At 49.6% G+C, this 70546-nt stretch overlaps 2 protein-coding genes across 6 annotated transcripts; one reads left to right on the forward strand and one right to left on the reverse strand.

Annotated features, from left to right (window-relative positions):
• Nucleotides 1-1820: 1820 nt before the first annotated feature.
• Nucleotides 1821-12422, forward strand: RAB9B (RAB9B, member RAS oncogene family). Of its 4 annotated transcripts, none has more exons than XM_039489708.1 (4): nt 1828-1962; nt 3966-4071; nt 5160-5229; nt 8828-12422. In XM_039489708.1, the coding sequence occupies exon 4, from the start codon at nt 8864-8866 to the stop codon at nt 9467-9469; it is 606 nt and encodes a 201-aa protein (XP_039345642.1). In that variant the 5' UTR covers nt 1828-1962; nt 3966-4071; nt 5160-5229; nt 8828-8863; the 3' UTR covers nt 9470-12422. The 4 variants fall into 4 exon arrangements, with proteins under 4 accessions (XP_039345644.1, XP_039345642.1, XP_039345645.1 ...); XM_039489709.1 differs by having other exon boundaries at nt 1905-2001; XM_039489710.1 differs by lacking the exon at nt 3966-4071 and having other exon boundaries at nt 1821-1962.
• A 17238-nt stretch (nt 12423-29660) lies between these two features.
• PLP1 (proteolipid protein 1) lies at nt 29661-48687 on the reverse strand. Of its 2 annotated transcripts, none has more exons than XM_039489279.1 (7): nt 48408-48687; nt 39369-39555; nt 37553-37814; nt 35382-35550; nt 34566-34639; nt 33261-33326; nt 29661-32511 (listed from the first exon to the last, which is right to left on the reverse strand). In XM_039489279.1, exons 1-7 carry the CDS (start codon nt 48409-48411, stop codon nt 32440-32442), a joined length of 834 nt encoding a protein of 277 aa, XP_039345213.1. In that variant the 5' UTR covers nt 48412-48687; the 3' UTR covers nt 29661-32439. The 2 variants fall into 2 exon arrangements, with proteins under 2 accessions (XP_039345213.1, XP_039345214.1); XM_039489280.1 differs by having other exon boundaries at nt 29662-32511; nt 37658-37814; nt 48408-48682.
• Between the last annotated feature and the right edge of the window lie 21859 nt (nt 48688-70546).

Here is a 70546-nt window from a genome sequence, read left to right on the forward strand (position 1 = left end):
GTACTGGATCAGACCAATGGTCCATCTAGCCCAGTATCCTGTCTTCTGACAGTGGCCAGTGCCAGATGCTTCAGAGGGAATGAACAGAACAATTTATCAAGTGAACCATTCTCTGTCATCCAGTCTCATCTTCCGGCAGTCAGAGGTTTAGGGACACCGAGAGCATGGGGTTGCATCCCTGATCATCTTGGGTAATAGCCACTGATGTACTTATCCTCAATGAACTTTATCTATTTTTTTTTAAATCTAGGTATAGTTTTGGCCTTCACAACATCCACTGGCAATGAGTTCCACAGGCTGACTGTATATTGTGTGAAGAAGTACATCCTTTTGTTTGTTTTAATCAGATTGCCTTTTAATTTCATTGTGTGACTGCTGGTTCTTGAGCTATGTGAATGAGTAAACAACACTTCCTTATTCACTTTCTCCACAGCAGTCATGATTTTATAGACCTCCATCATATTCTGCCCCCCCTTAGTCACCTCTTTTCTAAAATGAATAGTCCCAGTCTTTTTTTAATCTCTCCTCATATGGAAGCCATTCCATCCCTCTAATCATTTTTGTTGCCCTTCTCTGTACTTTTTCCAATTCTAATATATCTTTTAAGATGGGGTGGCCAGAACTGGATGCAGTATTCAATGTGTGGGCATGCCATGGATTTATATAGTGGCATTATGATATTTACTGTCTTACTATCTATCCCTGTCCTCATGGTTCCTATCATTTTGTTAGCTTTTTTGACTGATGCTGCACATTGAGCAGATATTTTCAGAGAACTATCCATGAGGACTCCAAGATCTCTTTCTTGAGTGGTAACAGCTAATTTAGATCCCATCATTTTGTATGTATAGTTGGGATTATGTTTTTCAATCTGCATTATTTTGCATTTATCAACATTGAATTTCATCTGCCATTTTGTTGCCCAGACACCCAGTTTTGTGAGATCCCTTTGTAGCACTTCGTAGTCAGCTTTAGACATAACTATGTTGAGCAATTTTGCAACATCTGCAAACTTTGCCACCTCACTGTTTATCCCTTTTTCCAGATCATTTATGAATATGTTGAACCTCATTGGTCCCAATACTGATCCTTGCGGGATCCTGCTATTTACCTCTTTATGCTGTGAAAACAGACCATTTATTCCTACGCTTTGTTTCCTGTCTTTTAACCAGTTACTGATCCATGAGGGGACCTTCTCTCTTATCCCATTACAGCTTACTTTGCTTAAGTGCCTTTGCTGAGGGACCTTGTCAAAGGCTTTCTGTAAGTCCGAGTACACTATTTCCACTGGATCCCCTTGGCCACATGGTTGTTGACCCCCCACCCCTCAAAGAATTCTGCTAGCTTGGTGAGGCATGATTTCCCTTTATAAAAGCAATGTTCTCTCTTCCCCAACATACCATGTTCACCTATGTGTCTAACAATTCTGTTACTATAGTTTCAACCAATTTGCCTGGTACTCAAGCTTACCAGCCTGTAATTGCCAGGATCACCTCTGGAGCCTTTTTAAAAAATCCACCATCCTGATTTTTTGGCAGTGGGCATTTGGGACAAAAGCTTACTTTTGCCAAAAATCTGGGGTGCAGAGGAGTGCGTGATGGGCTGAATGGCGATGCCAGCCCCGTGGCGGGGGGCAGGGCTCAAGCGAGCAGCGACCCCAACCCCAGCCTCTCGAAGGGGGCGGGCAGTCTTGGGCACAGCGAGGGGGGGGGCTTTGGACGAGGGGGAAGGAGAGGGAGGGAAAAGCAGCGCGTGGCAGGGGTGAGGGGCGGGGCCAAAGGGGACAGGTAGCTCCTAACCCCGACCCCCAGCACCCACGGCTGGTGGTGCGCGCGGCGCGTGCCCGGGAGGGAGCAAACCCGCCTGTAACCGGCCGGCGGGCGCATGCGCGGTAGCGGGCAGGGCGGGGAACACACCGGGCTGGCCGGCGCCTGCCCTTCCCCTTCCCCTTCCCCGGCTCAGGTAGGAGGCGGCGGGGACGGGTGCGGCGGCGGCTCTGCGGTAAGGGGCGCGCGGCCCGGGGATGGGTGCAGAGGGCACCGACCGCCCTCACCACCCCCCCGCCCGGCTCTGCCCCCGGGGTCCCCAGCGCCCCTCACCCGCCCCCCTCCCTTCCCCCGGAGCTCCCGCTGATTCCCCGCCCAGCGCCCGCCACCAGCGCCCGGCTCTGCCCCCGGGGTCCCCAGCGCCCCTCACTGACCTCCTGCTGATCCCCCGCCACCAGCGCCCGGCTCTGCCCCCGGGGTCCCTCAGAAACCCCCCGCCCTGCCTCTCAGCCCTCCCCCCGTCCTGGTGCCCACCCCTGGTGTGCCCCTCACTGACCAACCTTGCTGGGCCCCCCACCTATCCCCAGCCCCCCACCCACCTCCCAAGCGCCCCCCTTCACCCAGCACAGCACCCCAGACCCTCTGTCAGTGCCACTGGGACTCCTGCCATGGTTCTCCCACCCAGCCCAGCAACCCTGTGGGCCCTACAAACCCAGCCCCCTTCCCCTTCACGGGCCCAGCACCCACCTGGCCCAGCAGCCTGGGGGCTCCTTACTGACCTACCTCCCCAGCCCCCTAGGGCCAAACACTCCCCAAGCTCCTTGCCCTGCTTCCCACCAACCCAGCACCTCTGGAGCACCCACCAAGCCACCTCCTCAGAACCTTCTGTCCCCAGCCCAGCACCTTGGGCCCCCCACCTTCCCCAGCAAGGCCCAACTGATCTAGCGCCTCCCCTAGTAGCCCAGACCCACCTGGCCCAGCACCTCTTGCACCTCCCACACTCTGCTCCCCACTGCCCTCCTGGGGCCTTCCCTCTCTGGTCCACACCCTGCCTCCCATGACCCAGCTTCCCAGCACCATTGGGTCTCCTACCTGGTATAGCAGCCCCCAGCCTTTCTGCCCCTCTTCCCTGCCTCCCCCTCCCCCCGGGGCTCAGCACCCTCTCCTCCACCCAATATAGCATCTTCCGGACTGCTCCCAGCACCCCCACTCAGCATAGTACCCCTGGGTGTCCCTCACCTTGCCCCCTTGCTGCCCCACACCTGGGGCTCATTACCCTGGGCATCCTCCACCCTGTCTTTAGGCATCTCCCCACACTGCCCCCACCCCTGGAGCTCATTACCTTCTGGGCACCCCCCTCACTGCCCTACCTGGCACCCCCTGAGGATCCCTGTGCTTTACCCCTCCCACCCACCTTAGTCCTGGGACCTGTGGACATCAATCCCCCTGTCCCCAGGCAGGTCCTGGCACTGTCTTGTTGCCTGGGCAGCCGGAGAATGTCCCCCATCCGTAGGCCCATGAGGCCCAGCACTGCTGCAGTGCTATTGCCCTGTGTGTTGAGGTGGTCATGTGATGTTACAGGGAGCCAGGGAGAGGGGGAGAATTGAGTCTCCCATGTTGGAGCATAACCCAGGTGCTTGCAGTGAGGGATGCTGGGCTCTGAGCATTAATTCTCATCTCCCTCTTACAGTGATAGAAAGCTGGACACATTCATTACAAAGCCGGTTTTGCTTTCTTCTGAAGCTGCTAATGGATCTAGGGAGAGACTTATTAAATTAGATGTAGCCTAAACACGGACCACCTGCTGTACCATATCTATGCCTTAGTTATAGACAGGTGCTAGTGACCTGCATTAAGGAAACTTACTCTTTTCTTTCAGAGCAGCATCTATTGCACATTCAGTCACATATGATATTAAGAGTCCATTGATAGTTTATAAAGGGTTAAATTATTAATATTGGTTACAAGCACGTTACAGACATGAGTGGTATGTGTTATAGATGGTTATAAGCATATCAGTAGGTGTCATAGCTGTAAGTCATGTTTATAAGCAACCTGTTTACCTGTTGGACTCTATAGCGATCTATACCAATTGATCAACTATTTGTTAAAACACTGACCCATCAGTCACTAGTTAATCCTCTGTAAGTCATTTATAGATAGGATATTAATATAATGTCTGACTGCTCGTTCCACCAGAGGGGTTTGCAGCAACATGTGCAGAACTGGGTAAAGTGCTCTTGAAGTCAAGCGGCTTTTGACAAGGGATTTAGAGAGGAGGATCAGAGGGTTTCAGCTGTCAGTGGTAAGTGGGAAGCTTTCCTTGGTCATCTGGCACAGGGGAGCTGTGCTGTGTTTTTGGGGGTGGGGGGGAGTTTGTTCAGAATTGAAGCTTTTATTAAAAAAATCTGGGCTCTTTGGAGATACTTCTAGAAGGTTACCTTTGCAACCAGTGTAACCCATGCAGTGCTATTGTCCTGACTAGGCGTAGAGGTTGCTCAGTACTCTTACTTAGGTCTTTGCTGAGTAGCAGTGAAGCAAAATGAACAAGACATTGGTCAGTTTCACTTTGCCTGCAGCAGAGAAACTGGGGTAAATCTCAGTTTCATTCAGTTGGTATGTAGAAGAGCTCTGTACAGCAGAGTAACTTCTCTTGGGGCAGAAAGTCAAAACCAACCAAATAAACAAAAAACAATGTAAAACAGGCTGCTGGAGTGTAGAGTGAAGTGGAGTTCTTCCCCTTCCTAAATGATAAGTCAGGAGCTTCTGGGATTGGGAGGGAACAAGCTATTTCTCCCTCTAAGTACGCAGAAGGGGGTGGGAGTGCTGGTTTTAAATTAATCTGCCATTTACTTGCCAGAGGCTGATATGAACGATGAGGTCCCTAAGCAGAGTCCAGGGACTCTTGGTATGAATTCTAGGAGCTGAGGTTGGCAGGGAGCTCAACTTTTAGCAGAGCATTCCCCTGGTCCTCATAGTGAAGGGCCCTCAGTTTTCATATCTGCCTCATGCTAACAGGCTTAGTCCTTTGGCTAGTAGGTTTTGGGTACATTTCCAAGCCCTTGATCGTATTTTGGAGTGTGTGGATTGGTTGTCCAGCCAAATCCTTATTTATTGACTTCACAGCGTGTCAGCTCTATCTGTCCTGAGGGAAGCATCTTTGGGACAGGGTTACAAACACTGCAGAACTTGTTGCTCATTTGCCTTTGCCCTTCTGCCAGCTTTCCTTAACTTACCCTTTTCCAGTATGATGGTGACGAAACTAGTGTCCAGGTCAGAAATGAAGAAAATTCTGTTATTGTCCTTTGCTCCGATTCAGAATTACAAATGAATGGAGATGCAGCAGATGGAGTGTAGCTGTGGATAACTCATTAACTGTTCTTTGTTTTTTAGTGAATGTAACGACTGCGAAAGGTGACATCTTGACAGTCCTGGAGACTGAAGTCATTTATCGCTAGAACAGGTACATTAGACAGCAGCAGTATGGACCTCCCTCACTCCTCTGTTGTGTCTCAACACCAATTTGTAGAACGTCTCTAGGGGAGAGAGGGCAGTTTAGTCCTTGGCCTTTCTGCAGAAGATGCAAACATGTGAACCTGTTGTGCTGGTAGTTCTTGCACGTGGACACCTGTTCATTAGGAAGTAGGCTGAGCCTCACAAGGTCACTTCTCACAAGGCCACAGCATATCATATTGATGTGAAACTCTTTAATAGGCAGATTATCATGTGATTCGAATAGAATTGTTTCAGTGTATTAGGTGTTGCAAAAGCATAAAGAAAGTCCCTTTTCTGAAGAGCCTACTCTTAAAATTGATCACTTTTTTATGCTATATCAAGAGTTCAGCATAACTGTTTTAAAAACAGCTTTAAAAAGAGGAAGTACAGTAAAAACACTACTCTCGCTCAGTTGGAGAAGTACCAAGCTCTGCATGCGAGTCTCCTTGGCAGAAAAAAAGCATTGCAAACAGAAAACAGCACAAAAACGGGCTCCGTGATTGAGAAATGCCTTCAGAGCTGTATAGGGAACTCTCCAGAAAGAGAAAACACAATCTTACAGCTTAACGTGGGTCAGTTAGTTTCCCTGGAGTGCTTTAGATAAGCTAACAAACCACTCCTCTTATACTAACATCAGCTCTTTTTTACCTTAACCACCAATCAGTTTAGTGAGTCAGAGACATGAAATCCAGCCTACCTGAAACTGCTGAGCTAAAGGTTGAATCATGGAAAATAGAGTACTTCATGACAGAGGAGGAGGTGACAGAGGCTTACTTTATTCAGTTTTTTTTCCTGCCACTCCAACTTTTAGGGTTTATCCCACTTCATAGACTTTAAGGTCAGAAGGGACCATTATGATCATCTAGTCTGACCTCCTGCACAATGCAGGCCACAGAATCTCACCCATCCACTCCTGTAACAAACCCCTAACCTATGTCTGAGTTATTGAAGTCCTCAAATTGTGGTTTGACGACCTCAAGCTGCAGAGAATCCTCCAGCAAGTGACCCATGCCCCATGCTGCAGAGGAAGGCAAAAAACCTCCAGTGCCTCTGCCAATCTGCCCTGGAGGAAAATTCCTTCCCGACCCCAAATATGGCGATCAGTTAAACCCTGAGCATGTAGGCAAGACTCACCAGCCAGCACCCAGGAAAGAATTCTCAAACTCAGATCCCACCCCATCTAACATCCCATCACAGACCACTGGGCATACTTACCTGCTGATAATCAAAGATCAGTTGCCAAAATTAGGCTATCCCATCATACCGTCCTCTCCATAAACTTATCAAGCTTAGTCTTAAAGCCAGATACGTCTTTTGCCCCCACTACTCCCCTTGGAAGGCTGTTCCGGAATTTCATTCCTCTGATGGTTAGAAACCTTTGTCTAATTTCAAGTCTAAACTTCCTAATGTCCAGTTTATATCCATTTGTTCTTGTGTCTGCATCGGTACTAAGCTTAAATAATTCCTCTCCCTCCCTAATATTTATCCTTCTGATATATTTATAAAGAGCAATCATATCCCCCCATAACCTTCTTTTGGTTCGGCTAAACAAGCCAAGCTCTTTGAGTCTCCTTTCATAAGACCGGTTTTCCATTCCTTGGATCATCCTAGTAGCCCGTCTCTGAACCTGTTCCAGTTTGAATTCATCCTTCTTAAACATGGGAGACCAGAACTGTACACAGTATTCTAGATGAGGTCTCACCAGTGCCTTGTATAATGGTACTAACACCTCCTTATCTTTGCTGGAAATACCTCGCCTGATGCATCCTAAAACCTCATTAGCTTTTTTAACGGCCATATCACATTGGCGGCTCATAGTCATTCTGTGATCAACCAATACTCCGAGGTCCTTCTCCTCCTCTGTTACTTCCAACTGATGTGTCCCCAATTTATAACTACAATTCTTGTTATTACTCCCTAAATGCATGACCTTGCACTTTTCACTATTAAATTTCATCCTATTACTATTACTCCAGTTTACAAGGTCATCCAGATCTTCCTGTATGATATCCCGGTCCTTCTCTGTGTTAGCAATACCTCCCAGCTTTGTGTCATCCGCAAACTTTATTAGCACATTCCCACTTTTTGTGCCAAGGTCAGTAATAAAAAGATTAAATAAGATTGGTCTCAAAACCGATCCCTGAGGAATTCCACTAGTAACCTCCCTCCGGCCTGACAGTTCAGCTTTCAGTACGACACGTTGTAGTCTCCCCTTTAACCAGTTCCTTATCCACCTTTCAATTTTCATATTGATCCCCATCTTTTCCAATTTAACTAATAATTCCCCATGTGGAACCATATCAAATGCTTTACTGAAATCGAGGTAAATTAGATCCACTGCATTTCCTTTGTCTAAAAAATCTGTTACCTTCTCAAAGAAGGAGATCAGGTTGGTTTGGCACGATCTACCTTTTGTAAAACTATGTTGTATTTTGTCCCAATTACCATTGACCTCAATGTCCTTAACTACTTTCTCCTTCAAAAATTTTTCCAAGACCTTACATACTACAGATGTCAAACTAACAGGCCTATAGTTACTCGGATCACTTTTTTTCCCTTTCTTAAAAATAGGAACTATGTTAGCAGTTCTCCAGTTGTACGGTACAACCCCTTCAATTTTTCTGAAATTCCCTAAATTAAGAGGACTCAGAGCAAAGTCACAATACATTGTGAAATCTTATAAAAATGCCAAGTATCTCTTAAAATTTTTGAGGAAACAGTGTCTGAATCGCAGTTCCATAGTGTCAGGGAGAAAGGTAAATGAAAAATTCTCATCCATTTGTGGTGTGGGCACTGTGTGAATCAATTTGTGAGTAAATCCCCTTTATCACTTGCCTTTGATTTTGACATGCCTTAGCTCCATTGACTGCAAACGTTGGAGGTGGTTGGATCTTCTTCATGGTGCTGTACTGCACTCCTGTAAAATCAGTAGTCTGTCCTTTCCTCTTGGGGTGTATTTCTCAAACTACCCAAATGCAAGGCAAAATGTGTGACAAAGACCTACAGTGAGGGCACAGAACTTAAAATGCTGTGTGATTCCTTCTTTTAGTGTAAATAACTTTCTGTACCCTCCATTGCATGGTTCTTTATTTCTGAAATGAAATGGGACCATTCCTCAGGGTGGGACAGTTGAGGTATGTCTTAGGGCTTGTCTACACTTGAAGTGCCTCAAGCATGGCTGTAGTGCTTTCTTGTAGATGCTAACTACATTAACAGGAGGGGTTCTCCCACTGATGTAGGTAATCCACCTCCCTGAGAGGTGGTAGCTAGGTCAATGGAAGAATGTTTACACTTGGGGTTAAGTTGGCTTAACCACTCTGGATTTTTCACACCCCTGAGCGATGCAGCTAAGCTGACTTAAATTTCTAGTGTAGATCAGGCCTTAGGGACAGAAATTATTTTCTTCTTCAGCTCCAGTGATTCTGGTTATAGGGACAAGTAGCTGTTCAATCAATCATACACTTCTGTAACTCAGCTTATTACCTAAAATTTTTGTTCCTGTGCAGAGAAATTAATTGATGGATCAACTAGACTTTATTCAAGGAGCTGTTTGTTCTGTTTTTTAGGTTGTCTTACTCCTGCACCCCTCTTGTGTTGCTGCAATGACTGGAAAGTCCCTGCTTTTAAAGGTCATTCTCCTGGGGGATGGTGGAGTTGGGAAAAGTTCCCTCATGAACCGTTACGTCACCAACAAGTTTGACTCGCAGGCTTTCCACACCATAGGGGTGGAGTTCTTAAACCGCGATTTGGAAGTGGATGGACGTTTTGTGACCCTCCAGATTTGGGACACAGCAGGGCAGGAGCGTTTCAAGAGCCTGCGAACCCCCTTTTACAGAGGAGCAGACTGCTGCCTGCTGACCTTTAGTGTAGATGACCGCCAGAGCTTTGAGAACCTGGGCAACTGGCAGAAGGAGTTTGTCTATTATGCAGATGTGAAGGACCCTGGCCACTTCCCATTTGTGGTCCTCGGCAACAAGATAGACAAACTTGAGAGGCAGGTGACCACAGAAGAGGCCCAAGCATGGTGTTTAGAAAATGGGAATTACCCTTACCTGGAAACCAGTGCCAAGGATGACACCAATGTGGCAGTGGCCTTTGAGGAAGCTGTGCGGCAGGTGCTGGCTGTGGAGGAGCAGCTGGAGCATTGCATGTTGGGGAACACTATTGACCTGCACAGCAGTTCCAAATCAGGATCTTCATGTTGTTAGGAGTCACCTGGGGATTGTACCCAGGACTGAGTGTTTAAACAGAACACGTGCAAATGGCTCTTGGGCATGCTGAGGTATGCAGACAGAAAGGACAATGGGTGGGGTAACTGGCTGTAGGAGTCGCAGCCTTTCTAGCTGAATAACAGTTGGAGTCTATGGGTGTGAAGAAAAGGATTTAGGGGAGAGATCTAGTTAGGTGCATTTGGAAGTAGTTCTCCCCTCCCCTTCCTTCTTGCTAACAGATCTAAGGATAGGGTTAATCTGAGAGGGTTGCAAATTATGGTCTGTGCCAAGATTTAGCCACAAAATGAGACTTGCGGAGTGCTAGACATTCCCCACATTATTTTATTAATGAACTGAAAAGTACTAAGCCCACTAACCTCTGCTGCACCTCATGACTGTACACTGCCAAAGTAAGGTTTGATCAGTTTGCTGCAAATAATAAAACCAAATGGGAAGATTTCAGCCTTGAATTGGCATGAGGGTGCCAAGTACAGGAATGACTGACATAGTTCTGTTGCTTAGGTTAATCCCCTGGCATCCTGCCCTGCCCTAGTCTTTCTGACCCTCTCAAAAGAAACTTGCTGTGTGGTAGAATGATGCTATGAGTGCATCACACTGGAAAGTAACAATATTCCAATAATTGGAAGAACAGGGTATGAGGGAGTGGAGTATGTTTGAATGTTGCAGCCTTAATTCTAGACAGCTGCCTACCATGGTCAGTTTTCTTCCCATATCTAACTTTGCTCCGTATGGATGTTACTTTCCTAGTGTGACTAGCCTCCTCCTAGTTTGTGTGCGCCCTTGGTTTTTTTTTTCTGAGGCTCAACACTAGATGGAGCTGCTCACCTTTTGGGTGAAACCGGGCAAATCCTACCTCGCTCACAGTCTCAATGTCTTGCCTGTGAGGAAGGCTTTAGAATGAATGTGGAGGACAGTGGACTCTGTGTGACTCTTTCGTGGGTCTCTGTGCCATGTAATTACCAACAGATCATGGCCTCAGCTACAGGCTCCTACACTGTCGATGGACTGAATGACAACTCCTAGAAGTGCAGATGACTGGGCCTGTAAAACCACCCTTTCGTAAGTGCGCTGGTGTAGCGGCCCTGGTTCTGGCTGTGCTTTGTTAGCCCAAGGGTCACGGTTTTAAGCCACTTCAAGTCATCTCATTTAATCTGGATGCTGCAGCTCTGAATCAATTAAATCTGCTCTCTGCAGGACCTAAGAGCAGCCAGGATACTGGGAGTTAATTGCTGGTGAGGAGGACAGACCTAACAGGTGTCTCATTGCACTGTCCTGTTTTCTCCAAAAGGGTGAGGAGTTCAGTGAACTCCACATTTACTGCAGTCTTAGTGATCTGGTTGATAGATTTGAGTGGTAGGGAAGCCATTTCAGCTAATTGAATCTTCCTTACCCGGATGACTGGCTCCAGTCAGTGGGGAGGAGCTCTGGGCAGCCTCAAAATGGCTGAAAATCAACATTTTGTAGAGAAAACATATTACAAATAAACCCGGGGCTTTGCTAACCCAGGGCCTGTATGTGGCTACCAGTCTCAAGCTATCCATCTGTAGCATTGGGATCAGTGCTTGCTTGCTACTATGTATTCTGCAGATTTATGCTCTGTTTATCCAAGATTATGTTCTGATGACTGTCTGTAACTGTAGAGAGGCCTGTCTCCGGAGAGCTCCCCTGCAGTCATCTCAATGGTGAGGAGCGCAGCCATCATGGGCACAGTTGATCCCAGGTTCCCCTGTGTGAGCCTTGATAAGTCTCACAGCTCAAATACAGCAGCTTTGTTAACTTTGTCTGCTGGACAATGGAAGTTAGTCTCAGTTGCCTCTAAGGTCCTGCTCTGCAGGGGGAGTGTGTACTTTGCATTAACACAAGATAAGTCCCCTCTCTCTGCAGGGCAATAAAGTGGAAGTGATGATAGCTGCAAAGGTACTATAAGGGTGGGGCCTAATTTTAGTGATGTTGGGCACCTGCAACTCCCATCGACCTAAATGGGGCAGTGCTTGATGCTTTTGGAAAATCAGACCCATGGTGTTGACCGGGGTGCCCTGCTTCTCCCTAGTTACACTTTGCTTATACTATTTTTATTTAGCAATCTTGGATTTCCACAGGCGCCCCCAGAGGTACTAAGGGCCTTGCTTTCATTGTAATGGTACTGGATAATTGCAGTGGAAATTCTATGACCCAAACTCTGTTTCCTATAGTCCTGGTTAAAGACTTAGTGTAGACAAATTTGGGAACCATGTTTAAAAGTTATTCCAGTTGAGCCAGTTTCTAAGATGATCCAGTGTGGATGGGCTAAAAGGTGTTAGAATGTTTATAAATCATAGTGATGGAGCCTAAATGTATTTAGTCCAGTTAGGCCAGATGTTAAGTGAAGCCCCTTTCTTTTTGACCATGCTACTTTTCCAGCCTAGTTATCGCATGATCTGTCTGAGCATCGACCCTTTCCACAAAAGAGTACAATTACTGTGAACAAGCTGTGATGTGTGAGGGAGAATGCACAGCAGTGTATCTTCCTGTACTTTGGGTGCTTGTTGACGCTTATGGCTGAAGCTTGAAAACCTTCACCGTATGTGAACTGTGCATATAGGTTTACTAGCTGTCTGTATAATCCTGGAGTGTGTTAGTGTCTTTCGTTTATTTTTAACAAACTATATGGTTTAATTTTTTAAAAAGCTGTATGTATGTAAACTCCATTTTTAAAAACAAGTACAGTATTTTCTGTGTATTCATTTAATTTATTTTCAACCAATGCGCACACACTTCCTGGGAGAGCCAGGATCGTGAATTCTTCATTAAAGGTCGATTGCCAACTGCTTGTCTTGGCTGGCCCCTCCTTGACACTGTCTGCTGCGATTGCTGCTGCTAAGAAACTGGGGTTGTAAAACTGATAGTTTACCTTGATTTTAACCAATAAAACATGGATGTATAAAGTGAATTCAGAGCACAGCTGCTTTTTGGTCACTAGGCCACTATCCTCGGTTGGTGTAAATCTCAAAGTCAGTGGAGCTACTAATTGACATCACCTGAAAGTCTGGTCTGAGATGTGGCAGGGAAATGTAACCAAGGCATCCAAGTGCCATGTGTGCAATGGGGTTGGTTATTTCTGAATATTTATAATAAGAATCATCGTCTAAGAAAAGCAGCTGGGGAAGTGCAGGGACTTTGATCATGCCCTGCAAACTTGGTGGGATCAAGGCTTGATTGGACATCTTGCACCATCCTCTTGTGTACCTATATAGCACCAGGGCACAATCTGACCCTAACATGATCAATGAGCATTGACACTACCAGTCTGTTTAAAACATTCATCAGTTGGCAGTTTCAAGCACCAGGGATTTAGCCACAAAGCCAGAAGCCTTGTAAAGCCAGACCACAGTTTGGTAGATTGAGTAAATAAACACTTTAATGGCTGAGAGCTCCCAGAAACTCTGCCAGGCTTTCTAGTTGACCAAGTTTGCCTACACATGTATTTTCTGTTGGTTTCTTCTCGTGTTCTGTTACAGAGTCTGATTGCTTATCACCTCGCAAATGTTTTCAGAGGAAATGATGCTGATGCCACAGCCAGAAGAATGGGACTTCATTTTAGGGGCAGACGAAGCATTACAAGTATCCAAAGAGCCTGTTTTCATGCAGGCATCAGAGGATGTGGTAAGAGAAATTCCCAGTAATTGTCAAACTGGAGCAGTGCTGTTTCTAAGAAGTCTTTACTATCAATTTCCAACATTTGCCTGAAATAGCCACTCTAACTGCATGAATCCAGCATTCTCTCACTTTGACTTTTATTTTAGCTCCCATTGCAACTGTAAGGGCCAACATTATTTATGTATTCTCCTCTAGGCGCACAGTTATAGATAGCTCACTGCTGCCCTGTGCTGAGTAGGATTCAGCAATGGCATGGGTTAGTGGTTGGAGGAGGGGCTGCTTCCAGCACCAGTGATGGCCTTTTTGGCCTCAGGTAAGTTGCTTGGTCTTCCTGTGCCTATGTTCCCCAAGCTGTAAAATTAGGGAAATGATACTTCAGCCATCTTTGGAAATGGCTGTGAAGTTCTTTGGCTGAAGGCCGTGTGTATAAAGCATTAGTCTCTGTCAAGGTTCATACAAAGGGAGGGTGGACAGCAGCTGGATGTGAGCTAATCAGCTCCATCTGATGGGAGCATTCCCTGTATGACCCCTTGTCTGAAAACGAGGAAAGCATGAGCTTCTGGTAAACATTTGGGTTTCTTCAGCACTGGCCATTGAACTGTGTTCTAATTAAGTTGCAGCTAAACTCATTTCAGACATGGTTTGGCTGGTCCGGAACTCGGTTAAATAGACTTTAAAGAAGGGTTAAAGCCAATGTTCCCTCTAATTTTTTTCCATCCATGTGCAGAATAAATTTTGTTGTGTGTACTGAGGTGTGTGCAGATGTGCGCCACCAGTAGAAACACAAAACCTAGATATTATACATATTTTCTAAAAAGTTACCATAGGGATAGTTACTCCAGCCAGGACAGGTTAGGATTTTAGAACTCACTACTCGAAGAATTAAATTTAAGTGTAAGAGAAATAAAAATTATGAAAGGTGTAGACCAGTAAAATAACACACTTTGAAAGAATAAAATTAGAGAATATATGTGCATTGCAGGAAGTACCCAGAAGTGACAACAACAATAATGAGTGTGCATGTGTGAGTGAGAGAGAGAGAAATGGGGAGTGTGTGTGTGTGTGTGTGAGAGAGAGAGAGCAAGACAGTGTGTGTGCTGGCTCCTGGGGAAGTTCCTGAGAGACGCCATGCGCTGTGTGTGCGGAAAGCTTTCCTGCTATGTCCTGAGCCCTGTCTCGACCTGCCCTGCTCTGTGGAGATGGGGTACATGGGCAAGGGAAAACGGGGGGTGGGGGAAAGTGAGTGTGTGAGAGCGAGACACAGATTGTGTGAGCTGGCTGCTGGGGAAGTCGCCGAGGCTGTGCGTTGTCTCTTTAAAGCACTCACTCACTCAGAAGGCTCTCCTGCTCTGTGTCCTGAATCCTGCTGCCCCTCTCCCCTTGCTCTGTGGAGATGGGATACAGGGGTGGGGGAAGGGGAAAACCCCGACATCAGCGCACACACCCCCTGCCAGGGGCAGCTCTAGGTATTTTGCCGCCCCAAGCATCGCAGGCAGGCTGCCTTCGGCGGCTTGCCTGCGGGAGGTCCCCGGTCCCGCGGATTCAGCAGCATGCCTGCGGGAGGTCCGCCGAAGCCACGGGACCAGCGGACCCTCCGCAGGCATGCTGCTGAAGGCAACCTGCCTGCTGCCCTCACGGTGACCAGCAGAGTGTCCACCGTGGCTTGCCGCCCCAGGCACGCGCTTGGCGTGCTGGTTCCTGGAGCCGCTCCTGCCCCCTGCACCGCTGGCAGGAGCAATGTGGCTACAAAGCAGGGGGAGGGGCACCTGAGCACATGCTGCTGGATGTGTGGTGGCTCTGCTAATCAAGTGGGCGTGATCTGGGGGGAAACATGGACATTCGTAGCAGGGACAGATGAGAGACTATAGTGGGGAAAGCTAATGACCATCTTAGGTGGCTGTATACTAATGCAAGAAGTATGGGGAATAAACAGGAAGAACTAGAAATTCTAGTGAATAATCACAACTACAACATAATGAGTATAGTGGTATAGGAAAGACACAGGAAAAAAGGAAGATGATGCCTTGTATATCAAAGATGTCTATGCTTGCACTGAGGTTGAGATAAACGTGGGAGGCAGACCTGTTGAAAGGCTCTGGGTGAGGATAAAGGGGGTAAAATACAAGGGGGATGTCATGGTAGGGGTCTACTACAGACCACCAAACCAGGAAGAAGAGGTGGATGAGGCTTTTTTTTAAACAACTAAAAATCATACAAAACACAGGACTTGGTAGTGATATGGGTCTTCAACTACCCAGGCATCTGTTGGGGGTGGGATGGGAGTGGAAATACAGCAGGGCACAGATTATCCAACAAGTTCTTGGAATGTATTGGAGTTGGAGACAACTTTTTATTACAAAAGATGGAGAAAGCAACAAGGGGTGAGGCTATTCTGGATTTGATTCTGATAAATAGGGACTAGTTGAGAATTTGAAGGTGGAAGGCATCTTGGATGAAAGTGATTGTGAAATGGTTGAGTTCATGATTCTAAGGAATTGTAGGAGAGAAAACATCAGAATAAAGACAATGGACTTTAAGAAGGGAGATTTTAGCAAACTCAGAATTGGTAGGTAAGATTTTGTGGGAAGCAAATCTAAGAGAAAAAAACTGCTCAGAACAGCTGGCAGTTTTTTAAAAGAAACTTTATTAAGGGCACAAGAACAAATGGTCCCAATGAGTAGGAAAGATAGGAAGTATGGTAAGAGAACACCCTGGCTTAACCAGGCATGTAGGAAACAAATTAGAAAGGTCAATGGACAAAATGAGATTGAATTAGCTTGGGACATAAAGGAAACAAGAAAAAAGAAAACATTTTACAAATAAATGAGAAGCAAGAAGAAAACCAAGGACAGGGGAGGCCCATTATTCAGTGAGGAGTGAAAGACAATGACAGAAAATGCAGCAATGTCTGAATGTTAAATGCCTTTTTGTTTCAATTTTCAACAGAAAAGTTAGCAGTGATTGGATAACTAATATAGTTTACATCCATTTAAATGGGGTAGGATCTGAGGCTAAACTAGGAAAAGAACAAGTTAAGAATTGTGTAGACAAGCTAGATGTCTTCAAGTCAGCAGGCCTAATGAAATGGGCTTAAGTTGCAGCAAGGGAGATTTAGGTTATGAAACACTTCCCAACTGTAAGGATAGTTAAGTGCTGGAACAAATTATCTAGGGAGGTTGTGGAATACCCATCACTGGAGATATTTAAGAACAGGTTAGACAAATAGCTGTCAGGAACAGGGGCCGCTCTAGCCATTTCGCCGCCCCAAGCATGGCGCTCTGCCGGTCGCCGGTCCCGCGGCTCCGGTGGACCTCCTGCAATCGTGCCTGCGGGAGGTCCACCGGAGCCGCGGGACCAGCGGACCCTCTGCAGGGACGCCTGCGGGAGGTCCACCGGAGCCGCCTGCTGCCCTCCCGCAGAGCGCCCCCCCGTAGCATGCCGCCCCAAGCACGCGCTTGGCGTGCTGAGGCCTGGAGCCGCCCCTGGTCAGGAATGGTCTAGTTATTACTTAATCCTGCCATGAGTGCAGGGGACTGGACTAGATGACCTATTGAGGTCCCTTCCAGTCCAATATTTCTAGGATTCAGTGATTCAATGATTTCAGTGGGAGTTAGATACCTAAAGACCTTTGAGGATCTGGGCCACAATCCCTATCTCTAATTGTCTGTAAAGCACCATGCACACATTGCTGTAGAAATATTTGATTTAGCTTTATTGAATCCTTTCTACAAGGACTTCAAATTCCTTGTCCCTCTCAGTCATTGATCATTTTGATAATCGGATCTTAGTTAAGGGTTAACTTCTGCCCTTGGATAGATCAGTAGAAACCAGATGGGTGTATTGGAGGGCAGAAGGAGATACTCAATAGACCCAGTTGGAGTGCCCATCCACAACTGCACTCCTTGGACTGCTGATGAAAACCAGAGCATTTCTAGGGGTTTTTGTCCTTTCTCCTGTCCGCTTTGCAGCTGAGAAGCCCATCAAGTTGCTTGGCTATGCCTGCCTTCCTGCTCTGCTCTTTACTTGTATGCTCTGTTACACCCACAATTGATGTGCTGGCAGCTTTTCTGAAGCATTGCTGTGTATTAAACTAAGCTAATTTGTAATTGTAGTGTGCCATCTTGGACCCATATTGGGCACCAAGGGATAACCCATCAGCTAGAAAAAAATTCATTGTTACCACCTTTTAGGCACATATCTGGTGGTCATCACTAGGGTGGGTGTAGATGCTGGAAATGATGCAGTGTTTCTGTACTACGATATGTTTAAATATTATCAGGTGTCCAATCCAAAGAAATCATAAACTCACAAAAAGGGCCATAACTTATAGAAAGTATTAGAGGGGTAGCCGTGTTAGTCTGGTTCTGTAAAAGCAGCAAAGAATCCTGTGGCACCTTATAGACTAACAGACGTTTTGCAGCATGAGCTTTCGTGGGTGAATACCCACTTCTTTGGATGCAAGTAGTGGAAATTTCCAGGGGTAGGTATATATAAGCAAGCAAGAAGCAAGCTAGAGATAACGAGGTTAGATCAATCGGAGGATGAGGCCCTGTTCTAGCAGTTGAGGTGTGAAAACCAAGGGAGGAGAAACTGGTTCTGTAATTGGCAAGCCATTCACAGTCTTTGTTTAATCCTGAGCTGATGGTGTCAAATTTGCAGATGAACTGGAGCTCAGCAGTTTCTCTTTGAAGTCTGGTTCTAAAGTTTTTTTGCTGCAAGATGGCCACCTTAAGATCTGCTATTGTGTGGCCAGGGAGGTTGAAGTGTTCTCCTACAGGTTTTTGTATATTGCCATTCCTAATGTCTGATTTGTGTCCATTTATCCTTTTCCTTAGAGACTGTCCAGTTTGGCCGATGTACATAGCAGAGGGGCATTGCTGGCATATGATGGCATATATTACATTGGTGGACGTGCAGGTGAATGAACCGGTGATGGTGTGGCTGATCTGGTTAGGTCCTGTGATGGTGTTGCTGGTGTAGATATGTGGGCAGAGTTGGCATCGAGGTTTGTTGCATGGATTGGTTCCTGAGCTAGAGTTACTATGGTGCGGTGTGCAGTTGCTGGTGAGAATATGCTTCAGGTTGGCAGGTTGTCTGTGGGTGAGGACTGGCCTGCCACCCAAGGCCTGTGAAAGTGAAGGATCATTGTCCAGGATGGGTTGTAGATCCCTGATGATGCGTTGGAGGGGTTTTAGCTGGGGACTGTATGTGATGGCCAGTGGAGTCCTGTTGGTTTCTTTATTGGGTTTGTCTTGCAGTAGGAGGCTTCTGGGTACACGTCTGGCTCTGTTGATCTGTTTCCTTATTTCCTCGTGTGGGTACTGTAGTCTTGAGAATGCTTGGTGGAGGTTTTCTAGATGTTGGTCTCTGTCTGCGGGGTTAGAGCAGATACGGTTGTACCTCAGTGCTTGGCTGTAGACAATGGATCTTGTGGTGTGTCCGGGATGAAAGCTGGAGGCATGAAGGTAGGCATAGCGGTCGGTAGGTTTTCGGTATAGGGTGGTGGTAATGTGACCATCACGTATTTGTACCGTGGTGTCTAGGAAGTGGACCTCCCATGTAGATTGGTCCAGGCTGAGGTTGATGGAGGGGTGGAAGCTGTTGAAATCGTGGTGGAATTTTTCCAGAGTCTCCTTCCCATGGGTCCAGATGATGAAGATGTCATCAATGTAGCGTAGGTAGAGAAGGGGCATGAGTGGACGGGAGCTGAGGAAGCGTTGTTCCAGGTCAGCCATAAAAATATTGGCATATTGTGGGGCCATGCGGGTGCCCATAGCGGTGCCACTGATCTGGAGATATATATTGTCATTAAATTTCAAATAGTTGTGTGTGAGGATAAAGGCACAGAGCTCAGCAACCAGTTGTGCTGTGGCATCATCAGGGATACTGTTCCTGACAGCTTGTATTCCATCAATGTGTGGGATGTTTGTGTAGAGAGCCTCTACATCCATGGTGGCTAGGATGGTGTTTTCTGAAAGGTCACCAATGCATTGTAGTTTCCTCAGGAAATCAGTGGTGTCACGGAGATAGCTGGGAGTGCTGGTAACATAGGGTCTGAGTAGAGAGTCTACATATCCAGACAGTCCTTCAGTGAGAGTTCCAATGCCCAAGATGATGGGGCGTCCAGGATTTCCGGGTTTGTGGATCTTGGGTAGTAGATAGAATAACCCTGGTCGGGGCTCTAAGGGTATGTTGATTTGTTCCGGTGTTAGTGTAGGGAGTGTCCTGAGTAGATGGTGCAGTTTCTTAGTGTATTCCTCAGTGGGATCTGAAGGAAGTAGCCTGTAAAATTTGGTATTGGAGAGTTGTCTGGCGGCCTCCTTTTGGTAGTCAGACCTGTTCATGATGACAACAGCACCTCCTTTATCAGCCTCTTTGATTATAATGTCAGGATGGTTTCTGAGGCTGTGGATGGCATTGCGTTCTGCACGACTTAGGTTATGAGGCAAGCAATGTTGTTTTTCCACAATTTCTGCCTGTGCACGTTGGCGGAAGCATTCAATGTATAGGTCCAGACTGTCATTTCGACCCTCAGGAGGAGTCCATGTGGAGGAGTTCTTCTTGTGCTGTTGGTGGGAGGGTAACTGTGTATCAGTGCGCTGTTCAGTGTTGTCCTGGAAGTATTCTTTGAGTCGGAGACGGTGAAAGTAGGCTTCCAGATTGCCGCAGAACTGTATCCTGTTGGTGGGGGTGGCAGGGCAGAAAGAGAGTCCCCAAGATAGGACAGACTGTTCTTCTGGGCTGTGTGTGTGGTTGGATAGATTGACGATATTGCTGGGTGGGTTAGGGGTACCACGGTTGTGGCCCCATGTGGCAGGCAGGAGTTTAGACAGCTTACAGTCCTTTTTCCTTTGTAGAGAGGTGAAGTGAGTAATGTAGATCTCCTGTCTTATTTTAGTGAAGTCCGTTTGTATGGAAGTTTGGTTATTGATGAGAGTCTCCAGGTTGGAGAGCTCTTTTTTGATGTTTTCCTGTTTGCTGTATAGGATGCTGATCAGGTGGTTCATCAGTTTCTTTGATAGAGTATGGCATAATCTCTCACTGTGGTCTGTGTAGTATGTAGATAGCAGTGGATTTTTTACCTTTAGTCCATTAGGTATGATATCATCTTCCTTTCCAAATGTAAACGGATGGACAACTTATAGAAACATTGTCTAATTTTGACCAAAAGTAGCAGTAATCTTCTAAACACAATTGATAATGCAAATATGTACTCAAAATAGTATGGTTTGGGGAAATATTTAGCCCCATGTGATCTATTTTGTGCATATTTTTAACAAATGTGATGCTGGCACTGACTATACCCCAAGTGCTGTCAGCTGCACCTATTTTTCTCTCATCTCTTTTGGTTGCTGTGCTCTAAGGTGTAGGAAATGGGCCTACTCATATTTAGCTGACAGATGTAGGGTGAGAATTCTCCGGTGAAAGAATGCTGAACAAGTTCAAAGCATTATGCCAAGAGAAAGCTCCTGAGGATGGGGGTGACCCATTGCTTTGGACAAGAATGATGGCACTGCTGATTTCAGCCACAAGGAGGAGACTGAAGACTAGGAATCAGTAGTAGCTTCCTTCCTTAGTGCCATGGTAAATCATCCCAAAGCAGTGGACTGGAACACTCACTTCTTTGCAGGAGCTATTTAGTTTGAGCAGGCCCTCCTCACTTCTGCAACAGTCTATATCTCAACCAGGGAAAGAAGAGTGGAATAAAGCCCCCCAAACTCTCTAAGAACATAAGAACGGCCATACTGGGTCAGACCAAAGGTCCTTCCAGCCCAGTATCCTGTCTACCGACAGTGGCTAATGCCAGGTGCCCCAGAGGGAATGAACCTAACAGGTAATGATCAAGTGATCTCTCTCCTGCCGTCCATTACCACCCTCTGACAAACAGAGGCTAGGGACATCATTCCTTACCCATTCTGGCTAATAGCCATTAATGGACTTAACATCCATGAATTTATCCAGTTCTCTTTTAAACCCTGTTACAGTCCTAGTCTTCACAACCTCCTCAGGCAAGGAGTTCCACAGGTTGACTGTGTGCTGTGTGAAGAAGAACTTCCTTTTATTTGTTTTAAACTTGCTGCCCCTTAATTTCATTTGGTGGCCCCTAGTTCTTATGGGAACAAGTAAATAACTTTTCCTTATTCACTTTCTCCACATCACTCATGATTTTATATACCTCTATCATATCCCCCCCTTAGTCTCCTCTTTTCCAAGCTGAAAAGTCCCAGCCTCTTTAATCTCTCCTCATAGGCGACCCGTTCCAAACCCCTAAGCATTTTAGTTGCCCTTCTTTGAACCTTTTCTAATGCCAGTATATCTTTTTTGAGATGAGGAAACCACATCTGTACGCAGTATTCAAGATGTGAGCGTACCATCGATTTATATAAGGGCAATAAGATATTCTCCATCTTATTCTCTATCCTCTTTTTAATGATTCCTAACATCCTGTTTGCTTTTTTGACTGCTGCTGCACACTGCATGGATGTCTTCAGAGAACTATCCCTGATGACGCCAAGATCTTTTTCCTGGTTAGTTGTAGCTAAATTAGCCCCCATCATATGTATGCATAGTTGGGGTTATTTTTCCCAATGTGCATTACTTTACATTTATCCACATTAAGTTTCATTTGCCATTTTGTTGCCCAATCACTTAGTTTTGTGAGATCTTTTTGAAGTTCTTCACAGTCTGCTTTGGTCTTAACTATCTTGAGCAGTTTAGTATCATCTGCAAACTTTGCCACCTCACTTTTTACCCCTTTCTCCAGATCATTTATGAATAAGTTGAATAGGATTGGTTCTAGGACTGACACCTCTAGTTACTTCTCTCCCTTCTGAAAATTTACCATTTATTCCTACCCTTTGTTCCCTGTCTTTTAACCAGTTCTCAATCCATGAAAGGATCTTCTCTCTTATCCCATGACAACTTAGTTTACATAAGAGCCTTTGATGAGGGACCTTGTCAAAGGCTTTCGGGAAATCTAAGTACACTATGTCCACTGGATCCCCCTTGTCCACATGTTTGTTGACCCCTTCAAAGAACCTAATAGATTAGTAAGACATGCTTTCCCTTTACAGAAACCCTGTTGACTTTTGCCCAACAATTTATGTTCTCCTATGTGTCTGACAATTTTATTCTTTACAATTGTTTCAACTAATTTGCCTGGTACTGACATTAGACTTACTGGTTTGTAATTGCCGGGATCACATCTAGAGTCCTTTTTAAATATTGGTGTTACATTAGCTAACGTCCAGTCTTTGGGTACAGAAGCCAATTTAAAGGAGTTGTGAGAGTTGTGTCTACCCCCCCTTCCTCAGTCAGTAGCCTAAGGATGAAACAAACACTTGCTAGATGCAACCCAGCCATCTTCCTTACCTCAGCCAGGGAAGAACTGAGCAGACAGAACGGAAGGAGATTTCCTGCTTGGCTCTCCCTTCTATCCAGGGCCGGCTTTAGGCCTATTCCACCAATTCCCCTGAATCGGACCCCATGCCTAAGAGGGCCCCACGCCCAGTGAGAATCCGTTCCCTGGCTAGAGGCGCCTTTTTAATTTTTACTCACCTGGCAGCGCTCTGGGTCTTCGGCGGCACTTCGGAGGTGGGTCCTTCGCTTGCTCTGGGTCTTCGGCGGCGGGTCCTTCAGTGCCGCCGAGGACCTGGAGCGAGTGAAGGACCCGCTGCCGAAGACTCGGAGCACTGTCCAGTGAGTACAAGCCCCACATGTTTTTTTACATGTTTTTTTTTTTTTAGTCATCCCTCCGGGGGGCCGGTCAAAACTGTTCGAATTGGGCCCCACACTTCCTAAAGCTGGCCCTGGCTGCAGGGAATACATCACATCTCTCTATGTGAGACAGAGGCATGTATAGCTATCATTCTCTAGAGATAGAAAGATAGTCATGTACCTTTATTTGCTATTTTTTTCACTGTCTCTGGGATAGTATTAAAATGGAAAAAAGTGAATGATGGTTATGAAGGAGATTAGAGAGATACAATGTCATAGTAAATAGTCAGTATGAAAGTTTTAGAGTTCACTTAAATAGCTGAAAGCTAAGAAATAAAAATGATGACACAAGATGACAAAGCGCCAGGTTTAATTTTTAAAGCAAATTTTACTTAACATTTTCTACTGCTGCCCAGGCAAATTTCCCTCTAGGCCGAGCCCTTCCCTTCTATGGGGACAATGCATACACGATGTCAGGTAACACACAGAGTGAAACAATATTAATGTCAGCGTTTGCCTTTTGGCCCCGCTTCCCGGCCGGAGCCCCACAACCCCGCGGTCCCACTCCCCAGGCCGGAGGGCGGCAAGTCCCACTGCCCCGCTACACCGGCCAGAGCTCCGCAACCCCGCTCTCCCGGCCGCAGCCCCGCGGCCCCGCTCCTCCCAGCCGGAGCCCCGCAACCCAGCAGGCCCGCTCTCCAGGCTGGAGCCTGGAGGCCCCGCTACCCCGGCTAGAGCCCCGCAACCCCGTGGTCCCACTCCCCCGGCTGCAGCGAGGAAAGTCCCGCGGCTTCGCTACCCCAACCGGAGCCCCGCAGCCCAGCTCTCCCGGCCAGAGCCCCGCAGCATCGCTTTCCCGGCCAGAGCTCCGCAATCTTGCGGTCCCACTCCCCCGGCCGAGCGCGGCAAGGGCCGTGGCCCCGCTAACGCGGCCAGAGCCCTGCAACTCCGCAGCCCAACTCTCCCGGCCAGAGCCCCGCGGCACCGCCATCCCGGCCAGAGCCCCGCAACCCCGCGGTCCCACTCCCCCGGCTGCAGCGAGGCAAGTCCCGTGGCTTCGCTACCCCGGCCGGAGCCCCGCAACCCTGCAGCCCCTTTCCCCTGGCCGGACCCCCAGGACCCCGCGGCCCCGCTACCCCGGCCAGAGCCCCGCAGCCCCACTCTCCCGACCGGAGCCCCGGGGCCCCGCCACCCCAGACAGAGCCCCGCAACCCCGCGGTCCCGCTCCCCCGGCTGCAGCGAGGCAAGTCCCGTGGCTTCGCTACCCCGGCCGGAGCCCCGCAACCCTGCAGCCCCTCTCCCCCGGCCGGACCCCCAGGACCCCGCGGCCCTGCCACCCAGGGCCGCCCAGAGGAGGGGACAAAGGGGGCAATTTGCCCCGGGCCCCGGGCTCCGCAGGGGCCCCCAAGAGAACAGCGGAGGCTCCCACCTCCGCCCCTCTCCTGGAGCCTCAGCGCATCAAGCGCCGAGTCTCCGGCTGAGCCCCTGAGTCCCGCCCCGCTCAGAGCCGCGTGGTGAGGGGGCGGGGCTGCGAGCTCCAACGGGGCCGGGGCCTGAGCCCCACCCCGCTCAGAGCGACGTAGGGAGGGGGCGGGGCTGCGAGCTCCGGGCTGCGGCCCCAGCCCCGCCCCCTCCCCCCGCGGCTCTGAGCGGGACGGAGCTCAAGCCCCGCCGGAGACGCGCTCGGGTAAGGGGGCGGGAAGCGGGACCCGCCGCCGAAGCGCAGCCCGGTCTTCGGCGGCGGGGGGCCCCTTCTGTTCCGGGACCCGCCGCCGAAGAGCCCCGAAGGCCCGCGGCCCGGACCCCCCCCCCCACCGAAATACCGCCGGAGACCGGGCTGCGCGTCGGCCGCGGGTCCCGCTTCGGCGGTAATTCGGCGGCGGGGGGCTCCCGCCGCGGGTCTTCGGGCCACTTCGGCGGCGGTCCCGGAACGGAAGGGCCCCCCGCCGCCTAAGACCCCGGGCCCCCGGAATCCTCTGGGTGGCCCTGCCGCCACCCCAGCCAGAGCCCTGCAACCCCGCGGTTCCGCTCCCCCGGCCGAGCGCAGCAAGTTCCGCGGCCCCGCTACTCCGGCCAGAACTCCGCAATACCGCAGCACCTGAATCTGAGCCAGGTGTCTCTGTACCGGTATCCCTCTGCCAGCCAGGGGCAGCAGCAGAGACTCCAAGGTGCAATGACTAGCTTGCCTTGCTATAGATTTTTAGAATCATTCCATACACACAGTTCCTCCTGTTTCTCAAGACAACCAGTAGCTTAAGTGATACTTGATTATGCTGTAAATGCTGATTGAGGTTTTGCCCCTCTGCCCAAGCTCTGGAAGGCATCTGCTAAGTATATAGACCCCAGAGACAGAGCCTTATGTTAATAAAAACTTCGTATATTAGCTATGCTATGGCCAGGGCCGGCTGCAGTGCCTGCGGGAAGTCCACCAGAGCCGCGGGACCGGCGACCGCCAGAGCGCCCCAGTGCAGCCCTGCTTGGGGCAGCGCAATTCCTAGAGCCGCCCCTGGTTATGGCCACTCAGCCAAATGCGAAGTCATAGAGACGCCATTGCAATCAGAGGAGCTCAGCCAGATTTTCAGCAGTGTAACTCAACCTGGAAATTGGCCCACTCCCCTTTATTTTTCTTGAAGAATTACCCAAGTTGCATAGGTGGTGTACTTTCCTCCATGATTTGGGGAGGAGGGGAACAGGGTTAATCTAGGGGCATCAGGGGCAGTAGAGGCTGGGCACAGAAAAGTATACAAGTTCCTACCATTAGTATGCCACACACTTTGCAGCTGTCAGTACAGCACACAGCTCACACCCAAGGCATGCAATTTGCACCACTGTTTCACTAGTTTGTTCAGTATACAGTTGGCCAGGAACTATTTCACCCCCGCCTCCTCACGTGGAACACTTCAATGAACACACAATGATTTTTTTTTCATTTTTAGTACAGACTCTTAATAAAAAACATCCCTCCAAACATTTGTTTTATTATTATTGTATTTTCAGCAACAAAAAACAAACCACCTGATTTTTTTTTCATTGACAAAAAAATGTTTTGTTGGCTGAAATTTCTAATTTGTCAAAAAAGCTACCTTCCATCAAAACAAAGAAATGCTTGGAGGAGAAAAAAATCCAACCAGGTCTAAGCTAGTGTGTTCATCCCACAGGCTAGGGGAATTCAATAAAGTAACTTAATTGCGCCTTCTGGCCATAGCTGTTCTGCTCAACCTTATTAACCCCTTCAGGGACGGTGTGGGGTGAACACCTCATTAAAGCTGCAGAACCCGTACTAAGAAACGCTGTATGGGACTCTCATGAGCGCCAGGGAGCGGCGTCTGTTGCTGACCAGCTAGTAGCACGGTGTCTCTTCCACCCGGATGGTTGTCAAGCGCAAAATATCCCTCCCAAGAGCTGCAGCACATCTTGATGGTGCTACACTGTCACCCGTCATCACTCCTTGGCATTCTTGCACTTCACTACTATGGTAGAGCTGGTGTTCCAGCTAAATCATCTGCCTGGGCTTACTGTATTGCTTCATAACGTGCTCGCACTCCCTACTCACAGCAGGCCTGTGTGTAAGGGGTGCTGGGCACTCACAGCTCTCATTGACCTCAACAGCCTTGGGCCGAGTGCGTGTAGACTACAGCATGCTGGGGACACATCGAACTGAAGCCGCCATTGCTGAAAATTGACATCTTTAAACAAAGGTGTTGCGGCTAAGGCCACATGGATTTATTATTGACCTAGAGTAACCATCTTCCCCCAGGCAGGAGGGCATTTTAGTGTCTGTGCCATTCAGTCCTGGCCTCCTTCACCTCCCTCCCCAGTCACATCCCAGCCATGCTCCCCAGGGAGCAGGTTCTTGTCGGTGAAGCAGCGATTTGAGTCTGGATTCTGGATGAACCCTCGGCTTCCACACACTACCCTGTGCACTGCTGCACCCGGCCCTGACCCTGCTGATAGGAAAAGCAATCCACTTCAGCAATGAGAGACTGTTTCTTGTTTATGTGGCTCGTTCCTGGGCGCTGGCCCATCTGCGCGCACACAGAGCTCTTTCAGCACAGAGAAAGGAGGGTGCCAGCCTGTAGGAGAGCAGAGGACAATGGGCTCAATTGATGCACTGTGGCGACCTATGGGTTTCTGCAAGCCAGGACTCGTAGTGTGGAGAGAAGCGTCAAAGGACAGGGCAGAACACGAGCTTAGGATGGAGGAAACACAAAGCACTTAGGGTGAAAGCTACCCCTGCACTTGCATCATTCAGCCCTGGGTTAAAGGCTTACGTGGTGGGGATGGCCTTATATAGGGCCTCTGTGCCAGGTTGAATATCATCCTTCAAAGTGGGCCAAGAACCACTGAGGTGAAATATTCTTAATATCTTACTATCTAAGGGTACATCTATCCTGCAATCACGGGGCGTGGGCTAGCACCAGGAGTCAGTGCCCAGAGTTCTGGGTGGGTTTGCACAGCCTGTGCTGAAGCAGTTATGCTGGACTGGGACCCAAGTTAGCTAGATAAAAGCTGAAGCTGATGGAGCACTCACAGCCTTCTAGGCCTACCTGAAGCCTCCCACTGTCATCAGGTGGATCTGCATCAGGTCCTGAGTTCATTTGGCCACCTGCTCTGGATGAATACTCCAAAACAATCTCTCCAGCCATTCCTCTGAGGACATAAGAGACTTCACTCCCCTCTGTGGTCTCCTTCTTCAAAAGTTCTAGTGTATGTGTTTCCTGGCAGGCGCATGCCCAGAAATGAACGATTGCATGAACAGTGAACAATTGCATGAACCAGACTTTTGACTTGGTAATTTTGAGTAGCTGTTCTGGAAACCTGATTCTAAGGGTACCACTCACCCAGCCAGGGCAGAAATTCATTATGTGACCTAGTGTCCAGCCTATACTGCCTGCAAAGTTCAAATCCTTGCAGCAGTGAGCCAGTGAGCTAGCCCCAGTGTGAGCGTCAGAGATGGTTAAGGCCAGAAGTGACCACAATAATAATTTAGGCTGCCCCCCGGCCCCTGCCTGCCACAGGCCATCGCTCGTCACCCAGCAATTCCCCTTCAGCAGAGAGAATTATGTGTATGCTCTTTACTGAACCCTGGACACTTGAGATAGGTCTGCACAAAATGTCTGTCAAATAGTTTCAGTCGTGTCCATGGAAATCACGCTCTGTTCCTGGGTGGCTTGTGAGCAGGAAAATAAAGGACTAACTCCGATTACTAGACTGTTTACTGCAAGTTGGTTGTTCACCTCTATTTCTAATATGTTTTGGTGTGAGCCACCATGGCTGGTCCAGCTGTCTGAGAACTCAGTTTAGTTGGGACCGTGCTGATAAATGTAAATATGGTTCCTTCAGCTTACAGCCATAGCTAGGTCCTAAGGCCAGGGATACCAGAATGGGGAAGAGGGCCAAGGGGCCACGACTGGCCCATTTTGGAATGTGGACAGACCTGGCCTGCCCATTTTTCACCACGGGCAGCCAGCCCTGCCCCTCCGCTTCCCCCTGAGGCTCACCCCCAAGCTGGAAGTTGGAGCCTGGCCCTGGTCAGAGTGGCCCAGGAGCCTGGGCAGCTGTGGGGAGCCATGGACCCTCCACCTGCCCAGGATGGGGAGGGGCCCGAGAGCAGCCTCCAGCCTGTGTCCCCACCCCGGGCCTCCCCGCCCATGGCAGATGGAGGGTACGTGGCTCCCCACAGCTGCCCAGGCAGCTCTTACCATGGCCCAGCTGTGGCTCTTTGGCTCCTGAGGCCCCACGCCCCGCCCCTGGCCAGGCTGGAAGCTGGAGCCTGGTTGGGGTAAGAGCCATGCAGGCAGCTGTGGGGAGCCGCAAACCTTCCACATGCCCTGGGTGGGGAACCTGGGAGGGTGGGGGCACAGGCTGGGGGCTGCTCTCAGCCCCACCCACCCCAGGCACATGGAGGGGCCTGGGATCCTCGGCGAGGAAGAGAAGGGGCAGGACCATGGAGGGGGTGGGGCCTTGTGCCCCCCCACTTTAGGAAGACTCCGCCTGCCCACCCCCACCTAAGGGACTGACTCACCCACCCTCAGATCTAGCATGTAATAGTACTGTGCACACAGCTCGTGTCCCTTAATAAAGCTGCGACCTTGCTTTGTTTTTTTCTGGTACTTATGAAAACAAGGGACTGACAGAAACAGTGACCAAATGATACAGCAGGCAAGTGATGTGCACGTTTATCAGGCTGTTTTGCCAGTGCAATAACCTTGCTATTTTAAGCAACAGAGAGTCCTGTGGCACCTTTAAGACTAACAGATATATTGGAGCATACGTTTGCTATTTTAGTAACAAGGCCACCACCACACACCTGCTTTCTCATCTGCAGCACCTTCTAGTCTTGGGCTCCCTTTAGGGTTGCCAACTTTCTAATCACACAAAACGGAACATCCTTGACTCCGCCCCTGCCCCGCTTCCCAGAGGCCCTGCGCCCCCACTCCTCGCTCCCTCTCCCCCTGCCCCCCACTCACTCTCCCCCACCCCACTCACTTTCCCTGGGCTGGGGGAGGGGGCTGAGAGCTCTGGCTCGGGGTGCAGGCTTTGGGGTGGGGTCAGAAATGAGGGGGTTCAGGGTGCAGGCAGGGACAGGAGGCTGGAGCAGGGGGGTTGGGTGCAGGAGGGAGTGCGGGCTCTGGCTGGAAGTGCGGGCTCAGGGCTGAGGCATGGGGTTGGGGTGCGGGAGAGGGTGTGGGGTCCGGGCTCCAGGAGGGAGTTTGAGTGTGGAAGGGGGCTCAGGGCTGGGTCAGGGGGCTTGGGGTGCAGGATACAGACTCTGGGAGGGGGTTCCGCCCTGGGGTTTGGGGTGCGAGAGGGCTGTGGGCTTTAGCCTGGTGGTGCTTACCGCAGACGGCTCTGCACGGCTCCTGGAAGTGGCCAGCCTGTCTGGCCCAGCTCCTAGGCACAGGAGTGGCCAAGCAACTCAGCGGCCGTGGTTCCGGGCGCTCGGGATGGGGGCAGCACGTGGACATGCCGGCTGCTTCTGGAGAGCTGCATAGAACCAGGGAGCCTGCCTTAGCCTCTCTGCACCACTGACCGGTCTTTTAACAGCCTGGTAAAACTGGATGCCTGGCAACCCTAGCTCCCACCCAGCTCTGCCACTGACCCTCAGTCCTGGCCTGCCTCCCTGCTTCTTTTTATGACCTATCTTGCTGATATTTTTTTCATTTGTATTTTTTCAGTCATGTCTTTCTGATGCCAGGTGCTAGGGTGAAAATCCTCAAAGGTATTTAGGTGACATCAATGGGAGTTAGGTGCCTAAATACCTTTGAGGCTCTGGGCCTAGGTTTCTACGGGGACATGTCTAGTGTATTGTGCAGCAGGGCCAGTGCTTCTGCTTCCATCCGGTGTGACATCAAAGAGTTATTATCAAAGCAAGCTCACCAGGATGCAGTCTCCTTTGTGTCCAGCCTGGCGGCCATCCCAGACAGACAGGTGGACAAGTGGGTTCAGAATGGTCTTAATTTTAATTTATTTTCTTTAATTTTATAAAATACACCTTGTAAGATAAGTCTCTAAAAACTTGCTCCTTTTTATTGGTTAAAAAGTTGAAATTCTAGATCAGAAATGAAGGAAACACTTTCAGTTGATTAACTTTCGTTTTTGTGGGTGTGTTTGGGTTCCGGGGGGGCGGAGCAGGGGGGAGAGGGGTTGGTTATTTGTTATGTTATTAAATCAATACAAAACTTCATTTTCCTGATCTTGACTGGTTTCTTCCCACCCCATTCCACCCTACCCCATCTCATCCCACCCGCTCCCCAAACCTATGTGCACTGGGGAGTCTAACCAATCTATTTCAGCATACATGGTGGCAAAGATGCACCATGCTCCCCGCTTGGCAGCACTGCTGGCTGACCCTGTCCCTGCTGAAACCAGTGTCAGAATCGCTGCAATGAAGGAGCTACAGTCTGCCACTGAAAGTAGTTTCTTCAATAAATAAACACCAAGCCAAATTTCTTTACCTATAGTTAACAAAAACAGAAGGGGAAAGGCTGGAACCAGGAGTATTCAGCAGACATGGACTTTTTATTCCCTGTCTGAGGGCCACTGTGGTCGTTTGACTGCTGAGAACTTCTGGCAATGGTCAGTCTACAAAGGGGAGCAGCTTCTCAATCGGAACCTTGCCCTCTCTTGAGCATGTTGAAATAATACGATCCTTTCCCCATCCTGGTGTCTCCAATGAAAAGGGAAACATCAAAATCTCATTCTAAGTTTGGCTGCATACGCAAACATTGGCTCATAAACTTGCCCAGTGAGAAACACCTAAATGGAAGCTGGAGGGTTTGGATTTGCACAGAAATGGCCATATTTAAAGACTGTGTAAATCCAATCATGCAGAATGTGCTGTGCCCCCCTTAGTCATTTATTTAATTGCCTTCTGAATGACTGGCCATTGTCAAAATGAGATACTGAATCTTTCAGGTTGTGGCCAGTTTCAAAATATACAGCCTGGCTCACGGGAAACCCTTGAGAAAACGGGAGGGCTGGGAGTGGGGAAAAAGTTAAATTTGGTATGTATTGGAAACAAATCAAGATCTTCGATTTACAGAACATTACGGAAGCAAACGTCACCCAAAGAGAAGAGCACCATTGTGAAGGTATGACAGAGTTCAATTGCACAGCTGGTTACAAGAGGAAAGATGCGAAAAGACATACAGTCCAAAGAGTTATCCCGTGTCTACAAAAGGGACCCCTCTGGGTTTACACTCTCAGGCCCTTGGTTAGAAAAGTCCTTCTAGTCCAAGCTGGTATCCACCTCTCCCCTACTGCTTAGGACCTGCAGTAGGGGACATAGGGAGTGGCTCCCATGCAATGCTGAGACAATTCTAATCCTATTTCTGTTAAGGTGTAAGACCAAGAGTCCCCTTTGTCTACAGAGACACCAAGCTCCTTTATGCTTTAAGTAGGGGTGGCTGTGTTAAGGAAGTGGGATTCTATGAGCATCGGGGTCTGTGCTCTCTCCCCATATTGGGAAGATCCTTGCTCTAAACCCCTTTTACCCTGGCTGCAGTATGCAGTTTAAGGTAAATTCTCTTTCTTTACCATGGAGAAGTCCTCTTCTCCTCCATCTGCAGTATGAAGATGGAAGCAAATTCTGTGTCTTTTATAACAAGGAGAGTCTCTAGTGATGGAATCAAGGCCAGGCCACTTCCTCCTCTCTCTATGTAGCATGCAGCATCTTTCTCACTCATAATAGAGCAACCAACATTGATTCCTGCCTCCCAGAAGCAGAAAGTCTCGTTCCTATTCCTAGGAAATGTCGGGAAGTTGGAGTCAATCCCGCATCTGCTTTTCCTGTTTTTGGCCTGGCAGGAAATCCTCTTCGTTTAACTTTCCCTATTCCCAGCAAAACTTGCTGCAGAGCAACATAGCCGCAGACGTACACCGAGAGAAAAGTGCATGAGGACGTATCCATCGTTGGGAGTCTCCCCATCCTTGTGATGCTCATCATGATGGATACAATAGAGGAAGAAGAGGGGGAGTCAGCGGTGAAGATGGAGTTAAAGTAGGAGACCTGGTATTGGGTGGCTGCATTGTTAAAGCCTCGTGGTTAGAGAAAAAAGGGCATTTCGGATATCCCGGCTCCCTCTGGCAGACTAGAACTTTGTGCCTCGGCCCATGAGTTTGAGGACGGCAAAGTTGTAAGTAGCGGCAATCATGTAAGTGAGCTGTGGTGGGGAAAAAAGAGCAGGTGAGAGATAGGAAGATTCAAACCAACATTCTGTGTGCAGCGAAACAGGGCTGGGCCAGAACCCCAGATGGTGTAAATCCACAGAGATCAATGAAGCCATGTTGATCTACACCAGCTGAGGATCTGGCCTACTCTGTCCATAAGCCCCACCCCTTTCAAAGTGATTAGCCGTCTCTCTCCAGGATGCCTGAGATGGCCTTCTTAAGACCAGTCAGTCACTCTTCTCCAGGCTTTATGGATGCCTTTCATTTAGTTGGACCAACAATAAATTTACCAAGGCATAGTCGGTTTTCAAGGAATGGTCAGTTTTCCCAACAGTTTCAGCAGCCCATTCACCAGCTGGTGCAAAAACACTAGCATGGAATGTCTCTGATGAAATGTAAGTTACGTGAGGTGTTCAGGGAACGGCTGCATACAATACAGCAGAGTGCTTGTTGCAGAGGGTTGGACTACGTGGGCTGGATGGTCACATCCAATCTTGTCATCTGCGATTCTATGACACTATCCACCTCTCCTTATGATCCCCACCTTCCAGCAGCAACTTCTCCTGCTACCTTCTTGGTTCTAAAAATCACGGCTCTGCTCCAGTGAGCAAGGGGAAGAAATAACCAGGCACTCTGTGTGAAGTGAGTTTCTTGCCTACCAGCTTCCTTGCTTTAATGATCTCACCTCCTAACAGTATCTCTTAGGATGAGAAGAGAAGTTTTAGGTGGAGCATTGACTCACCAGTGAAACCAGCGTGGCTGCAGCACCAACAAATGCGGCAATAAACAGGTGGAAGGTCATTTGGAACTGCAAGGAAATAAAACAATGAGTCGCCATTTACAGATGTTTCCCAGACAGCAGAGACAAAGGGGTTTCCACAAGGTATCTGCAAACAGGCCTCTCTTCACCAAATTGGACTGGATCTGTGGAGCCAGTCAGTGAGATGGCATCTACAGTCCCAGCAGCACTTGGCAGTGATGGGCATGAGGGTCTGTTTTAGGCACATTCATATTCATCCAGTCTTGACCCTTCTATAAATTACTCTACCTGTGGACTTCCAGTGGTATCCTGTGTGGATCGCCTAGTCCAGGGGAAAGAAGGGTGTTCTATCTCCATTCAATGAGGGAGGATGCTCCAGTGGTTAGGGCACCAGCCTAGGACTTAGGAGACCTGGGCTTAAGTCCTTCTGCTACAGACTTCCTTTGCAACTTTGGATAAATCACTTAATCTCTCTGTGCCTCGACTGTCATCTGTAAAATGGGGATAATGGGACTTCCCTACCCCACAGGGATACTGAGAGCTGCTCTGATACTACAGTGATGGAGGACAGATGTGTACCATGAGACAGATGTGCTCTCTGTTGGTGTTTCCAACAATAGATCTCTGTCCTATACAACATGGCCACCTCCTAGTTAATCTTGGGCTCCTCAATGTGGTCTCCTCAATAATTCACTGTCTATGCTGTTCGCATTCAGTGTTTTAGGCTTTGCTACCCTGTTCATCCAAAACAACCCAGCTCTGACCTGGAAGGATTCATATTTTTGCTCACTTAGAGAGAGATTGTCAACCAGCAACCCTATGCTGCTGTGTGGACATTAAACCAGATTATGTCAACTCTTCTAATCTCACTGGAACTGATTCTGATCTCACTTGCACCATTGCAACACACTGACTTCAAAGGAATTACGCTGGTGTGAGTGAAAGGAAAACATGGCTTGCTAATTCTGTGATCACGTCCAGCTTGGAGCCCACTGCCTCTAAAATGAGACGTGACATCACATGATTTTAATTTATCATTTAGATTGTGATAGCAGTCAAAATGTGCCATGCGCTCCCCAAGCACAATGGGGCCATGCTCCCTGCCTCAAAAACCAACCTAAATTTTCACCCAGCCCTCTATAATTCATAATGCAACCCCACAGCAATAGGGTCTGGCTCCTGGCACCGAGAACTCCAAGTTGGCTGATGGTGCCAAACATCTTTGCCTCTCCTGATCCAAGTGCCTGCTCAGAAGGAATGGCTGGCATGGCCCAGCGGTGCACTCACCTCAGGGGTCTTACAGATGGATAGAAGGTTTGAGCCGCACACCTTTCCTGGGAAAGCATTCCATGGAAGGACACCTACATGAGACAGAAAAGTCATCCAGGATGAGCCGAGTGGAACTCCACAGGGCACAGGAAACCTGGCTCAATCTTCCCCATTGTGAGCCACTAATATATGTAGAAAGTGGGAAAGGCAGGTCAGTTACTTAGACAGGAGAGTGGAAAGAAAGTCATTCTATTCTAATGACATGAACACACTGCAAACACAGGGTGTGACTGCAGCTTTAATCCAGCTGGCTTGGCTACTGGCGCAGAGAAGCAGTGGCAGGATGCACTTTAGCCTGGGCAGTACAAGCCCACCTGGGTAAATACTCAGGTGTGTGGCCCATGCTGAAGACCATGCTGCTGTGTCTCCACGGCCACCGGTACCCAAGTTAGCTGTGTTAAAGCTAGCTTGGGTATGTCTACACAAGCTGCAGTCAAACCCATGGTTGCCGTGTAAACAGACCCTCAGTGTTTGAGATACATCTAGCAGCAAGTGCCTCCAACCAAATTCTGCTATATCTGCTGTCTGTTCTATCCACCCCAAATTCTGTCACATCACCCTTCCAAGACCCTGCTGATCCCACCCAAACGTCTCTGCTCATAATTCCCTGACGCATCATCGGCTTTTCTTCAAGAATGTCTAGAATGCAAAGCCAAATCTGGGGGCTGCTGGAGTCAGTGGGAGTCTTGCCACGGACTTCAATGGGACCCGGGTCTGTTCCTGTGTCTTTGAAAAAATGGTGCTTATTAGAGAGAGACGCAATCCAAGGCTCACCATACATCCTGGCATCAGCACACAGCGTGCCTATACTGGCAGAGGTCTTGGTGGGGAAGGCAATGGACTGGCATGTTGTCCAGGTGTTGAAGTAAATGTAGACGGGCACAGCAGAGCAGGCAAACACCAGGAGCCAGACGACGGTCAGGGCATAGGTGATGCCCACAAACTGAAATGGTCAAGACAAGCAAGATGGCAGGAGAAGGGTTAATATGCTGCCAGAGCCTTCAGACATGAGAGCATGAGACTGGAGATCTGCAAGCAGCCTGACATGAGATGCAATGCAGGGATCTCCACCAATCGGAAGGAAAGAGAGAGCACCTCCAGCAGACACAACAGGGCAGTTGTCTGCCTGTGGGAAGGCTAGAGAACTGACGCCATGTGTGTTTGTGTGTGTGTCTGCACACATGCATCAATATCAATATGCACACAGGTGCACACCTGTATATAGACACACACTCACAATTGAAAAAATATATTTAAGTGGGGCCAAATTTTCAAAGTCAGGCACACACAACTGTGCACATGTTCTTGCACCTGGTTAATTCCTGTGTGCCAATATCTAATCTGTGTGTGTGGATTGGGTATCTATCTACACACCTGGCCTGGGCAGTATTCCACTCGCCACAGGCATGTGCCAATCCTTGATTTGTACAGACACACACTGGGGATCTGTGCGTGAAATTCACTGATGGGCATAACTGGGCCTTGTGCAGCCTTCAGTGCAGGGGCAAACTGTACTATGGGCATCAGCAGGGCATGTGCAAACCAGTGAGTGCAGTTGTATCCACCCAATATTGAAAATCTGGCCCACGAGGTGCAAAATAAATTATCTTAAAAGGAAACCGCATCCATTCTGCTCAAATCCCCAAGGCCAGGAGCACCCTTCACCGTTTCTGTAAGCTGGGAATTGCGGAAGAAATGAACCTTTTGAATTAAAATTGAGATTAAGGCCTAAAAAGCTGCGTTGTGTCTAATAACACATGGGACACGCTGTCAGATAGCCCAATCCTGAGAGGTGTTAAACCTAACCTCAACCCCCAGTTTTTCAAGCCCCTTGTAGGATCGGGCTCGTAGAGAACTGCTGGCACTTGCTGTAGTATTGGCTTAATGTTAGATGTTTAAACAAGAAACAATTTGTTTGAAGATCAAGCTATAAAACTCTCCTTCTAACTGCTTTAGCACTGCCTGATCTCCCTGCCTCCAGACACCTCCTGATGTTTCACTGCGGCACTGTCACGTCCACGACTGCCCTGTCATTGCACAGTGGCCAAGGTTTTGAAAAGTGGCTACTGATTTTCGGGCACTCAGTTTGAGACACGGCAACGGGGCCTGGCTGTCAGAGGATGGGAGCTTAGCCCTTTCTGAAAAGCAGACCCTTTTAAGGTGACTCAAGCTGAACAATCCTAAAACTTGTGACCCCGCAAAGTCACAAGTCATGAATCGTAGTCAGTAGCTGCAGTGGAGGCCACTGGTGGAGGCAGAATGCCAGAATCACTGCTGCCTTTGAGCAGAGGAGGACTGCCAGCAGACCCATTCCTTATTGGTCATTAAATAATATCTAAACACCCCACCCAACCAGAGCACTGCACAAACACTATGCAGAATAGATATGTTTGTGGGGAGGGAGTGTCTTTGGGTTATGTGGAGCACCCAGCACAATGGGGCCCTGATCTGGGCCTACAGGGACTACTGCAATACAAATAATAATCACTGATACCCCCCGAGGCTGAATCCTGTGGGGTGACAGGGCCCCTGCAACTGCCAGTGAAATCAACTGACTTCAAACAAAATGCTTTTTGTTTAAACATTCAAATTAAAGTGCAACCTCCTGCAAATGGAAACAATGGAGGGGCTTGAATAGAGGGGGGAAAAGGGTGGGGAAGGGGTTAACAAATAAGAGGTCAGCAAAGGTGGCAGGAGATGTAGCTGGGGTGGTGAGGAGTGCAGCTGGCCGTGGGGAGCCTCCGGTGGCAGGGCAGCTGAGCCGGCAGGATGCGGTTTCCTTTTAGATGCCATCGAATCAGTGCAGCCGTTCCACCGGGTACGCGACTCCCACCGGAGCCGGTCAGCCAGATGGAAAAGAGCTGCAGTCTCATGCCCATCAGTCACGTCAACCTGCACAAGTGTTCCAGTCACGTGAATTAGTGCCAAACCCTGGTTAAGATCACCTTGTCGGGATGTCCTAGCCATTTTCCCAAACACTGACACACCCGCTCCAAAGAGTGAGCTTGATGGTGGCCTCTGGAACCCCTCCCCTTCTGGCCCCCTGTTACCGTAGCGCTGAGGCCCTTGCCGCAGATGGTGGTCTTGTAGTCGCCAAAGATCTGCCTGACGGCACCAGTGGTGTAGAAGCCCTCAGCCAGAAGGAGGGCTCCATAGAGGAAGAAGAAAGAAGCCGTTCCATAGATGACATATTGGAACGCGTGGATCCTGGAGAGGACACAGGGAAGAAACAGAGACAAAGAGGGAGGGAGAGAGAGAAAGATAACCTCTTAACTCTCATTGCAGATCTCCTCCTTCAAACCCCCTGGGAGCGATAGGATGCACCACAGAGAGAATCTCTCCTGGAAGCCACCAGCAGCGAGTTCCCCTCCCAGGAAAGACAGAGCAAAGGATGGCCTACATGAACAGCTCCCCAGGACTTACCTAGAGCCTGAGAAGCAAGTTCTGGTCTCTGGTACTCCCCATCCACTCCAGAATCAGGCTAAAGTGATGAGGGAAGCTACCTCGAATGGGAGAAAGGAGGGAATAGGCTAGGGAGGATGAGGAAGATCCCAAAGGAAATGACCAATGGAGCAGGCAAGAGGTAGGGAAAAGCGTCTGCCTGAATGGCTTATGGATGGCACAGCAGGGAAGGAGAAAAGGAGATACCTGGTCCCATGCCTGTGTATAAAGCCAGGCAGAGAGTGTGGTAAATCGAGGGCAGCGAGACCTGCTCTGCCTGGCAAGTATGGCTACCCTGCATTCTCCATACCTACCGAGAGCGGAGGATCCAACACTATATCCACCGTACCTAGCAAGGGTCAGATAGAAAACATGTGTGAAAAAAACAAGATGAAGAAGGGCCCCCTCCAGGCAGGGAGAACACTCAGCAGTCTCACCAAGCCTCTGCCATAGGCTGGACTGAAAGAGCTCATGGGCCCATTCAGTGCTTAGAACTCCCCCGAGTCAAAGCAAATCCGGCAGGCATGGACAGCCCCATGATCATGGGGTCTTAACAACAGCCCAAGGTGATGGGAACAGGGCTGAACTAACTGCATGCCCAGAGATTTGCAAAGGGGGCCAATTCTTCCCATTGGGATGAAGGAATCATCTGACCTGTGTAAGAAGCAAGCAGATCAATGACCCCATAGAAATGGATCATGGAGCCTGTTTCCCAATCCAGCTGCATGTTGATACCAAGATAACCAGCTAACCCATAACAGGCCTGGGCTGGTTCAGAGCTGGGTGTGAAGGTGGTGACGGCACGTTATTGCCCAGAAGTTTTAAGAGTTTCTGGCCTAAATTTTCAAAAGTGACTGGTGATGTTGGGTGCCCTGATTTTTGGGTGCCCAGTGTGAGAATCCTGAAGGGATCCTGATTTTCAGACAGTGCTGAGCACCATCCCTCTGAAAACGAGGCCACTTCAAGGTGTCTCAAGTTAAGCACCCAAAACTATGAGTCCCTTTTGAATCTGTTTTCCAGAACGTGGACTCACTGCACTGCCAGCCCTGCAGCCTAGTGTTTAGTGCTCTGCACAACCCTGTGGGAAAGCCAGCTTCAGATCCTGGCCCCAGTCTCATTCTCGCTGGATGGCAGGGACTGAGTTAGCTTAGTAGCCAAGGGAGAGGCAGCATCTCTTACAGCTCCACACTAGCCCCTGAGCGACTGCGGAGCGGTGCGGAGTTCTGATGGGAATCCTGTGCAGCCCTCCAAAGCCAAGGGAGTGATGGCTAGGAAGCGGGCCCTGGAAAGGGGCAAGAGCATGAGAAGACGAATACTTACACGTCAATAAGATACTCATAATCCTGGTAGTTTTTGGAGAAGTAGGTCTCAATTAGCCGCTCGGTGCCAGTGAGTGCTTCGTGCCCACAGCCGCAAAACAGTGCTACCCCAAAGAAACACAAGCCAGTGGCAACCAGCGAAGCAAAGGGTGCCCCTATCAGACATCTTGCGCAGCACTCTAACCAACCTAGGGAAGAAGAGAGAAATCATCTTGATCACAGAGCTCTGTCATTATCCCAAAGGGGTGGCGCACTGTCAGGTAGGCTAGACGTGCCCCTCCCCTCACTCCGCCCCATGAAAAGTTTATTAATAAAAACTAGCAAAGGGTGGGGAACAAGGGAGGCTTAAATAACCTACTAAGAAAAAAATGGTTTTCCCAATGTTAAGAAAAATGCAAACATCCATCTGCAGGGCTGGAGAGCCAAACTCAGCGGCATTGACGCTGCAATTGTGGGTGCTCTGCTCTGTAAGCAGGACCGCCTGGGGGGGCAAGTGGGGCAATTTACCCAAGGCCCCGGGCCCGGTAGGGGCCCACAAGCCGTGGCCCGGCAGCAGTCCGTGTCTTCAGCTGGCATTTCGGTGGCAGGGGGCCCTTTGGTCGCTCTGGGTCTTCGGCCTGGATTTCGGCAGCGGGGGGCCCTTCAGTTACTCTGGGTCTTTGTTCGGCATTTCATCGACAGGGGGCCCTTCAGTCGCTCTGGGTCTTTGGCCTGGATTTCGGCAGCGGGGGGCCCTTCAGTGCTGCCAAAGACCCGGAGAGACTGAAGGGCCCCCTGCCACTGAAATGCCGCCAAAGACCCGGACCACCGCTGGGTGAGTACAAGCGCCGCAGCTCCCCTGCTTTGTCCCAGTCCCCCTGAATCCTCTGGGCGGCCCTGTCTGTAAGAACACCAGATAGAGAAGCTAAGATCTAATTCTCAACTTTTAGTACTGGGGCGCCCCTCCTTAATATCTGAGCCCCTCCCAGGTTAATTAGATAGGATATGGTGTCCCCTGTGGACCTCCTCTGCGTGTGAATGAAAGCATTGCCCTAGGGCTCAGGAACAGGGAACTGAAATTGACTAGCTGCTAGCAACACAGGTGAAACTGACTAGTCTCCATTTGAGGCCCAAGCTGAGTGAAATGTCACAGGGAGAGAGACAAATGAGATGTTAAAAGGGCTTCCCACATGAATAATGGGAGCTGTTGTGATAGTCACAGATGAGAACTTTTTTTAATGTATGATTTTTACCTTGGCACTGAAGATGGAGGATGACATTTATGCACTTCATTCTTACTTAAGCCTTGAAATAGCCCTTCTAGCCCTATGGTTCTATAAGTCTCATGCTGGCTCTTCGCACTGGGGTGGATTTCAGCTGCAGGGGATGATACCGCCACCAGCGCTGACACCCACCGACGGACAAGCAAAGAAATAATAAATAGCATGCAGTGCTCTCATCCCCTGTACAGACACAAGCCCTGTGCTTATCACACAACACTCCCACCAGCTTAGAGGGAAGAGAGAAAGAATCCGTTTGATACAGCCAGTATCCTGGCTCAAATCCTCAAAGACACTCACTCCCATCTACGCCAATGGGAGTTAGGCGCCTAAATGCCTTTGAGGATCTGGCATCCTGTCCTTCTTACACTTTGAGTCACCCAATCGGAATATTATGCAGAAGACCGTGGCACTCAGTATCCTTCTTCTGGATGTCAGCAAGTCCCCCAGCCCACACCATCACTCAGCAGGAAGTCTGAATAAAACTGAAGCTGCTAACTAATACAGCCAATCATGCATCCAGAGCTGAGCCTCTTTACATTTACCTGCACCTTGGTGCTGATGTTCTAGGTGTCATCCCAGAGAACACCTGCTCTGCTGTGGTGCCTATATATAGCTAGTGTGCTGGAGGGCTAGACTTAGGGCCTGGCTTTCAGAAGTGCCACCCACCTTCAGCTCCCATTGGTTTCAGCTGGAGCTGCAGGTACTAAGTTCTTCTGAAAATCAGGCCCTTAATCTGCAGGAACTTGCTCAGGTACAAGATAGGGGTCTGGGTCTGAATTCTCAAACGGGCAAAATTCAGGTGTGTGCAGACTGAGGTTTTGTTTTGACCCATCACACAAACAAAGGCCACCTACAAATCCAGTTCTGACGCTGGATCCAGCTCTGGATTCAGAACCTGTGCAGAGCAGGAGGTGTTTGACCCTGGAGTTCCAGTTCAGGCCTATCTCTAGTAGTTAAAAACAACCAGAAAACCCAAGACAAACTCAAGCCAAAGCTGAAACCAGCTGCTTCCTGTAAAAATCACACTCGCCCCAGAGTAGAGTGACCAGATGTCCTGATTTTATAGGGACAGTCCCGATTTTGGGGTCTTTTTCTTAGGCTACGTCTATACTACCCGCCCAGGTCGGCGGGTAGCGTTCGACTTCTCGGAGTTCGATATATCGCGTCTCATCTAGACGTGAGATATAGAACTCCGAACGCGCTCCCGTCGACTCTGGAACTCCACCACCGCAAACGGCGGTGGCGGAGTCGACGGGGGAGCCGCGGACTTCGATCCCGCGGCGTCTGGACGAGTGAGTAGTTCGAACTAAGGTAGTTTGAGTTCAGCTACGCTATTCGCGTAGCTGAACTTGCGTACCTTAGTTTGGACCCCAGTGTAGACCAGGCCTTATATAGGCTCCTATTACCCCCCACCCCCATCCTGATTTTTCACACTTGCTGTCTGGTCACCCTACCCCAGAGCAGCAGCTTCCTTCCCTCATTCTCTGCTGTTTCTTCCCCTTTCTGTGAGAGCCCCTCCCTGTAAACATGGCCGGAGCACTGGGCGATTGCAGACAGTTTGCACATCTCCCGCTGGCCCCTGTTGCAGCTGGGAGTCGTGGCTGTCCTGGTCTCGTTCTAAACACACACAAGACTGATGGATTTTAATAAAGAAGAGGGTTCGTCCAGATAACACCCGCTGCTCTCTGCCGCCTCCCTTCCATGAATGTGCAGCGGGGAATTTTCCAACACCCACTTCCCTCCCTACTCTGCCCCAGCGTGTTTTTCTCTTCCCACTGAAGAATGGGCCCAGGGTCACTGGCAGCGATGCTCTCCCCTCCCATCAAGTGCAAGGTTACAGCCTGTACTGATCCCTTCATGGCACTGAGAACAATGGGGCTTTGTTCTTCCCTTGCCAGCCTGTGTGTGCTCCTCAGTGTTCGCCATGCTCGGGGGCAGAGTAGGACCAGGGGAAGCAAACAGGGAACAATGGGCGGACTGTTCAGTTACCAGAGGTTTGGAACCAGCACCGCGGTCAGCAGTATGTGCTGGTGGCTGCTGCGGGGCCTGTATGGCTGCGTCCATGGGAGCGGCAGGCTGGGATCAGGCAGGCCTCCTCGGCATGTGTGACTCATGGCAGACAGGTGATTCTGCAGCAGGTCTGGACCAGTGCACGAGATGGAAGTGGATTCCATCGGACAGCGTGATCTTCCCATCGACGTCACTCTCCAGGAATGTGCTCCCACACCCCAGCCAAGCAGCCTGAGCTCCTATTTTGGCATCCTCTCCGTTGGCTACCGCAAGGGACTGGGAGCCAATCCAAGATGAACGACTGACCTTGGGCCTGATTCTGCATTCACCGATGTAAACCAGGAGTAGCCGAGGGAGTCACACTGCTGTGAGATCAGAAGGAGGCCCTGTGTGTGTGAGACCGGGCAACCTGCAGCAAGTAGCTTAACTTCCTACATTGTACCTAAGTGGCTTAGACGACCCAGCCTGGAAATTGGGAGGTAACAGGACAAGCAGGCCACTGTCTAATCTAGATGATAGCTAGCTAATAGCCAGTAATAGCTACCATTAAGCAAAGACACTTCCAGCCCATCCATCGCTGCCCAGGAGCCTCTGCTGAGCTCCTCAGCAATGAGCACTCAATACCTATTTCCTGACACAAAAAGGTTAGGCTCGTCAAAGGGGACTAAAGGTGTTAGGCACCCAATTCCTATTGATTCCGAATGGGATTTGTGTACCTAATCCCTGCCAATCTTTGACAATCCCAGCCTAAACGCTTGGGTAAATCTGGTAGTTTTGGACAGAAAACGGAAGGAATTTAGGCTGGAAAAATCCAGATGGACTTCTTTAAAACATTAGGTTATGGGATAGATTCCTATGGGAGATGGTGGAAGCCCCATCACCTGGGACGGTCAGACCCAGACTGGAGGAAATGCTAAAAAATGGGGTGTAAGGAACAAGCCTGAACTGGCCTGGGAGATGAACTGGATGCATGGTGCTCCTCCAGCTCCAGTGCCTAGGATTTGCTATGAGATGATCTTCAGAGAGCTCCTTGCACCCTGAGCCGCCTGCTTTGCACTGTGAGAGGCAGTCACCTTTCAGGAGACATGGCCCATGGAAGAGCAGTTGCAGGAAATTCAGAAAGCTATGACAGCCCCCGATTCAGTGAAGCCTCCCTATTCGGGAAGGGCGCTTAAGCAAGTTGCTTTAACCTTAAGCATGTGCTCAAATCCCATTGAAGCGGATGAGATTCAGACACACGCTTAACGCTAAACAGGTGCTTTCCTGGATTGGGGCTTTAATGCTTAGCACTGCAGCTGCAGCAGTGAAAAGTTGCCCTCCTTTCTTCCACATTTGGCATGTGAATTGCGTGCTGGCTGGCCAGCCCAGGAGCCTGAAATCATCTCACCTGCTGGCTAGCCACAAAACACAGACAGGCTTCCCCTGTTCTATCCCACTGCCCATTAATGGAGGGGCCCTGCTCTGGAAGGTGAGAAGAGCTGGGTCTCTCTGGCCCAGCCAGTCCTTAGTCTGTTGGCAGAGTTTGCCCATGGGGGCACTGACTGCAGGGGTAGTTTTTGGCATATAGACCCCGGGAAATGGGCCAACGTGGTTTTAATCTCCAATGAAAGGTGCAATCTAGGCAAGATGCTTTGGAGATGGTTGAATGTCCCAATCTAGGAGGCACTTTGCAAGAATAGGTTTTGCTTTGTTTCAGCCAGAGGCAGCAAGCGAAGCGCCCGAGACACTGCACATTGCACTGTAGATTGTGTCCACACCTCACAGCGATGGATGCGATTGTTCTTGGGGACCTCTTGTACTGGGATCCATCTCAGCAGAGCCCATCCTGCCCCAGTGCTGTGTGGAGCTCTCCTCACCCCTCTCTGGCCTGGGAGCACAGGGGCTCTGGGAGGCAGTGGTGAGTCACATGCTGCAGGAATCTGGGACACAACTGAAGGGAGGCGGGGAAGGCTTCTTGTGAAGGGGGTAAGAGAAAGAGCCCCTTGTATCAGCACAATTCCCAGCCTTGTACCTCAGCCCAGCTGATGAATGGGGTAGAACAATAAGGTCAAAACAACAGGATGAGCCATTGAACTAGGAGCCCTGTCTCTCCAAGTCACAGACCCTCCCATCCCCGGCAGTGCAACACCCCCAGCCTCTGCCACCCTCCGCCCCCCCGAGAGCTCCCCCCACACAGTGCTCCCATTGACGGGGCTGATGAGTGCTGAAAGGTCCAGTGTGCTAGCCCAGCCCTGACTGGTACAGGGGTGGGCGAGGAGGGGGTGCAGAGCAGTGAGGTAACTGCATATTGCCAGGAGGTGCCAGAGACAAACAAGGGCCTCACAGCCCCATAGATCCCCAGTCGGGACAAAGCCTCTTCTGTGAGGCCCTGATGCAGCCACTCTAACAAACTCCAGTGGAGAGCCGGTGTTGGGATTGGGGGAGCGTGGCTTCCCGTGGCTGGGGAGAGACCCCAGGGGCTGCCCGGGATCAGCCGAAGCTCCCGGGCCCTGGCGATCCTGGCTAATGTTAAAAGGTAGAAAACCATTCCAGGTGGTCTCCTCTGAGCAGCACAAGCCTGCAAGACTGCCCCGGGTTAAGATACCTTATGATTATTACTGGGGCCATGGTGCTAAATGCAGCCCCATCTCCCCTTAGCACAGACCTCTGGAGCAACAGACGTGGCAGAGGCAAAAGGAGGTTCTTTTATCAGAGACCAGCCAGTGCCTAGGGACAGATGCCCCGCCCTCCCCAGATTACCCCCAGGTAGCCCGCAGGGCCTCACAGCCTGTTTCCCTTGGCAGACTGCAGAAGTCTCTGCCAGCTCTCCAGAGGCAAGCTACTGGTCTCCCTGACAGAGCCCATGGGGCCCCATCTCTGTCCCTATCACTCCAAGCAGACCAGTGACCCCGGCCCTCCTCCCCAGAGGCAGACACGGGGCCTTGTGCTCTCTGGGAAGGGAAGTGAGGGTGCAGAAGAGGGCTGTCCTCTCCCTCAAACTCAGGTCAGTCTGTGGTCACTCCCTGGCTGCAGCTCGGAAAGGGCAGAAAGTGAGTGTCACTAGAGTGCCGTTCTGGCCAGGAAAGAGACTCAGTAACAGAGCATCAGCAATTTCCCATGGTCCCCCCTGCCCAGGCCATTCCACAGCCCCTGGCTCCCCTTGCAAGCCAAAGACTGGCATTTCTAACACAGTTCTGCACCTGGCTGGAGTCTGAAAACCAGGGGGCCAGCTTCAAGGGCTCAGTCCAGGAATGAATATGGCTCCAGCCTGTTTTTTCTTGCTGTCTCCTACATCATGGCCATGAATAAAGCCCCTGTCCCTGGAATTTAACAGCCAGTTCTGATGATGATGCAGAGCCAGCGAACAGCAGAGCTCACATGATTGCATCAGCAAACTCAGCAGAACAGACTTCAAGCCCGCCAGGGAGCTGGTCTGGGGAGCAGGAAGGTACCATTTTACAGCATCACGTTTCTGACCACAAAAGCAGCCTCCTTCATTCCTCACCAGCCTTGCTGTTGGGTCTGTTCTAGGCCTCTGGCCTTGGTGTGACTGCACCTGCCTTTTGCCTCCACCCCAACTCCTCAGCTCCACCCCATTCCTGCCGCGGTGTCCAAAGCTCCCAGGTCTGAGCAAACAGTTGCCAGGTTACCCCAGAACGAAGCATCTTGTCTGGTTGCCAAGGAAATGGCCACTGGACTCAGACCCAGAAGAGAGCTTTGGACTTCCTGATGCAAAGCTTCAACTGTTAGGAGGAAATTAACAATATTGCATCCAAAAAATATTGCATAAAAAAAAAAGCAGCAGCCTTTTTTAAACCATCAAATTAATGCTTGAAAGGTTGACTGTGAAAATGAAAATTAATTTCACTCCTCAACTCCCCCTGTGGTTTCCATTAAATACCATAATCTTCACTTCTTGCCCTATGAGTAGCTGTGCACTGTTAAAATAGCTGCCATGTTTCTCCCCAGAGGTGGCTGAATTTAAGTGGGGGGTATAAAGTGATCATCTGCCTAGCTATCTGAGTGTAAAGCACTCTGGGATCCTTATAAACCTGTCACAATAGCACCTCCTAATTAGATAGCACGTTTCTTCTGAGCACCTCAAAGCACTTTCCAGACTTTGAATTAATTCACACAACAGCCCTGTGAAACAGGTAATGGTTATTATCCCTGTTTTCCAGATGGGAAAACTGAGGCACTGAACGCTAGGTTGTTTGCCAAGGGTCACACAACACTTGAGGGGCATAGCTGGGACTGGAACCCTGGATTTCTGGTCCCTTGCCTTAATCACTAGACCATGCCACCCCTCTATAGATACAACATTTGATCACCTGGGGTTTGTCTATACTGCAATGTATAGGGTGTGACTGCAGCTAGTCTAGACATACCTGAGATAGCTTTAATGGAACTGGCTTGGGTATTGGAGCAGTGAAGCCTCAAGTAATTAGGCAGGGTCCTGGGCAGGCTTGTACAGCCCACGCTGAAGCCCGTGCTGCTGCGGCTTCAAAGCAGTGTAGATGTACCCTATGTTCCCTATCTGATGGTTGATCTCTCTCTGGTGTTCTCCAGCCTCCCTGTTCAGAAGCTCCCGTATGCAAGGAGTCCAATTCCAAGCTGAAGGACTGGTCAGCTGGATATGTCTCCTCCTGGCCCCAGTATCCTGGCAGTAGGAGTCTACAATATCTCCCTTCATCCCCATCCCTCTCATCTGTCCCTCCTCACCAAAGACCTCCCTCGACTGACACTCCATTCCTTCAGTCCTGTACATGCCGTCTGCCCCTCCACCTTGCTCGCAAGGAGTTTTAAATTGAAAGCAAATCTGGGACACAGCCATGGCGGCCAGTGCCACAGCTCCTCCCATGGAGCCGGCTGACCTCGGAGCAAAGCATCATGAGGACCCAGGAAGTCGGAGGCCCTGGAGTCACATCATTGCTGAACCAGCCTCCAGGAATTAAAGCAGGGGTTCTCATGGAGCCCTTCCCAGTGGTGTGCAGAATGAAACAGAGAGAGGGGAGTCAGCTGTGTAGGGTTGGGGGGCTGGCCATGGAGATGATCCAGGAAAGGTTCTGTGTCGTACAAGGTGGTGGCAGCATGGAAACGTTGATGACCCACTGGTCACTTCTCGAGTACAATGTGGATTTTGAGACAGAACTGACAACTACATTAAAATTAGCAGGAGCTTCTGGATCAGATGACTTCAAACTAGCCCCACATATGCTCCCCTGGCCCTGGAATTGGCACTCTGGTTTTCAAGCCGATCTGACTGTGGATATGGATTTTAGAGGAGGATGCATAATTTAGCTTTAAACAGAAACCCAGTTGCAACCGTTGCTATGGAGCAGCTATCACTGTCCCATAACAGCACCAGCAGAATTTCTTTTCCAAGCTAGGACATTTAGCTTGGAGGCATATCCCACCCAAAGCAGGCTCCCCTCTGACCCACAGCCCCTTTCTCGCCACTCCAGTGTCAGGTCACCAGTCTGCACCTACAACAGTTCAGTAACAAAACTTGGTAACTTGGAAACTGGAGGGCAGCAAGGCTCCATGCTGCCGGCAGGAGGGCACCCAACCTAGTCAGTTACAGCTTGGCACCCCCTTGCTGGAACTCCCCAGGCACTGAACAAGCTGATCAAAGGCCCTTAAAGTCTCACCATCCAGCTAGGAAGGAAAGTTTAGCTCAAACAAAATAACCCAGCATTAGTCTCTCCCCCCCTCCTGGAAATCTTGGATTTTAAAGAATCTCCTTTTGTGTTAGCTGGAAAGTTTGGAAAGTTCTCTCTCATACTCACCCATTGCCTCTGGACTCAGTCAAATCCCTGTCACCTCCTTTCCCCTTCTGCCTCGCTTTGTTCAGCTGGAACAATCCTTGACTCTCTCTTCGCTTTACTTTGTCTCTCTGAATATCTCTGGCCTCTTCTCCAGCAAAGAAAAGGACTTTCTGATTGACAGCCTGCCCCCTTAAAGAGACAGGCCACCCTTTTCTCCTCCTCCTCCTCCCATTCTCCCACCCCCTCATCAGAGCTACTCCCTCATCTTGGGGGTAGCTCCGTCGTACCCTACTGTCTTTGGCTGCCAACGTCTCTCTGCCACAGATTTGTTTGTTTCCCTGTTGTCAGAAAGCAGGTGCTCCAGCTGCTTCGTGTGGGCAGATCAGGCAGTTCTGCAGGAAATTCAGTACTGAAGAGATTAGAACATTTGATTTGATTTGTATTGACCTTGCTTGGGCCTTACCGAGGGCACCTATACACAGTGTTCACCCATGCAACTGCTACATATAGGAACATAATTACTGTGACAGTGCACAGATGGCTGAGCCGTCCCTGCCATCACAAATCCCCACTGGGATAGAGTTTATAACCAGCCATAAAACTTCCCACCACGACTGAATCTCAGGACAGAAGCCTCCTCTCCCAGAAAGGATCTGTTTTTAACTTGGGTTTATGTTAAAGGGAGACACCACAAGGTGTGGGTGGGGTTTTGCAAAGCCTTGTAGGTTGGGTTTGGGGTCTGTAGGATCAAAATCCAAACCCAAGGTGCTTAGAATCCAGGTTCCACTTTTCCCAAACCACTAGGTTTCAGGGTGGAGGAGTAGGAAGGGGGCCAGATTCCATTTTTCCCTCCATCTCCAGGTTCCAGTTTTAGAGTGACCACAACTTTCCTGCCCTGGGATAATGGAGAATGAAACATGCCACAAGGGGATCTGATGTGGCCGTGTCATGTCAGAGGAGCATCAGAAAAGGACTGGTGTAACATGGTGGAGTCAGGGTTGGGCTGGCATCGAGCTAGCATCCCTCTCCACCATGCTCATTGGTAACTGATGGGCACGCTCATCAGAGAGATCAAAGACTGAATGGGCCACACAGACCCTGGAGATGGTCCTTCTGAGCCCAAGAGATCAGTGGGACAGTGTGGGAAAGTGCATCCTTCAGCTGCCACACCACCCCTGGTTTATGGGTGGGCAGGACTCCAGTCTCCAGGGCTGCCAAGCCAGTCCCTTTCCCCAGCACTAACTTCGGCCAGGAAGAAAAGTGCCCGTGCCCAAGCCAGTCGCTTGTTTGAAGCCTTCCACCCCTACTTCCTAATCCCCAGCTTGCTCCTACTGATATAATGACAAGGGAGAGCAGAGGGGCTCCAGGCAGTTGGGTCAATGGGAGGCCTCTTTCTAAAGCAAATGAGTGAAGCATTCCCACCCTGGGGCTAAACACCACATGCAGGCTAACTTACCCTGGTTAGTGAGCACCTGAGTACATCTATGCCCCTCCAGCTCTCAGCTGCAGGAGAAGGACTGTGATAACAGCTATGAGCCAGGGCTCTCCGTGTTCCAAGCCTAGACCCCAGGCCGGATGGGCATGGAGCCCACCAGCACACAGCCCACCTGGGCAAAGCAGCTTGTTTGCCAGGGAGGAGATGGAGGGGGCAGAGTTGGCAAAGGAAGTTGGCGTGGTCAGAGGATGTGCCTGGCAGCCCCCACCTGTGGGAATCCCTGCTGTAGCCAGAGGCAACCCCCTGCCACTTCCCTGGCAGCCAGCCTGAGAGCAGGCATCAGCGGGGCTGTCTGTCTCATAGGGCGAATCCCCCCTGGGGCCAGGTGGAACGTACGGCCCTCTGCAACTGCACTAGTGCAGCACCTGGTTCTCCCCCAGGGATCGTCCCCCAGCAGCCTGGAATGGCTCCTGTGGATCCCAGTGTCCCCTCAAACCCGGATCTCTTGGCAGACCCGGGGATGCCTCCTCCAGTAAATGAGTCCCTAGCAGTTGCAAGCTCTCACCGTCACATCCCCCTCGGTCCCCCTCGCCTTGTGCCCTTCCACTCCAGGTCACCAGCCATAAGCCACCCCTCCAAGACCCCAGTTCCCTGCAGACCTGGAGTCCTGCGAATGCTCAGGAAGGCCTGCAGAGGGCAGCGTGGCCCTGCCAGCCTGCTGCCTTGTGCTCTCCGGGCGGCTGAGAACAAGGCGCTGATAAATAGTTTGCTCTTTGTGCCAGGCTGGCTTGAGGTGGAGAAGCCTCCGGCTCTGTACACTGCTGAGGTTCAGGACATGGCCCGTGGGCCAGCGAGCTAGCCCAGGGGTGACTTTACATGGCTGCAGCAGCCCCTGTGCACCTAGGACAGGCACCTGGCCCTGCCTCCACACTGACTCTCAGTCGGGGCTGGCGTGACACACGGAGGGACAGCGCTGCCCTGTCCGCAGGGGACGGGGGGCCTGGGAATGCCAGTCATGTGGTGGAAGCGGAGCGAGCGTGGGAGGACGCGGGAGGAGCTGGTCTGGCACTGGCAAGATTACTGAGGCATCATTGAGGACAGGGTGTGAAAGGATAAAACGCTAAGAACTCGGAGCCGTGTTGTGTCTGAACCCGACTCCCTAAGGAGCTCAGAGAATGGGCCTGAGCCCCGGCTGCCCCTCATGGGGTCCCTGGGGCCTGAGCACGAGGCAGCAGGCTGGAACCGCACTGGGTCTGGAGGAATAACCCAATGAAGGTTAAACTGCCCAGGTCCAGCTCTGCCTTGTCTCCCATCCTGGGGACCCCGGCCCTGCACAGCATCACCTTCTCTATTATCCCTACCCCGTGCTGCCTTCTCTGTCCTCCAGAGATCCCCACTGTCAGTCACTACTGCCTGGCCCCGTGCTGCCTTCTCCTTTCCCTGCAGCTCAGGCTCCCTGCCTAGCCCCAGGCATTGCAGTCCCTGTGCTGGGGAGCAGTTTCTGTAGGCGTTGCCTCTTCCCTCTACCCACTGAATCACTTCCCCGGGAGATGTGTGCCGGTGCTGTGGTGGTGATGGGATCAGTGCTCAGCACTACAGTAGCTTCAGTTCTTTTGTCTCCCACTTGTTTTTGTTCCCTCCATCAAGGCTAAATGCCTGGGCTCTTGGTGGAGAATGAAGCAAGTGGCCAGGCAGCAGCTAAAGCTGGTTTCCTTTGTGCATGCACTCGGTGCGATCGCTGCAGTCAGCTCTGCAGGATCATGGCCCGGGAATGCAAACCCCCTGGCTGCTGGGGAGGACAGAGGATATATCAGCCAGTTCTGGGCAGCCAAAGGACCCAATCCTGCCAGGCCCGCAGTACAGGAAGATGAAGGTACCCAGCAGGAGACACTCAGCATGGCAGGGTTGAGTTCTCACTGCAGCACTAACTGCTGTGTGTTCCAGATACGCACAGGCCAGCTCAGATGCAGCTGGGAGACCCCATCCCAGCTCTCCCGGAGTTCCCTGGAACTAGAGATGTCAGCAACGAAGAGCATTCCCCCCTATTTAAATCAATATGTATCTTATTGATGCCAGAACTGCAACTGACCAATACGATCCTCCCACCACCAGCCAAACTGCACGCACCTGGCACCAAAAGGGGTTATTCTTGGCACAGACTTCTGCTACTAGCAAAGTATTTCCCAAGCTTCAGGGCTCTCCCTCAGCTGAGAGGAGAAAACCTGGCCACGGAGAGGGTTGTCCTGTGATGTGATGGTCTAGTCCTCAAGAACCCTTCCATTGGAGTGGGCGGAGAGCAAGAACCCCTATTGTTAACACATAGCTGGTCCCCTCTGGGCGCCTGGGAGGACTGCTTGCTTGGGACAGGCCAGCAATCATCTCGTCCCTGGTTCGGTCCCGGCTAGCCAGATCCTATTTGGCCTGGACTGCAGCCCTCAGCAGGATGCTGAAGCTGACAGTACCCAGGACAACATTTGCAGATGCCAGAGGCAAGGCGTTAGCGAGGGAGGCGCTGAGATGGTTGAGCTGCCCACAGCAAAGTATTGAGAGGAGCCCGGGCCTATTCATACCCAGAGCAAGACTTCTCCCACTGCACACTAGTGGGGTGGAGAGCGAAATGACAAGGTTATGGACAGAGTCAATACCAAGAGGGAAAAAAGAAAGGGAGAGTTAAGGCAGCCAAGAAGAAAAAGAGGGACAGGGAGCAGGGCCGGCTTTATGACCCGCGAGGCCCGATTGGAATACTTGGCGGCTGTCCAGGGCTCTGGCAGCACTTCAGCAGCAGGGGGTCTGCTCCGGGTCTTCTGCAGCACCGAAGGACCCCCTGCCGCTGAAATGCCACCAAAGACCCCCGGAGCGGACCCTCTTCGGCACGGGGCCCGATTCTGGGGAATTGTGGGAATCGGCATAAAGCCGGCCTTGACAGGGAGAGAGAGGGAAGGAAAATAATTCTAACTAACAGCATCCTCCCCAAGCAGTAAGGAGCAGGCCTCAGACTCCATCCTGGGAGAGGATGGATGGATGGATATGGCTTTGTGATGTTCTGCTGGTTTCCCCCTGAAATCTATCCAGGTTAGAACTCATAATATCCCACCCACACCTGCCATCCCCCCCAACGCTTTGCCAACACCTGGAGATCCAGCCGTGTCCCCTCTGCTTCCTGTGGCAGCCACAGCAATAACAGACCTGGACATGGAAGTCAGCCCACGCTGTCAGGGACGACACAAGAGGCCGAATAGACTCCAGCTCTCACTCCTGCAGCTCTCCTGGCTCTGCAGTGCTAGCAGCATTAACTACCGTCCGGGTTCGTATGGAAACTATGCTAATCCGCTGGGACTCAGGACAGGCCCACAAGGAGCAGGCTTGGGGGAGCAAGGAACCTTTCTAAAGTCATGCTGGGATTGGCTTTGCCTTCAAGGTCTGCGCTGGCCAGAGAAACCGTTGGCTTGATCCTAAGCATTTGCAACTCCCATTGGCCAGGCCTCTCTGAAGTAAATCCCAGCTAGACACTTAGCAAGCAAGACCTTTGGTGAAGCTTTGTTCCCCAGAGAACTGTTTACATGGACAGTGCAAAAGTGGCCACGACACTACAGAGTTTTCCAGGCTCCAGAGAGGTTTGAGGTTCAGGGTCAGGTCTGGTAAAGATGCAGATCAGCTGTTTTCCAGCCTCCCATAGCCAGTGTTACTCTAGGGAGGGAAATGGAAAATTCAAGGTCTTCCCCCAGGGAGAAAGAGCTGATCTCAGCTCCCACGCTGACCCCTCCTGCCAGCTTGCCTTGGTTGCACGGGGAAATGGTTGCAAGAGTCTTGCCACAGAGAAGCTGGGGTTTGGTGTCTCAGGGAAGCCCTGCTCTTGCAAACGGTTTAGGCTTCCCTTGCAAAAAGACAGTGGCAATGTGTGTGTGTGTGTGGGGGGGTGTTCTCTGGGGAGGGGGTGCAATCAGCATCCTCCCCAGCAGGATAGGTGTCTCAGCAAGGGCCACAGTCAGTATTCCGTAGCATCCTTCATCTCAGAGGTAGCCAAGGGGCTTTCCAAAGCAATGAGCTAGACACTGGTAGTGCAGCGACCGCATGGGCAAACACAGCCCCCGTTATGTGCCCAACAATAGCTCCCGCACAGCTTTGGCTGTTCAGCCCTGTTTCCCCAAGCAAGGGAGCGCTGGCCAGGATTTTAGGAATATCCCCTGCTCTTTGCCAAGAGTCGGGTAGGATCTTTAATGGGCTAAGGAGGGCGCCATTGTGTCTCATTGAAGGATGCACCTCTTGGAATGCAGTGAACTCCCCCGGTTGTACTGTACAAAGGTGTCAGCGCTGGGCAGAGTCCAAATTCTCATTATGGTGCTTGGAGCCATTCGTTACTTTGGGGAGAGCCAGCCAACCGTGGTTCTATATATACACCTAGAACGGATATGTACAGCGGTACCATACAGTTCCTTTCCCATCTCTGCCTGGCAGGAATTCAGTACTTGGCATCTAGTAGGCGCAAGTCTGTACCTGAAAGCACTCTTCCCCCATCCCTGAGTGGCAGCAGTTCAGGGAGATGTCACACACACAATTTCCATTCAAATCGGCAGACGGTAAGGGCAGCCATGGCACATCCAGCCTCCAGGAGACACAGATTTCCTGGGATATGCTTACTATGCCTGTCCACTGCAGTTAGAGTTACAGTCCCAGTGAAATCCCTGTGTGCTGTCGAATGGCCATACGGTTGAACTGCTGCCAAGACACACACAGAGCCCTGCAGCAGCGAAGGGGTTAATAGATGAGGTCCCCACACCCCCACCACCCGCCCTTTCTAGCAAAGGCTGCACAGAACTCCTGGCTACTTGGTGGTTGTCACCGCCAGAGGAGAATGGATTCTTTTTTAGGCACAATTAGTCCAAACCCGTAAAATATAACAAACAAGGAAGAAGTCCCCTGAGGATCCTCTAAAAAGAGTTTACATGCTCCTTGGATTAGCCTTGAAATCCTCCAAGATTTCTAAAGTGCAGTAATTATTTCCAAAGGCTGAACCAGCCATTCTTGGGAGGATTTCAAAGGGAAAGTTATCATGTTCCCCACCCTTATCCCCATGCACCCCCCGTATCCCCGACACACACACACGCGCACGCACACCAGGCTGCATAGCTTTGGCCAATCAGAGGTGAGAGGTGCTGACTGAGTCAGGACTCCTGAATTCTGTCACATGGGTGGGAGCTTGGGCCAAGTCCTGTTCAGCGCTCTGTGCCTCAGTTTCCCCATCTGTAAAATGGGGGTTGTACTGACCCTCCTCATGGGCCAGCTGGTGTGGGAGTTCCTTTGCTGATGTTTGCACAGTGCTTTGAGATCCTCAGATGAAATGGGCCATGGAGGTGCAAAGTCTGAATAGCTATTCTCCATTTTGCTCTCAGGGCCCCACCTCACACAACGCTTGCCTGCATCTCTGACCATCTCCATTTGCATCAGCCCCTCTCTGCTCTGCCTGTGACCGAGGTCTTCCTCCCCCTCTGAACGTCTCTGCCTTCACACGCGCTGCCCATGTGCTTGGAACGGCCTCGCCACAAGCCCCTGGCCTCGCCTCAATTCAAACCACTCCAAAACTCCCACATTTGCAGCATCACCTACCGAAACGGAGGGTGTCTACGTTAAGTACAAATGTCACAGAGGAACTGCCAGGCTGGATCGGAGCCATGGTCCAGCAGTTGTGCCTAGCAGGCGAGATGACCTGATCCGGGATGGGGACTGGGTTTTCAGAGGGGGAAAATAATGACACAAGAGAGAAAGAAACTCCATCCCCCAGTAAGGTCCCTGTGGCTAGCACAGCAGCTGAGTGTGAAGTGATGTAACACAAGGTTGCTTTATGGATAGCAAACCCCCAGCGAAGACCCGCTTGCAATGGGAGAGAAATGTGCCCGCAATGTGGCTGAGTGCTAGGATTATTTCTAATCTCTCCTCACCCACTGAGGAGGCTTCTCTGTCATCTCAGCACATCCCTCCCTGGCACAGAATTGATTGTGTTCATTCAATGCAGTCTAAGGCCTTCTCGTTGGAGAGGGAGACGGGTCCATCCATTAATATTGAACAGGGTGCTCACTTGCAAGCGGATGGCCCCAAAGACAGACATGGCAAGGACGGCTGTGTCCCAGCGGGGGCCTTGCAGGGGAGCTCAGTTCTGTTCAGACAGCAGGAGAGGGAGGGCTCTCCAGGCCAGGATTACTGCTCAGGGGGAGAACTGAAGGAGAGCCTTGCACTACCACAGAGCTTTCTCAGGAGCCAGCCCACGCCCATGGAACCAACTCCCCCAGGGCCTTCCCATCCACCCCAACCCCCACCTTCCTCTCCAAGACCCAGGCACAGTTCTTTGACCTGCCTTCTCAAATATAAACAAAGAGCAATGCGTGTGCGTGTGTGTGTGTATGTGTATTTAAAACAACAATGCCAAACCACCCCGCTGCCCTGTGCACATATCTCCCCCCGGGACGCGGAGGAGAGAACAATCACGGGACAGATGTCAGCAACACTGCGGAACGCCTTAGCGAAAAGCACTCAGATCATGTGGCGATGAGTGTAGTACAAGAACCTGACTAGACTAGAAACTGCCCTTCTCCTAGGAGGGGGTAACCTCTACTGGGCGGAGGGCAGGGGAGGCAGTGGGGGGAAGGCCTGGAAATACCAGGGGAAGGGCTCTGCAATTTTCAGAGGCTTAAGACAGAAACAGCCTCACGCTTCCTCCTCCCACCTGCATGTAACACACAGGCTCAGCGGGAGCTCTTAGAGAGCACCAATGATCCCACTGAGTCATCCCATGACAAGGGGGCTCTCGGGCAGCTCGGGACACGCCCGCGGGCTCAGCACTGCAGGGAGGAACTTGTGGAGCCCTAGAGAGGTTAAAAATAACACAATCACCTGCTTCTGAGCAGGTGTCAGGAGCCAGTCCCTCCTGGCTGCTTCTGTAGACAGTACAATAAAGGACACTGCAGGGGACTCTGGCTCCCAGCTCAGGGCTTTAGCAAACAGAGCAGAGGGGAGAGGAAGGAAAGAGGGACCCTACAGTTCTTTTTGATCAATGAAGGCCCCGGGGAAACCCGATGGCCTGCTGAAAAGTCCCCCACAGCCTCCTACCCCAGACATTGACCGCAATGAAACTAGAACGACTGCCAGGTAAAAGTGCACAGAGTTGCCGCAGGGGGTTAGACAAGTTCTGCCTCTAACAGTTGGGGGAACAAAATCCAGTGTGCAGCCTCCCGCCCGGGAGACCCCAAGGACATGGGGGACCTCAAACCCAGGCCATGGGCGTGTAAAGGAGATCCTGTTGATATCGGGGGTGGAGGGAGAATACCTGGACCTGTGGTGGGGGGCGTCTCCATGGCGACACAAGGTGTGTGTGTGGGGATGGTGACACCTTAACTCGTACCAGAGCATCTCTCCAGCAGGCTGCCGAGAAGGCGCCTGAACCAGGGTGACTCTCCCAGCTGTGGTGAGGGCAGTCGCCTGCCGGCTGCCTTCGGCAGGGAGCACATCAAAGTCAATTGCGATCCCCATGGCAGACTCCCTGTGTCACACGTTCTATTACGGAGCGTGTTATAAACAGGCAGTTAAGGGTTAATGCCTCTTTTACCTGTAAAGGGTTAAGAAGTTCACCTAGCCCAGCTGACACCTGACCAGAAGACCCAATGTGGGGACAAGGTGGTTCAAGAGGAAGAAGGGAAGTTTTCCTTTGTCTCAGAGTTAGTTTCAGGTTTGTGCCGGAGTGAAAAGACCCAGGAATCAAACAGGGTAGTGAGTATTAAAGAAGGAATAAATTAGTTTATGTTTATTTTCTTTTGTGACTTGTCTTGTGCATTAGAGGGATAATCAGATTGGGTCTTCTTTTGTGTAACTAAGGTTTTTGCCCAGGGGAATATCCTCTGCGTTTTGAAGCTGTTGTCTGTGAGAGTAGCTTGTATGCTAATCTCACAGAGGTATTTCTTTAATTAAAAACCTTCTTTTTAAGAACCTGATTGATTTTTTCCTTGTTTTAAGATCCAACGGGTTTGGATTGGTGTTCCCCAGGAAATTGGTGGAGAAGTCTCTCAAGGTTACCCAGGAAGGGTTACAGTACTTGGGAGGGAGAGATTTTTGGGGGGGAGACAGAGTTTCCCAAATGACTCATAAACAGCTGTTTTAAACCATTTGGGTGGTGGCAGCAACCAGATCTAAGCTGGTAATTAAGCTTAGGGGTTCTCATGCAGGTCTCCACATCTGTACCCTAAAGTTCAGAGTGGGAGTGAAACCTATGACAGAGCCATTTATAAATACGCGCCTGTCATTTATTCCAGTGCCCCATGTCCCAGAGCCCAGAATGCAGCATGCTCCTGCAGGGGGTCCTCCTCACCCACCCTCTGCCCCACCACAGGGCTTCAGCATGCCTGGCTCAATCCCCAGACTCGGCCCCAAGCATTTCCCTTTGTAGGGGGAAAAGGGGGCAGCCCCTCCTGGGCTGGCCTGGGGTCCCTTGGTGGAGCAGTGGGGCAGAATTCCTCACTTAGGTGGAGAGCGATGGGAACCCACATGGGGAAAGCAGGACCAGTGAACAAGGGCCTGGTGTCTGACCTCACGCCAAGGGAGGACACATCAAGGCAGGGCCAGGGTCCCCTGATCACGGAACAGTGGAAAGGAGCTCAGGGCTGGAGCCCTGGCTGAGCGGGGAAGCCCTGCAGAAACTGTGTCACACGCTGGAGCAGCAGTGCTGAGAGAGGGCCCAGTCACCTCCCCGCTGTGCCATGTCCACGCCGAAAGGGCAGCAACATGATCCCAGCAGGCGTCCCTGAGCCTGAAGTGTTGGCCTCCTGGGCACACTGTGTTTGGGAACCAGCTGCTGAGTGAGAGGCAGATCCAGGAATGGGACAAAGTCCCCCCTGCGATAACTCCAGTCACACCCTCCCCAGAATGCTCCCAGCTTCCCTCTCACAGGGGTCTCTACCACAGGGCTCTGGGAGCTCCCAGCTGCATGGGAGGAGGATGAAGAGAAGGGAATAGGAGAGGCTGTTAGCACTACAGGCCCTGTCACTGCCCCCTAAATCCTCCTTGCCTGGCATCCCTGAGATCCCCATGGCAGCACCCCAGCTCCTGCCCCTCTGAGATCTCTCCCTCCTTCCTCTTTCTGGTTCCAGCTTTTGCTGGGGCTGCATTTTATTAAGGATCTGGAATGTCTGTAGCACAGATCAACCCAGCTGTGGTGAGGGCCAGAGCTAGGCTGGGCCTGAGCATGGCAGAGAAGTGGGGGGACAAGGGGCAGAAATGCCTAGTCTGGTAATTCAGCCACTTGAAAGATTGAGGGAAGGAGCTAAGGAGACTAGAAACAAGGGGGAGAGAGGGGGGGGGGGAGAGAGAGAGATGGGAACAAGGAAGAGAGAGATAAGAAAGGAGGGAGGGAGAAAGAACAACAAAGAAAACTGTGAGAGACGGGAAGGGAAATGGAGGGGGAGGATTCGAAGGAGGGAGGGGAAGAGTGTGTGGGAGGAGAGAGAAAGCAAAGGGAGAAAGCCAATGTGAAGGGGTAACTGAGCTAAGGAGGAGAACACGCAAAGGTGGCACAGGGTGAGAGCAATGGAGTAGGAGGGGAGGGAGAGAGAAGTGGCCACTGGCAAGTGTGGGTAGGGGTAGTCAAGAGCTATTAGCTCCAGCACTAGACTGAAAGGGGCAGAGGCTGTCCTGAAAATGAAGCATAGCATCTCTGCCTTGACCCACCGTCCCAGCAGACTGCTCTGTGATAGCAATGGCTGGCAGCAGCCCTCAGGCCCTAGGATCTTGGCTCAGGGGCAGAGTCTATCATTACCCTCTGGTGGCTGCAGACAGCAAGACATTCTGACAGCTGAAATCTGTCTGGTGCTAGCACAAGGGGGACAGGAGACCTCCCTTGTCAGCTTGGGCATTAGCTCACTGTGACACAAGTAGGAGATGCTGGCGGGGAGCAAAATGCCCCTTCTTCCCACCCACTTGCTGTGTCTCCTGCTCTCTGGGGCCTGTGTCCCAGTATTGCATTTCCCATGCCAATGTGGACACATGGGTCACACGTGTGGCGAAAGAATGCTGTGTCCACGGCTTGGCTGCAGCAGTCAGCGGGTGAGGTGATGCATGTGAGACAGTCGCTTTTAAAACCAGGAGTGTCTACTAGGGGGAAAAAACTTGGCAGATAAATGGAAAATAATGAATAAGTTTGTGAAAAAAAATCACAAGCGGTTCCCAGAGTCTCCCCAGGCAGCAAGAGAGAAGACATGTCCAATAAATAATTTGCTATGATTTGCTTGGATCTAATTAATTAATTAGTATCACAAGATTCACTAAAGCACTTAGCCCAAGCAACAAAAGCATTGTGCTGGAGTATAAACTAAAACAGCCTTTCAATATAGGGCTATGCCAGGTACCAGGCTAGCGGGGCTGAGAGCGGGGAGTGAAAGAGAGTGCGGGAACAGAGGCTTTACACCAAGTACAACTGTATAGTAGGTGGCAGACATTTTCCAGGACATTTTTTCAAAAGAAGCAATTCCCTCCAATAAAAAAAGTTTGTAAACGTTTTCCAGTGAAAAGCCTCCCCCGATCCCACTTCCCCAACTGTTGGGTTTTTCAAAAACTGAAAAAAACATTTTGTTTTTCATCCAAAAAATGGATTAAAAAACCCCCAACAGCTTCATTTTCAGTAAAAAATGCCAAGGCTGGTGAAGGGGGTCTGATGTTCAGAGGTGCTGCACAGCCACAGCACCTGTTGGTGTCAGCTGAAGCGAGGGGTTCTCAGCACTTCCGAAAGTCTGATTTGTAGAGTTGGCAGATGGGGAAAAGGATGCATCAGAAACAGAAGGGAGACATCGGATGGATGCATGCACAGGGCTCCCTTCAGCAAAGTGTTAAGTCCCATCTGATCCAGCAAAGCAATTAAGAATGTACAAACAATTATAAGCACAGGAGCAATCCCATTGGAGTAAAAAAGATTTCTCATACTTAACTTTAAGCATGTGCTTCAGTGCTTTGCTGGCTCAGGAGCAGCGGGCTCAGCACCTGACAGGATGAAATCTAAGCATGTAAATAGGAATACATGCCAAGATAGTGAGTTTTGCTGTGAGTCAGGACCATACCACCAATTTTTCAAATCAGAGGTAGTCGACAACAGGCCCTCAGGAAAACGAGAACTGCTGAAGGCCAGAGGGTCTGCACAATCCCAACCCAGTGTAGCTTGAAAAGGAGGGGGCTGCAAGCAATCCTTTTACCCTCTGCCCTGACAGTCTCAGTCTGGTTAGCCAAAAGTTCAGCTCTTTCAGGTTAGTTCTGGTGCACGTAACAAGTGCTCACACGCGCAGGGTAGAGTATGGTCTAAGTGCTGGTATGTACCCTCACAGCAAGTTCCCATATGGCGACAATCGATGAGCTATTGAATCACCCACTTTCTCTGCATACTGATGGCATCTAGCTCTAGGTGCTTTAAAGCTGGTAGCAGGTCTGTTCCCAGGCAGAAGAAGAGTATAGAATTGATGCTGCTTTTATTACCCAGCTAGGGTAGCAGCAAAGATGACTTCCTGCTTTCCAAGAGGCTGCTCCTCTCTTTTAGTTTCATCGATTCCAAGGCCAGAAAGGACCACTGTGATCCAGTCTGACACAGGCCACAGAACTCCCCCCAAATAATTCCTAGAGCCGATCTTTTAGAAAAAGATCCAGTCTTGCTTTAAAAGTTGTCACTGATGGAGAATCCCTCCTGACCCTTAGTAAATTGTTCCAATGGTTAATTACTCTCACCATTAAAAATGTATGCCTTGTTTCCAGTCTGTTTGTTTAACTTCATCTTCCAGCCATTGGATTGTGTTAGATCTTCCTCTGCTAGATTGAAGAGCCCATTATTGAATATTTGTTCCCGTGTAGGTATTTATAGACTGTAATCAAATCACCCCTTAATCTTCCCTTTGTTAAGATAAATAGATTGAGCTCTTTGAGTCTATCACTATAAGGCAGGTTTTCTAATCCTTTAATCAGTCTCATGACTCTTCTCTGAACCTCTCCAAATTATTAGCATTCTTATTGAACGGTGGGCACCAGAACTGGACACAGCATTCCAGCAGTGCCAAATATAGAGGTAAAATAACCTCTCTGCTCCTACTTGAGATTCCCCTGTTTATGAATGCCAAGATGGCATTTGCTCTTTTGGTCACGTTGTCACATTGGGAGCTCATGGTCAGCTAATTATCCACCAGGACTTTTTCAGAGTCCCTGTTACCCAAGATAGAGTCCCCCATCCTGTAAGTCAGGATTATGTTCTTTGTTTCTAGATAGATTCATTTACATTTAACTGTATTAAAATTCATTTTGTTTGCTTGCACCCAGTTTACCAGACAATACTCCTTTCTGTGTCAGTGACATGTCCTCTGCGTTATTTACCACTCCCCAATTTTTAGGTAATCGGCCTATTTTATCAGTGATGTTTTTATGTTTTCTTCCAGTCACTGATAAAAATGTTAAATAGTGTAGGGCTATGAACCAATCCCTGCAGAACCCCACTGGAAACACACCTGCTCTTTGATGATTTCCCATTTACAGGTTCATTTTGAGACCTATCAGTTAGCCAGTTTTTAATCTATTTAATGTGTGCTATGCAAATGTTATGTGGCTCTATTTTGCTATTTAAGGCTTCCCAGGGTCCCTTTGGTTCACATTATTGCGAGGCAGAACTCCATGGCAGCAACACACAGGACCCAGACCCTTCTGCTCTGAATGCCCAGAGCCACCTGAGCTAAAGGAACTCACTATTCCCTGCTAGGGGCTATGACACACAGCTGAGAGGTGCAGATTCCTCTCATTGGTGGCGCAGTTTGTTCATTAGGACACAATCAATCTGCAAGAGGCAGTGCTGGTTCAACAGGCCTCCTCTCTGAATTGTCATGTCTGAGACAGGGTGCTTAGAATCCAGCAGCACCTCCACCAAGCACAAGGATCTGCTTCATTCCAGCAATTGCTCGCCAGAAAAACCAAGGACACAGGTTAGCTATGGACACGTGGGAAGAGAGAATTTCAGCTGAGCCAGTTTGCCCATCCCTTCACGTTCCCTGGGGTGGGAAGGAGAATTTCTGCCTCCTGGCTACATACGTACACTTACCATAGGCATGCCCCAGTTGCGCCTCACATGCTTTAGTGTATTTATCCCTATCTTCCAGGGTGGTGGGAGGATAATGGCACCACCCTATTTTACCAGATGGGGAACTGAGGCAGAGACTAAAGCCCGTATCCTCAAAAGTATCTTAGCACCTAGCCCCCCCGCAATACCTTTTAGGATCTGGGGCTAAGACTTGCCTAGGGTCATACAGGAAGTCTGTGGCCGAGCAGGGTCTCAAGTCCCAGAGTAACACCCTAACACTCTACGCAAAAGAAGAAATGGACACAAATCTGACATTAGGAATCATAACATTCAAAAACCAGTAGGAGAACATATTCGATCTCTCTGGTTACTCAATAACAGACCTAAAAGTGGCAATTCTTCAACAAAAAAAACTTCAAAAACAGACTCCAGCGTGAAACTGCAGAACTGGAATTAATTTGCAAACTGGATACCATCAGATTAGGCCTGAATAAAGACTGGGAGTAGCTGGGTCATTACAAAACCTAAACTTAATTTCCCCAATACTAATTTCTCCCTACTGTTACTCACACCTTCTTGTCAACTGTCTCTTATAGGCCACTCTCTTACCACTTCAAAAGTTATTTCCACCCCCTTGGTATCCTGCTGTTAATTGATTTATCTCATTAGACTGACCTCACACTTGGTAAAGCAACCCGCATCCTTTCATGTATTTAGACTGTACCTGCTCCTGTATTTTTCACTTCATGCATCTGATGAAGTGGGTTATAGCCCACGAAAGCTTATGCCCAAATAAATTTATTAGTCTCTAAGGTGCCGCAAGGACTCCTCGTTGTTTTTACCCTAACCACTGAACCTCCTGTCTCTCCAGGGCAAGCAGACAGGTGTGCACATGGACACCTAAATGAAAGACTCACTAGACACCACAAAAAGTCAAAGCAGAGTGTAGAGGCCCCGGAGCTCTCTGTTCCCCAGCAGGGTGATGAACTGCAAAAGCTACTGTAGGGAAGTTGCAGAGTTGAATGAAGAGCATGAGAAGAGCAGGAAAGAGAGTCAAGCAGAAAGAATGTGTGTGTAGTATTCAGAGATTTTATGCATATGCACATGCATATATATAACATTCCCAGCATAATTAATTAATATTAATTACAAAATAAACAAATAACATTAATTAATCCACAACCCCCACACCAATTCCTTACAATAACACCACTCTGAATTATCATCCCTATTTCATCTTAGCTACAAGCCCCTGGCAACAAAGAACAACCCCAGCACAACTCCACAACACAAAGTTCCCAACATCTCACAATTCCCACAGCCATCTCTTCACATCAATCCTCAAAATCAAAAAAAAAAAATTCAAAAAAAAAAGGAAAAAAAAAACCAAAAAAAAAACACAAACAACATAACACATAAAATAACAAACACACACACACCAACCCATATATAACAAATAATAATAATAACAAACCCACCCAAACATATAAAAACAACAACCAAACAAAAAAAAAAACAAAACAATAAACAAACAAAACACACAGGATTCAATGCTTTCAAATCTTCCTTCCAGCATCCCTCCTTCATAGCTGCGAATCAAGAGAACATCAAGAAGGCTGACAAAAAACATACAACAAAGGAAAAACTACACAAACAACATAACAACAACACAACAAAACACACAAACAACAACACAACAAAAAACAAAACAAAAACACATAACTAAATAATAATTGCATAAAACTAAAAAAAATATAAAAATTGCAAAAAAAAACAACAAGCACAGCAAAAAAAAAAAATCAAACAAAAAAAAAAAAAAAAAATCAACAAACAAAAAAAAGGAAAAAAGCTCCTCAACAGTCAAGCTCGTCTCTCTCCGGCTCCGCGGTTCCTGGCGTCTGACGTCTCCTCGCGTCTCGCTGAGCTCTGCGCCTGTTCGCGCGGCTGACGCAGCACCAACACCGTAAACACTCGACCACCTGAACCACTCTCACTCACCTCTCTCTCTCACCTGCCTCTCTGTACTGTCAAAATTCCAAATCCAAAAAAATAAAAAAATCTCAACTTTTCTGAAATGCTGAGACTGAGACCTGCTGAGACTCAATTAAAACACCTAACCAACAGTCTCCACAATCCAACACCTTATCAACTGCACGCACATTGCAACACACACACACAACACAGCGCACAAGGGCACTGCAGGCAACACAAAAAGAAAAGGCCCCTGGGCGCCCGCCCAAGCTCAAGCCTCCTGCCTGCCGCAACAGCTCAAAGTTTTAAGCCAGCAGCGCACACAGCCAGCTCGCTCCACCGCCAGCTCCTCTCCCTCCTTCCCCTCCTCCTGGAGGGGCCGAGGCCATGGCTCCGAGGCCGCTGGCTCCTCTCGCCCATCCCCACCTGATCTTCATCAGCATTCCCAGCGGTTCATTCGCTTACAGCTGTCTGAAGGTATGCCCACCTTTCTTGATGGATTTTTTTCACACACATACAATTTTAATTTTAATTTTTTTACTTCTTTTTTGCCCTGCAGCCTGCCCTGCAGCCCGCGGCTCGCCTGCTCCCCTCTTCTCCCCAAGCCGCCCTGCTCCTCGGCTCCTTGCCGCTCCTTTTTGAGACTTTTTTTTTTTTTTTTTTTTTTTTTTTTTTTTTTTTTTTTTTGCCGCTGCTCAACACTGCTGCTCTCAGCTGAGCTTTTTTCAGCCTTTTTCAGGCTGCTCCCCCCTCGCCGACACTGAGAGCGTCCGACTTTTCCTCCTCCTCTCAGCCGGGCTCCCAGCGCTCAACACGCCACTCAGGCCTCCTCAGGCTTTCAGCGTTTCCCCTCGTCCGCCTCACCAGCGCACAACCTTTCCTCAGGCGCCTCTTTTTTCAGGCGCTCCCCGCGCTCCCACACACCGAGACTCAGGCTGCCTTCCTTTTTTTTTCCTCCTCCGGCTCCCAGGCGCCCAGCGCTCTCAGCCGCTCCTCCCCTTTTTTCCTTTTTCAGGCCCCCCACGCTCAACACTCACTACTGCTGGCTCCCTCAGCCTTTTTCAGGCCCGATTTACTGCCCGCCCACGCTTCTCACCATTTTGTTGCATTGCAGCAGAGAAGAGCAGGAACAGAGTTCAACATTCAATGAGAAGAGAGAGAGAGTGTGGTGTGTGTATGCATATGCTTATTCATCATTCCCTCTTATATACTATATATACAATATAACAACAAAATTAATTAAAAATAATAAAACAACACCACACAGCTGTAACCCATAGGAGTAATTATCATCCTACACCTGTCTGACTTATCATCATCATTACATTGGCTGCTGGCCGATAAGAACAAGCCCAAGGCCAGCCCTTCACACACAGTTCCCAACACAGAAGCCTAAACAATCTCAGCATCTCACATTCTATTCCCACAGGAAGTGACGACCACAGGGTTCTCTATCCAATGTTGTTTCTGTGTTATTTGGGGATATTTCATCCTTTACAGACCCTTTCCCCACTAGGTAACTGGTTCAGATTCTCCCCACTTGATCATCAATGAGTGTCATTAGCACCTTCCATGTGATGAGTATGATTAGACTCAGTTCCATTCCTACAATACAAAAACCGCCATCAGGTTTAGTGTCACCTGGCCCCTTGTTGGCTGTCTCGTGTGCATGGATTAAGTGGGCAGGAGATTAAATTACGGTCCCACTGCTCCCAGTGTGCCCCAAACTGGGCCTATTTATTAGTATTAGTATCACTATTTATTAGTATTGTGGGAGGATCCCTGGTCATGGATCAGCGCCTTATTGTGCTAGGTGCTGCACAAACACAGCAAAACCACAACCCCTGCCCCGAAGATCCAACACTCCAAGTATAGATAAACCAGCTGCACCCATCAATAAGCCACATCCCTCCAGGTCAGCGGAACGGCGACACGGGATAGCAGAATTGCCTAGGCTATACCTCTGATGTTGATAGTATACGCAGGGCTTCACTCTCTGGGACTGGCAATATGGAACATTTCGACAGTGCCACAATCACTTTGTAAAGAAGAGCTTATAGGAGCAAACAAAAGGATAGAGAGGAAGGGAAATTTGTATCTTGATTCTCCCAGCAGCCAGGGACTGAGTGAAGAGAGAGAGAGAGAGCGTGCGCTCCACACTGGAGAAAGGAGAGGCTTTATTCTAAGCTGATCATGCAGAGCCCTCAGCCACTCAAAACCAAAAGGCTTTACCTGCAGCCAATGGCAGGTTTTGGTTCCTGTTGTGGGCTTTCCCAAGTGGGACGCGGAGTTTTCCCAAGAACTGTCAGGTGGGCAGGAATTGTGCTCCCAACAGTGCAGAGGAAGGACTGGGAACAGGAAAATGGTGTTTTATCAGAGCCTCTCACTTGGCTGCCCTCAAGCCCCATGGTTAGAATCCTTCTTGAAGGGATGAGGGACTGAAGGGGCTGGGGAATGGCTGCAGTCAGAACAATGTATCAGCAGGAATGAGAGTTTGCTCTCAACTAGGGGAGCAGGAGAACCCCTCAGCATGTCAGATGCCATGTCCAGTGCCTTATGTAGCAGGACACCCCGCTGCATCTCTGTCAGGTATGGGCATAGATTTTCCCCTTCCTGGTTAGTGGCTGGCCCTGTTCCTCTGCTATGCTTCAGGGCTGGTCTTCCCCTCCAGAGCGTCACAGGAGCAGGCTCAGGATTAGAGCTGTGCTGAGGACGGGAATTCCATTTTGCAGAGAGCTCAGGCTTCAAGGTTTGTTTTTGTTCTGATTAGAAATAAACCCCCAAAAGTTCAAAGTTCTCTGTAAGGGGCGAGGGGGTGGGGGAAGAATGTGGTTTGCATCCATCCAAATGTTTCATTTTGACATTTTTTATTTTTTTATGCTGATATATAATAAAAAACTCAAACCAAAAAGTCATTTCAGACAGAAAATCAAAATGTTTTGCTCCAAAAATGTCAAAACATTGTCACAACTCCCCTCAACCCTCCCTCCCTGCGCACACACTTCTTATTCCTCTGAAACAACATGCTTTTGCAAAGAGTTTCAATTCCTACGGAAACATATCCTCCAACGGAAAACTATTCCATCCGCGTGTTTCTGCCCAGCCACTCATCATCGCTCCCACGTGTTGCTCATTGATAATAAGACGGCTAGGTGATAAGTAACAGCCTGTCTGCAAGCTGGCCTTCTGTCTGCAGTCTCAGCGTGACAGCTTCTTGGCTGTAGTTTCCTTAGCAATTCATTCTTTATGCCCTAGCTCCAGCACCTCTGCTGGCAAGGTCTCAGTTTGCTCTTTGCATTTGGCTACAGGTTTCAAAACCGTGCCTGGCCAGCCATGCTCACTGAGATGCAGGCAGGTACTGACCAATGTGATCCATACACCCTCCCTTGTAGGACACAGACAGGGACAACCCTGAGCACAAGCAAGGCAAGTGCATGCTTACACCCCTGGTTTTAAGTGGGTTGTGGGCTGATTACGCCCCTATGGCAGTGGGGATCACAAGGGAAGGCAACTCTCAGCCTGATTCCCAACCTACCTTCCTGCTTGGAGTCTCACAAGTCATAAGACCAGGCGTGGAGGTGGGGGGATGCATTCAGAACACCAGGTCAGCTGGCCTGTGGAGAAGAGGGTGGCGCTTGGAATCCATCACTTTGGTTACATCGGAGATGAAGGTTTCATAAAAATCAAACTAGCCACCTCTGCCTGATGTTCTCCAGCGATCTCCTTCCTTGAGGGCTTTGCTTCTATCCAGTGGCCCAACTCTGCTGTCAGCTCCATGCATGGAAATCCGGAGTAACTCAGTTGATTTGCACTAGATTCACATCGTTGTGAGAAAAAAGAATCTGACTCATTATCTCTTGGAAGGCATGAAACAGCACTGCTTTTTTCTACACTATTTCAGCTCTTACCAATAAAGTGTTGTTTTTTCCCGAGCTACACATGGAAGATCCAAGACTAAGAGCCTGTTTCACTAGAGCTGTAACTGAGTCACAAGGCCTGGTTGTGCCCAGATCTTTTTACACCATGGTTAAAAACACAGTATAGATGACACCTAATGGAGTCCTGTATGTGTCCCCTCACACTATTATTGCCTCACAGATTTTCTGGATAACCCGATTCTTTTCTAGCTGCATCCCCAGTCTCACCAAATCCTCTCCATTAGCAGGCATCCCTCTGTGCTGGTGAGCAAGACTAGGATTAAAATTTAAGAATATGCCATACAGCAGCGTTCTTCTTCAAAACCACTTTGGGGAGAGAGCACTAGTGGCATGCAAAGTCCTTAGTCGTCTCATGTCTTATTTTTTAGTTTAGTTTTTTTTAGGGTTTTTTTTTTATAGTTTTGTCTCTTTTAGTTTTGTCTCTTTGTTTCACTCAGATAATCTTCAGACAGAGTAGTTTTAAAATGTCTCTTTAAATAGAGGCTAAGTGTTCTCTGATGTCCTTTTAATAGCCCATCTGTCTTCCTCAGCACTATACAAAATGATGTTTAAGGCTATTAAAGTTTCCTGGACAGGCAAAACGAAAACTCTTCATGTGATTCCAGAAAGGTGCTTTTATTCTTTGCCAGAAGTTGGGGAAGAGAGGGATTTTGTCATATTTTGGCTCCTTTATGATGTAGAAAATGCTTCTTCCTTTTAAAAAAGTTTTTGTGCTTCCATTTCACATTGGAAATTCAGGTCTTGTCTATTCCTGCTTTTCCTGAAAAGATTCGATGGGAGAGCCAGGAAGTTTATTCCATCCTGGATAACCAGGTAGTGGAACCTGGGCAATTAAGAAGGATTGTGATTTTTATTCCTGTTTAAAACTCTTTGGGTTTTTTGGTCAACCGACATTTGACTCATATGTTCTCCAGACAATTAGGAGAAAAGTCTTTATTAACAATTACACATCTCCAGACCTTCACTTATGGCTGACAGAACTCCTAATATGTCTCTTAGATCTACCAAAACCTGCAAAACCAGTGAAACTAGATTCAACATTCCTGATATTTCTACTGTGAAAGAAAACAAGCAGCAAAGAAAAACTTTTAAAACCTCTGTCTTTGTACATCATAAAGAAACAAAAGACTCACAAACCCAATTAGCGCCCCCGTCCCCTGCCCTGTGCTAACTGGAAAGACTTCTCATGGCTGACTCATTGTCCAGGACTCAGTATTGTGACACTCTGTATCCCAAAGTGACATCCTGGCACACCCATATTTACCATGGTAATATGATTATGATATGTTTTGTACAAAGTATGCCTTGCAAGGTATCATTTTAAAACTCTTACTCTGTCGAACATTAATATCCTGTTGAATTGTCTGTGCTATCATTGCATGTGGAGTTATGAAGTTTTGCTATGTGTATGTAAGCAGAGTCAGGAAGAGCTCTACCCTGACATCTGGTGGTGAATTGTGGCAAGTTGTGGAAAAGAACTTCAGGGGCTGATCTTGTTTGCATATGCACACCCACCCCACCTAGCGTGAGCCCAAATGGTCACTTTGGCTTCTGTGGGATCCCCAGTTTCTCTGTTATTGGGGCAGGAAGAATAAAGTGTTGTTACCCTGATTATGTGAATCAAGGACAATGAAACTGTTTTATGACAGAGGGACTCATCATCAACTAAGTAGCACTTGCTAGACAAGATACATGGATTCCAAAACCAAGTGAATTGAGAGAAGTTGGGGACAGATATTTG

Source organism: Mauremys reevesii, linkage group 9 (genome assembly GCF_016161935.1).
Source record: "Mauremys reevesii isolate NIE-2019 linkage group 9, ASM1616193v1, whole genome shotgun sequence".
In the NCBI taxonomy this organism is placed as follows: domain Eukaryota; kingdom Metazoa; phylum Chordata; order Testudines; family Geoemydidae; genus Mauremys; species Mauremys reevesii.

Coding starts and splice junctions, on each gene's coding strand:
- PLP1 (XM_039489279.1), bottom strand. Junction 33,327..34,565: donor CCATCTGTAAGACCCCTGAG/GTGAGTGCACCG, acceptor ATTTCCTTGCAG/TTCCAAATGACCTTCCACCT. Junction 32,512..33,260: donor CAGCCACGCTGGTTTCACTG/GTGAGTCAATGC, acceptor TCCCCACCACAG/CTCACTTACATGATTGCCGC.
- RAB9B (XM_039489710.1), top strand. CDS start 8,864: ATGACTGGAAAGTCCCTGCTTTTAAAGGTCATTCTCCTGGGGGATGGT.